The sequence below is a fragment of the Scleropages formosus genome, chromosome 5 (assembly GCF_900964775.1).
Source record: "Scleropages formosus chromosome 5, fSclFor1.1, whole genome shotgun sequence".
Lineage (NCBI taxonomy): Eukaryota > Metazoa > Chordata > Actinopteri > Osteoglossiformes > Osteoglossidae > Scleropages > Scleropages formosus.
In genome coordinates this window covers 4,858,157-4,929,710 of record NC_041810.1, presented here as the reverse complement: position 1 = coordinate 4,929,710, position 71,554 = coordinate 4,858,157, and the positions used below count along the sequence as shown (strand labels likewise).

The window sequence follows — 71,554 nt, the reverse complement described above, 5'->3', positions numbered from 1 at the left end:
TTCAATTTAAATCAGCATATCCATCCAATCCATTACTGATCATCTTTTTTGCAGTCCATGTTTGTGACGGTCCGAAGCATATTGTGGAAGCACGAGGCATGAGAAAAGGTACACGCTGGAAAGGCCACTAGTTAAATCACACATACACACTCCTCTATGAACCATTGCTTGCTTCTCAAAGGTCCCAGGTTTTAACCCCTGCTCCTTCTATAGAACCCTTGGCTAAGGTACTGGGAACTGATACATTAGAAAATACCCAGCTGTATCAATGGGTAAATCATTGTAAGCATGTTGAACTTTGTAAGTGGCTTTGGAGAAAAACATCCGATAGATAGATATCTAGATAGATAGATAGATAGATAGACAGCACTTTTCCACTCACAATGAGTTTTGCAAAGGTTTATAATGACTTTACAAGACATTTTTACTAGAGGTTGGTTTTCAAATCTCTGCTAAGCCGTTGACTTTGCAGGTGTGGCCTTTTTGACCTCCGAGTGTGAAATCACTGCTTTGCTTGCAAGGTTCCGCTGGAACAATGTGTTCAGGCCGAGGCTTTTCTTTCATTTTGGAAAATATGTGTATATAGCACAAGATACTAGACTTCAGTATGCATTTACATGCATACATACCTTTATCAGATACTTTTCTCCAAAGCGACCAACATCTCATAGAAAATACAATGTGTTCATTACATTAGCAGGAAGAGACACTTAGATGCAGACATGTGATTCTTAAGTGCAGTTAGTTTGTTTCTTTCCACAAGATGAACCAAAGTTCATCACATGAGTAGCTGCATAAAACTTTATCAGAATATTGATGATTCCTGATCACCTTTCTACTAATTTTTTTTTGAGATACATACTAACTTTTACATTACATTACAGGAGTAGCTGTGTAAAGGTTTATCCGGACATGATCCTAACGTTATAGAGCATGAACATTTACACCTTACATGAACTTAAGAGATGATGGGAGAAGTGAGTCTGGAAGAGGTGAGTTTTAAGACCCTTTTTAAATGTGGACAGAGATTCAGCAGTTCTGAGTGAGAGGGGGAGGTCGTTCCACCGCAACGGAGCCAGAACCGAGAACCTCCGTGCTTTACCTTTTCCTGCATGGGACCACCAAGCGGGCAGATGTGGAAGAGCATCTGATGCCTCTGATTTAATGCGTACATCACAAACTAAGAGCTGAGTGACAATAATAATGCATCTGCACCTGACCCCTGAGGATAATAATGGCATACGAACACACTCCTACCACTAGACGGGACTCATCTCACAGGGTACTAGTCCAATAACCGTAGGGTTCACTGTACACAACTTCACGAAATGTTTCTGCTCTGGCTTGAGGCTCAGATAACACGGCAGACCGTTTGAAAGGACTTTGACGGGAAAACACATCGATGCCTCCTTCGCTGGAGGAGACGACGAAGGAATCAATCGTTTCCGTCTCACGCACCTTACCGTGTCGCCCAGGGCATCAAAGCAGTCATTAACATGAGGAATAGCTGTCGATTGTCGGGTCAAAGAGAGCGTAAGGGCGTGGGATTCGAGCACAGGGTGCGGTGTTACGATTTTGGAGGGCAAGCTCTGCGTTACACGTCTCTCGCTCACAGTTCTCACAGATACGCATCGCTGTCACTGCGCCCACTGCGTGTCCCACATTTGGACAGCTGTGTCCCGGGACCGGCTCCAGATCACCACAGCCCCGAGTGCGCGATCAGCTGCCGAAAATAGAGACAACGCGTTTGCTATAAACACTTATCAAGGAGCGTCTTATCAAGGAGCCTTTCAGGGATATTGGGGAAGACGTTAAGCCTTGCTGTTAGGAAGCGGCGACACAGATCCACAGGCGTCTAATAGGGTAAAACATCGCCTTTACCGCCAACGGTTTGCACTAACATGTCCTGGTGGTTCAGCGGTACTTCCTAAATGGGTTCTCAGGGGAAACCCATTTGTGTGTGCCGATAAGGCCGCCCAGCTGAGGTGCTTGCGGCTCCTCCAGGCTGCTCGCCGTGTCCAGAGAAGGCCCATCGGCGCAAGATTCCATTTCCGTTCTCTCCCATTTCCCACACGGGAGCCCCGTGCCCCTGCAACACACTGGGATTCGCTGCAAATCCGTTCGAGCCGCAAGCGCGGGGTTCACACGAGAGCCACATGCCGCTGATACAGCCACATACCAGGCGGTACGGTGGCACAGCAACTAGCGCTGCTGTCTCATAGCGCCTCGGTGGTGTAAGAGGACGTGAGTTCAGTCCCTGCTCGGTCTGTGTGGAGTTTGCACATTCTCCCTGTCTCTGCATGGAGCTCCACCAAGTGCTCTGGTTTCCTCCCACAGTCTAAAGACATGCTGTTCTGGTTCATCCATAGTGCATGAGCGACAGAGAGAGAGTGTGTGTGTGTGTTCCACTGATATATGGATGAGTCACCCAGTATAAGTAGTGTATTTAGCAGTGTAAGTCTTCGGGTGCTCTGGTTTCCTCCCACAATCCAATAACATGCTGTTCAGGTCCCTCCATAGCGTGTGAGTGACAGAGAAAGTGTGTGTGCTCCACTGATGTATGGATGAGTGAACCACTCTAAGTAGTGTACTGTATGTAGCAGTGTAAGTCTTTGGGTGCTCTGGTTTCCTCCCACAATCCAATAAGATGCTGTTCAAGTTCCCCCATAGTGTATGAGTGACAGAGAAAGTGTTTGTGTTTCACTAATGTATGGTTGAGTGACCCAGTGTAAGTAGTGTATGTAGCAGTGTAAGTCACCACGGTGAATAAGGTGTGTGGGCTGATGACACTATACAGAGTTCATGGGAAGTCGCTTTGGAGAAAAGCAGCTACTAAATAAATGTAAATTATACTGCCCTCCCAGGTGGTAACGGCTCCTTCTGCTTTTGTACCACCCACCCTGCATGAAGTATGTTGAATTAATGAACACTCACCCGGCACATTTTTGAACTTCTCTTTAGAAAAAAAAAATTTGATCAAAGGAGGAAACATCAGTTTGACTGCTGAAGCTTTCTTTAAATAAGAACAGTGGTACGATGACTTTATTTATTAATATCTGCTATCAAATCGTAATAACAAATAAAAATAAAGTTATGCCTTCGTCCAAATGAAGCTATAGATATCAACAACCAGTAGATGTTTTTTTAAGTACATTTCCAAGTACGTTTTCCAGAAATGAGGTCCTCGGTATGTATGTTTAATCAGCCCTGGATTGAAAAACCTTTTATGAATACGGGAGGCAATATGAGCACTGGCTGCCAAAAAATTCTTTAATTTCTTTATCTCTCAGTGCCAGGCAGCAGTGTTTTTATGATCTTAAAATTATTTATCTCACAGAGCTCACTAGTCTCCCAAGAAGTGTGAGACAAGCAGAGTTTTGCTGAAATATTGAAACTTTTCTGTTGTAAAATCTTACCATATGGAACATACAGTATAATTCATATTGGGATACAGAATGTGTAAAATTGATTGCCTTTCAGATAAACATAGGAGTTTGAAGCTCACATGCTGCAGGTCTTCCTTCCTGGAGCGGGGACTCCAGAGCTATATCATCAGGAGCAGTTTGTTCCTGGTAGGGTCTCCCAAGGCGAACAGGTCTTGAGTGAAAATCCAGACTAACACGATCCAAAAACCCCCATGAAAGAGGTAAAGAGTACAACGTGTACCCTGCCCAAAATAGGGTCATCGGGACCTACCCCTGGAGCCAGGCCTGGGTTTAGTGTTCCTGGGCCAGACTATGGGTGAACCTGAACAGCTTGTCGTTGGACTCTGGGAGGAAACCAGAGCACCCGGAGGAAACCCACACAGGGAGAACATGCAAACTCCACACAGACTGAGCAGGGATTGAACCCACCTCCTCTTGCACTACCCAGGCACTGTGAGACAGCAGCGCCACTCGCTGTGGCCCCGTACCAGGGTTTAATCCTCACCTCTAGCTGCAGTACCCTTGAACAAGGTACTTACCCTAAATTGCTCCAGTAAAAAAATTATATTACCCTGCTACATAAAAGAGTAAATAATTGTAAGCTTGTAATTCTAATAATTGTATCCTTAACATTGTAAATGGCTTTGGTGAAAAGTTTCAGTTAAATGAATAGATGTTTGATAATAAATTCCAGACCCAGCAGGATGGGGCAGAGGTTCAAGTATCTACAGGCAACGGGTGCTGCTCCGTTCCCCTTTTCCAGTCCTTGGCATGTCTGTGGACCAGAGCCTGATTTGTGATCACAAGTTCATCTCCCCGACGGGACGAACTGAAGATGCTACCAGGGTTGGAGACCAGATGTCAGTTGTGAATTAGACACAAAAATTATAGCAAATTATAGTCATATTTAATAGCCAATAGCCGTGCGAAAAGCCAGTCCTGCTGAAAATGTCAAATTTGCCGATGAGCCGAGCTTCTCCAGTTGGTGGTAATTTGTCGACGTATCAATATCAATAGTAGTATTTATATCAATAATGTATGTACAGCGCTGTTTCGAAGTACATGAACCCTTTGTGCTCCTTCGTTTTGCTACAAATAGTTATTGAATGAGAAGGAGTGTGGGTCATATGAAATAAATAGGAATTATTGATTCAACATGTTACTTTGGAGGAAATCATGTGTGTAGTAGAAACACATAAGTAGTGCAGGTGCAACAATAAGCGAAGCCCAAGTTACACTGGTTGCACCCAGCAGGTAAGTAGAATCAGGAATGTAAATCATCATCATCATCATCATCATCATCATCATCATTTATTCATTTTATAAGTTTATTTTAATATTTTACACAAGAATAACCACCATCCTATTTCAAACTGCAGTGTACCTGTATATTCTTTCAATATTTCTATTGAATCATACAAATAGATGAAATGTCATCAGTGATACATTATTGAATATATACTGTACAATGGTTTATATAGACAATGTAACCTGTCAATAATACATAAATAAAACATTTGCTTTTAGCTCTTGCTGCATCGGATGGATGCAAACTGAGGCCAGCGTGTGTATATTTGAATGGAAGAAATATACACATTTCACTCTATGCAACTACAAGAGTTCTTTTAATTAACTCAAACTTTTACCCTTATATCTCAGACAGGCCCTACACCGTACCCATTAAAATTTTCAACTTGTCAGAATTACTTGAGCCTAATAACCAGATGCGCAATGTATGAACATCGGAAGCCAGGTGGTAGATGATCTCCATTAATAATAGAAGGGTTGCATATTTCAAAGGTGCAACCTGGAGGCTATTTAATGTCGTAAATTGGGCCCCCAGCCTTCATAGGCTGTAAATCCTCCACCTGTAACGAGACACTAATGAATTTTTGGACAATGAATAGCTGAGTAAAAGATCTCTTTCCCTCTGCTGCTCTCTGCTGGACCTCTCAGCCCTCACAGCTCCGGCAGCAACGCCCTGCCTGTCCTCTTGCTGCGCGTTCAGTGCGACACCTCGTTGTTACCAAAACACATCACTGCCTTCGAACCTTTTGCACCATTGGGGCAGCTGGTGGTGTCGTAGTCAGAGCTCTGCCTTTGCATCCTAAGGTTGTAGGTTTGAATCCCACCTCCAGCTATAGCACCCTTGAGCGAGATGCTTAGCATATGATGCTGTATGAATGGGTAAATAGTTGGAAGCTGGTTCGGAAAAAAATTGTCAGCTCAATGAATAAAGGTCACTACTGCGTTATTGCTTATGGCTCAATATTCAGCACCAGCGTTACCATGCTTGTTCACTAGGGTTGGGTCAGTGACCCTTTTGTGGGCCGTCAGATGGAAAGCTCTTATGAAATATGAATGAATTAGTGATCATGACCTCATTCTGGGTGTAGAACCTTCAGCTGGCCTGTGGTTCGAAGCTCAGGACTAGGAGACAGAGACGGCAGCATGACAATGGCTTCAACAAGCTATGATGCCCCGGGCCCCGGCGACCCCTGGGGTCGCGGTCTCACGCCCTACTGTGGCGGCTATTTGTTCCTGCAGCTCCAGTACAGATAACTCACTCTGTCGCATGATAAATTCTTCATACCTCATAGGGGACTTGACTGCATTTTTGCAAAAACAACAACAAACGAAAATCTTACAGAGCGTCGTTTATTTTTTTTAAATACGACTTTTCAATAGCATTGAAAGCATAACCGTACGTTTCCTTAAATTCACAGTTTCAAATGACAGCAGGTCAGGATTCAGTTTAAAATGAACTGTCAACCAGCTAAACCAACAGGACAGATGTTCCAGGGACAGTTCAAGATGTTCAGAAAAAAAATGACATTGGTAGTAAAATCAGTGATAAAAACGAGGAAAAAATGTATAAACTGCCTGCAACGACCCTTTCAGTCAAACTTACATACAAATATAAGAAGTGTAAAAGAAAAAGTCTGCACAAATTGGGAAAAGAGATACATTGGGTCGAACCCTCAGTGCTTAAAAGGCCAAAATTTTCATCGCTGAGATACAGAAAACTGATGTGACGTGAGGGAACAGCAACGATCGTGTAAAAACCCATTAAATGTACATGTAGCAATTTTTGCTTTGAATGTAAGTTATTCGAATGTAAATTCCATTTCTGGCTGACTTTATAATAATCATGATCCCGTTCGCTTGTTCTCCCTAAAGTGCAAAGTCTCCATCACATGTAAACATGGGATGATCAGAAAATATTCATATGGATGTTTAGCATGGTGGGGCAAACAAACAGCAGCATAATAATAATAATAATAATAATAATAATAATAATAATAATAATAATAATTTCTGCTTTTCATCTTGGCTTTGCCAAAAAAAAAAAAAAAAACTGATTATCAATTAAAGTCCACATTGTTGTGTGAACCAGGTAGGAACGACTTAGAAAGAAGAACTGACCGAATGTTCGCGTTTTGAGAGACGGAAGCTTTGTGCCGAACTGGCGGAAGAGCACGGTGGCAAGAGCAACAGCGCAACGGTTTGATGGAACATCCCCATCCGACGAGTGTTTACTTTTACACAAAAGCGGGTAAACTCATTGATTCAGTGCCCCGTAACACACGACACGCAGCATTAACACACCACCTGCAAGGACCCAAAAAGAGCAGTCGTATTACGAAGGACGGAGTGAAGGAAGATTCCAGACGGAGAGATACACAGATTCATATAAATGAATTATCAATTAATTTCTATGTATAAAATCTGACATACATACAAATATATGTAAAAATGCATGTATATATGCATGTACATATATATAACTATATATATACACATAGACATATATACATACATATATACATATTTGCATATATATACACATATATACACATACAGATATATTCTTTACTCATCTGTAAGGGTTCAGAAAGTACTTCAACCCTCAAAACATAGAGGAACGGTATATAATAAGCAATGTTACATCAATATAAACCCCGAAAAAGATACAGGTTATATGTATAAAATACGTCTTGAAAACAGTCACAAAAAGATGTTTTTTTAAATGTATAAAAAAATTCACATTATGTAGGTTTCATCTGAGATAACAAGCAATAAATATGACAAACTCATGTGCAGCATAGATAGGCGTCTTCCTCCCAGATGTCCAGGGATCCTAGAAGCAGGTTATCATCGATGTCGTCATCGTCATCATCCTCATCACCCTCAGCATCGCCCAGCTGGCTGGTGTGGGACCGAAGAGTCCACAGCAGGACGAAAACCACGCCAGCGTACCACGGCCCTGAGTCCACCCTCCCTGCTGGGGGTGTAAACCCTGAGAAACACAGACCCCCCCCCCCCCTCCCCTCCCCTCCTGAGAGCTTCTGGACCTCCAGCAAAGGGGCAAGTCATCGATGACTGTTCGCTGGGGCCGCACTCGCAGGCTCATCCCAGCAGGTGGCGCTTCTTGTGCAGGGCCAGGTGGTCGGAGCGGGAGAAGCTGCGCTCGCAGTCGGGGCACCGGAAGGGCTTCACCCCCGTGTGTTTGCGCATGTGGCGCGTGAGCTCGTCGGATCGGGCGAACTTCCACGTGCAGCCTTCCCACAGGCACTGGTAGGGCTTCTCGCCTGCGCAGGGAGACGCGAACGCGACAGTGAGCCGCACAGAGGAGTCTCTGTGCTCCTGGACAACTCGCCAGATGGTTGTTGGTTTGAGTCCTGGTAGTGACCTGTTGTGGAACCCTTTGGCTGTGTTCTTTAATTGGCCAGCTGCAGATATTTTTTTTAAATATCACAAAAATCTAGGAAAGGTGCTTTGGGTGTGTTCATCAGTTTTGACCAAACTACACAAAATACAACATCGATCTGGGAGAGTGTGCAGGGGGTGGGGTTCACACTCCACACCTGTGTGTGCCATCAGGGTTTTAAACCCTTTACCTGTCTGTGATTTACGTTGCTTTGGAGAAAAGCGCCTGCTAAATGAATAAATGTAAATGTGTGGTGGTTGGGTAAGGATTGGGGGCGTGGTGGTGCAGCAGTTTTGACCGGGTCCTGCCCCCTAGTGGGTCTGGAGTTTGAGTCCCGCTTGGGGTGCCTTGCGACGGGCTAGCGTCCCATCCTGGGTGTGTCCCCTCCCCTTCCTGCCTTGTGCCCTGTGTTGCCAGGTTAGGCTCTGGCTTGCCGCGACCCCACTTGAGACAAGCGGTTTCAGACAATGTGGGCGGGTTGGGTAAGGACCTCTCTCGCCTATGTGTGGCATTAGGGTTTTAAACCCTTCACCTGTGTGACAGTAGGGCTCGGACCCCCTGACCTCTGTGTGGCGTTAGGGTTCAGACCCCTCACCTGTGTGTGTCGTTAGGGTTTTAAACCCTTTACCTGTGTGTAACGGTAAGGTTCGAAACCCTATACCTGTGTGTTAGGGTAGGGCTCGGACACCCTCACCAATGAGTGACAATAGGTTTAAACCCTTCACCTGTGTCTTACAGTAGGGTTCAGACCTCTTCACCTGTTTGTTAGGGTAGGGCTTGGACCCCCTCACCTGTGTGCGTGCGGCGGTGGGCCTTGAGGTGGGAGCTCTTGGTGTAAACCTTGTTGCAACCATCATGATCACAGCTGTGCACACGTCGCTTCCTGAGCTTTTCGGGGGACTCCGTTCGGGGTGGGGATCCAGACCCGGGGAGCTCCGTCAGCTGGGGGCTCCTCCTCCTGGAGGGACACGTGTGGGGGAAACGTGAATCGACGTCTCTGTCACTCAGCCAGCGAGGTAAAACACCACAGTACACAGTAAACAGAGTAATATTCACCTAGCAAACAAATCACTGCACGCCACAATTTCCATTAGAAGATACCGACCAAGAACATAAGCAATTGAGAACAAATAACGTTGCTCATGAAAACGAAGAATATGCAGCTCGTGACACTTTGTTCTTTTATTACTTTCAAAGTGTTTCCCAAAATGCAACTTGTGTTCCGGCGTCACGCACTTTCCGTTGGTCTCCCCTTCGGCCACCAGAACACATTCCTACCACGGACGTCTCGTGTAACACTTTCCAAGCCACACTTTCAGAAGTTGGGTTCAGGGAAATGGTGTGATTAAAGGTTCCGGCACACCTGAGCACCACGCGCCTAGCGTCCTTCAGCCAGCAGGGGGCAGAGCGGCGCATGATTAATCCTTCGCGCGCGAAGATCAGGAGTCACATGGAGAGGCAACTCAAACGCTGTGGGTTCGCACCACGCCGCGCCGCAGCGCGTGACAGAGACACTTAACACAAACCGCCGCACCAAACCTTTTAAATCTTCATAAATGTAATAATAATTGTTTACCATCTGATTGTTGCAGCTTGTTTTTTTCCTCATGCGGACATGGGTTCGATGCCCTATCATCACATCCAGCCATAAGATTCCTGGTGCCACTCCTTCTCTTTCATGATTGTGTCGTGCCCTTTCACACACACGCACACACACACACACCCCTGCTTACCGCACCTGATCAGCCTTTAGAAGGACCTTAATTTAGACCTGTGTGGTGATATTCTGGAAATGTGACCGACAGCTTCCTCCTCCTCTACGTCACGACAGGGTGTTTTGTCGTCGTTTCTTTTGTTCGACACGTCGGTGCCTCTTTCGGCTGCTCCGCTTTGACACGCACACAATATGAAATCAGGCGCCTGCCTCTGTACACCCCCTCTGACATGTGGGCCCTCACAAGCCGAGGCAACGCGCTGTGGGAGCAAAGCATGCTGGGAGATGATATCAACAGCCAAGAGGCCTACGACACAACACAACACACTTGCAGCTGGAATTAATATGAGGGATTCAGCAGTTGTGAGTGACAGAGGGAGATCATTCCAACCCACTGGAGAACCTTTGGGCTTTTAATTTGAACCTTCTTTCCAACACTTATCTAAAGTGTATCGCTGAAGGGTCCAGACAAGATTTTCCATCGTGATTATGGGCATAAAACTTCAAAGAAAGTCAAAATCCCAAAAAGCGTGACTTACAACGCAAAAATGGTTACCGTTTAACTGCCGGTGTCCAAAAACAATGCGGTAAACCTATTTGTTATGCACAGAATGAAAACACTACACACAATATTAATAATAATAATAATAATAATAATAACAATAATTGCATGTTTATATGTTTATATTTATTATATCATATTAAACTGTATATTTATATTTATCATATTTTTATTTATTTTTAACGTGGGGGTGCGGTGGCGCAGTGGGTTGGACCGCAGTCCTGCTCTCCGGTGGGTCTGGGGTTCGAGTCCCGCTTGGGGTGCCTTGCGGCGGACTGGCGTCCCGTCCTGGGTGTGTCCCCTTCCCCCTCCGGCCTTACGCCCTGTGTTGCCGGGTAGGCTCCGGTTCCCCGTGACCCCGTAAGGGACAAGCGGTTCTGAAAATGTGTGTGTGTGTGTATTTATTTTTATTTCCATTATTTAGATTATTTATTATAAAAATTACATAAATTATTATTATTATTATTACTGTTATTATTAGAAGAAGAAGAAGACTGACAGGTCTATAGATTTAATGCTTGTGATATTTTCTCATTTCTCATTTCACTCAGCCACTAGTCACATAAACTGAACTTCCTGAAATAACTGTCAGGTGCGTTTAACAGATTCCGCAGAGGGTCATTTCACCGTAAACTGCTTCGCTTAGACAGGTTAGTAAGGTCACTTTTGCGAAACAAAGGTGAAGTATCTAGCGCGATGTGTGTGTGCGCGCGTGCGTTCCTTGTGCGTCCGCAGCCATGTCTGCACAGGTGTCCGTTGCCCCATGTCGCAATGCGCAATGAGTTTTTAGTTTCTCTGGAAAGAGCGAGTCCCAGCAGGCCCAGCACGCTCGCGCACCTGTGTGCCGGAGCACTCCGGCCCCTCGCGAGCCGCTCTGACTGCACAGTCGCCGAAGGAGCTCCGAAGGACCGCAGGTGCGCGGGTGGAGGAGCGGTTTGGCGTTGTGTCACTTTGCGGTCCGATGCACAAGAATCAACGTACTTAACCTGAAGCGGTGCGGTGAAAATACCCAGCTGCGTACCCAGGTAAATAACCGCAAATACCTTAATGCAGATCCCTAACATTAAATAAATCTAATAATTTATTTATTAATAATTTGAGACAAAGATCCAGACTCGCGATTCTCAAAGTGGAATCGCGCAGTTCAAATACTAACGCTGTAGCCGGCACTCGTTACAAGAGTAGCTGCATCTGGATGGATTTTTATTTGGTCGTTTTAGCAGACAATAGAGTTATGGAGCAGATAGGATATTAGGAGAGAAGTGGGTCCAAAACAAATTTGTTTTGAGGCCCTTCCTGAAAGTCGAGGTGGGATTCAGCAGTTCCGAGTGACAGAGGGAGAACATTTCACTACATTGGAGCCAGAACTGGGAACCTTTTGGGCTTTTGATGTTGGATTTTTGGTGGAGGAGCGTAGCCCTTTGGGGGTTCCTTTAACCTCAATTGCTCCGAGGGTCGCGGTGACCCGACCACAAGGTGATGGTGTCGAGACCCAGCCCCGAAAGCAAGAGGCCTGGAAAGGGATTACACACAACAAGACAGACATGTGGCTGGGGTCCGGATGTTTCCTCCCTCCACCACTCTGACACACTTGGGCAAAACGTCCGTAAGCGGACAAGTAAGTCGAGGACGGGGAGGTGGCGGATGAAACGCTCACTCGTCTTTGATGGCAGACAGCGTCACGATCACGGAAGAAGAAGAAAGCGGCTCCTCGTCGCAGGGCTTCCGGGCTTTTTCAGAGGGTGGGCTGCTTTTGGTGGGCTTCTGCAGCTCTTGGGTGGCGCAGGGCACCTCGGGCACCTTCACCGGGGGCGTCGGAGGATGACACAGAGGTGAGGGACACGGGCTGTACCCTGAAAAAGAGGGACGTCTCGCCTTTATAGAGCCTCGCACCCTCGCCGACAATTTCACGCAGCTCTGCGGCACTGACTATCTGACCAGGCGCTGTTTTTTTAAGCCATTTTAAATACCATGTTCTTCCTTTGAAATGCAGCTTTACAATTCGACCACATTGGATCTAGTGTAAAACTGAGTATTCTTCCCTGGGCACCACAGAGTGCAGGTAGTACAACAACTTGCGGGCACTTTTTTCCTAAAAATGTTTCTTGGCGAGCGGGGCACGGAGGTGCAGCGGGTAGCGCCGCTCCCTCACGGCTCCCGTGCTCTGAGTTTGGATGTGGGTTCGACGGTAGCTCAGTCTGTGCGCACGTTCGCATGTTCTTGCCGCACTCATGCGTGTTCCCTCGAAGTGCTCTGGTTTCCTCTCATAGTCCAAAGACTTGTGTTTCAGGTGAACGGGTGACTCTAAATTATCCTAAGTGTGTGTGTGTGAGTAAATGAGCGTGTGTGATGTCCTGTGATGGACTCCCATCCCGCCCAAGGTGCACCCTGCCTCACACCCCAGGGCTTCCAGGATAGGTTCTAGACCACTACGACCCTGCACTGGACGAGGGGTTGCAGATGATGGATGGAAGGTATCTAGTTGGCTCAAAACATAGACTGATATGATCTTTGTATTGTCTGGATATCAAAGGCCTGCAATAAAATATTCAAAAATATTTGGGCGAGCAGGAGAAGAAAAGAATGCAGAGCAGAGGCAGCGATGACTGAAATGTGAATGGAGGGATAGGATCTCTTCTAAACAGGCCAGGCTTTGAAGTGAGCGGGAACAGCGGCTGTGGAAGCGACCAGCGGGACACACCTTGTTTGGAGGGGTACAGGACGTGCACGTCCTCCTTGGAGACGGCCATGCCGGGTGAGACCGCCATGCCAGGAGGCAGGCCCAGGGGCGGCGGGTGCAGAACGGGCAGGTGCTGCACGATGACGTTGGAGATGACGGGCAGCAGGCCGGGACTCGAGCCCGGCAGCAGGTGCGTCACCATGGTCGGGAAGTGCACAGGCGCGCCGGGGCAGGGGCCGCCGTACTGGGAGCTGGCTTGACGATTGGGGTGCGTCGTTCTCGGTCCAGCCGGGTTCGGGGACTTGCGGGAGGATCCGGAGAACGAGCTCCTTCCGCTGATGGACAGGTCCAGCGGGTCCAGCTGGGTGGGGATGGGGCTGGGGCATGGCGGGCTGCCTGGGTAGGGCTGGTAGAACCCCATCGGGGGTCTTGTACTCATCTGTGGCGGGAGGATCACTCGGGGCGCTTCTCGTTGGGCATTCATGGGGTAACTCTGGAACAACGACTAAAGAGGGTAACGGGAAGGGCGCAGGACGAAGGGTTGGAAAGAAAGAGGAATTGCCAGTGAGCTGAGAAACTTTCATACTTTTCTGTCACTCTGTTACTCTCATTTTCAATCGCAGGTTAGTCTGATAAATAAGTAATAATAAAAGTAGTAATAATTAATAACATATTTACATTTATTCATTTAGCAGATACTTTTGTCCAAAGCAACTTCTAACAAAATATGTAGTGTTTCCAGCCCATACCCTATTCACCGTGGTGACTTACACTGCTAGATACACTAGTTACGTTGGGTCACTCATCCGTACATCAGTGGAACACACACACACACACTCTGGGGGAACCTGAACAGCATGTCTTTGGAGTGTGGGAGGAAACCAGAGCACCCGGAGAACAAACAAGCTCCACACAGTCCGAGTGGGCTTCGAACTCATGCCCTCTGGTACCACCCAGGCACTGAGACAGTAGTGCAACTCGCTGCACCACCATGCTACCCACAATATAACACATAATAAAGTATAGTATCATTTATATTTAATTTTACACCATTTACAGCTCTAATTCATCATTTGTATATCACCGACATCAATCAACAGCACAGGGTCACGAAGACCTGGAGCCTATTCCCGTGGACACTGGGTGCACCGGTGAAAATGGGAAGAACCGATTCCAGTCGTGATCCTGTTCCAGATTCCTGCCGGTGTCATGTTTTCACCTGGTTTGGCCGTGCCGCTACAAGTCTGAGAGGAACGCCGCCCACCCCCCGCTGGGGCCAACGCGAACCGACAGCCCACTCCGTGGCACGATTAGCATCTCACTCACCGCCTCTATGCTGCCATTGAGAGGGTAGTCGTAGAGGAGCATGGCTGATGGCTGACGGCCGCAACCCGGGGCTCTGCAGAGGGAACACATGCAAGGAAAGAACACGAGGGTCAACCGAGGTCACGCTGCCACCTGTGTGGGACGCTGCCGGAACAACCCATCAGAACCCATAGATTGGTGGCGGTACCCACTGAATGGTTCTGCTTTGCCCTTTAAAGGTTTAATAATGCATGAGATGACATTTTAATTGTTCTACATTAGTTTTCAACCCAAGTGTCAGGTGACCCCACCCCCATCTGTATTAGTTTTTGCAGCCGAGCTCCTCCTTTGGAATGAATTTTCAATATTTTTTTTCGTCGATTTCCCGAAACGTGTGATTCACGATGTAAATATATTTACAGAGGACACGCTGACCTTTTTCAGTTGCCAGGATCTGCACTGTTTTCCAAGAAACATACGGATATTATACCGGCAATAAAGGTGCAATTATGCATTTTATCCTCCCGGAACCGTAACGAAGGTTAAAAAATTTAACAGGACCTCACCAAAGACTCCAGGAGCAGATTCCTCCTACCGAATCCTCAAAAGAGGAAATAAAGTGTAAGGCATAATCAGCAGTGACATACTTGCTCATTGCGAATCAAGTCAAAGGTGAAGGTAAATCGCAGATGCGTTTCGGCCGCATGCCTTCCTCAGCTTGACCACAGTAAGCCTTATACATCTTTCCTGCACCAGAAAGAATTCTTAATTAATACTGAAGTTCACTGATTTAAATCAATAGTTTAGAATACCTAGTTTCTGAAGTTACCAATGTTAAGTGCTTAACCTCAACTTAACCTTCTGCTTAACCCTAACCCTAACTCCTTAGCCCCAAGGATGACCTCGAGGTGCTTTGCTTTCGATGACTAGCGCAATAAAACGCAAAGCAGCGTGCGGGTGGGTGGGTGGAAGAAATAATACGGTGCGCTTCACATCGATCAGTCTTGACACATTTAATCACTGAATACATTATGTTGCGTTTAATGAACTCGCATTTCGTTTCAGTTACACTTCTTCCAGGCGGTTGCGCCTTGCCTTTTTTTGTTTCAAACCCCTTAATTCCGGCTTGTTCGTGTACGTGCAGAAAACAAAAGTAACTGACTGAATTGTGTGACTCCTGCGATCACTTAGTTGTTAGTTGTTTTTTTAAACTATACGACAGTTCTAGTTAGAACTGATGCCGGCTTAACGGAAAGATGTCGCCAATTTATGAAATGACAGCGTCAAATGATGCAATGTGCCGAACGCTGACAATGGCCTTTGTGTTTTTTACCGACGTGTCTGGCCTGGGGGAGAAAACCTCAGAAAGGGGGGGGGGGGACGGAGGGTGCAGGAAAAAGACGAGTACAAGTGAACTCATTAATGACGATAAGGATCAGTCTGGGCCCTGCGAGGCAGGACGGCACATGTCGCCGAACAACGTGCGCAGTCGCAACGTGAGCATCGGGGGACAAAGTTTCATTGATTTACGAAGCAGACAAGAGGAGAAGATCTTCTCCTGGGATGGGCTGCGAAACAACAATCTCCGTACACGCCCAGCGCGCAGTTCCGTCCCCTGAAAAGTCCCCGGTGCTTCCCGAACGCTGCCGGCCCCACAAGCCCCGTATTATATGATCTTCTCTTATACCTGCATTGTTTCCAGGCCGGGGTGAGGCTTCACCTGCCTTTGCCATCGGTGCACAGCTCAGGTTCACAAGAAGGGAGAAGAGGCTTTCGGTTACTCAGCCTTGGAGGCCGCAGCGCGGTGGGCGACGGCCGATGGTGACCATGACCCCGGGGGCTTTACCGCAGCTGCAACAGGTGCGGCTAAAGGTGTGCTTCAGGTCTGGATCCCGCAGGGCACGTTTCTATTTTAACCCTGAACGAGGTACTTGGGTTCAGCGTTCTGCAAAATACACCGGCTTCTCTCATGAAGCATCTACACAGCATGAGCAATATTGTAAAACATTAAAAAAAAAAAAACAAAAATTAATAGACCACCTGATTTTCAGAGCATCGTTCATTCCGGGAACTTTCGGACGTATTGAAATGCTACTCCTGTAACGTAACGTAAATGCGTGTGTATCCCAAAAAAAAAAAAAAAAAAATTGCTTGGAAGGTCATCAGGAATCGTCGATATTCTGGTAAAGTTTCATGCAGCTACTGGTGTGATGAACGTTGGTTCATATGGTGGAAAGAAACAAACTAACTGCACTTAAGAATCACACGTCTGCATCCAAGTGTCTCTTCCTGCTAATGTAATGAACACATTGTATTTTCTATGAGATGTTGGTCGCTTCGGAGAAAAGTGTCTGATAATGAAAACACGTAACTGTAAAAGTACTCAAAGACAAGGATTTTAAAAAAGAAATCGACTGGGCCAAGTATTTTTTTCCTTCCCGCGTTCCTTTAAACCTCTCAGTGACTGTAAGCTTAAAATGCACCTAAAGTTTACTCCAAATTTCCATGGCAACGATAAACCCCTGTCATAACACTGATGATGCAGAGGGGTGATCGGCGTTCTTTCTCACCACGCTACAAAGTTTTACCACGATTGCTCATCTCAGGAAATAACAGGATATAACAGAATAGCCGACCTACTTAGAAGAACACGCTGCTTCTCGCTGTAAAAACACGCAACCGCCTATTACAAGAGGCGTCTGAATGCAATCACTCAGTGATGCGTTACATAAGGGGAAAGAGATGACAGGCACAAAATAGAAGCTGCCCTTCCCACAGGTGTGTGCCAGCGAGGTCAGCGGCTTGACGGAGGCACCCTGTGAGATACAAACAAAGTGGAACACCGTGAATGTTCACAGGAACCCACCCCTGCAATTATCCGGAATTTCATAAGCCCCGCTTCCGGGTATCGCATCCGAGCGCGCAGGTCCGTGTCCCAAAAGTGCACAGGCTTTCACTTAAGCACAGATGGACCATGACTCTGTTTTCCCCCTTTTTTGGGATTAAACTTGATATTTAATTATTTTAAAAAGTTACTTTGTAATACGCATCATCTCGATCCGCTTGTCCCACGCGGGGTCGCGGGGAGCCGGAGCCCGGCCCGGCAACACAGAGCGCAAGGCTGGAGGCGGAGGAGAGACACCCAGGACGGGACGCCACTCCATCACACGGCACCCCCCGGCGGGACTCGAACCCCAGACCCACCGGAACGCAGGACCTGGCCCAAACCCACTGCACCAGCGTGCCCCCCGCTTTGTAGTAGATGGAGGAATTTACACTGTGATGTTATTGCTGATAGTCCCTCAAAATCGTAATTTAGCGTCCCTGGATAAGATGGGCTGAAGGTCTGCAAAGTGCAGGTTTGTGTTCAAAGTAACACTAATTATACGTTTTTTTTGGTACTTACATTTATTCATTTAGCTGATGCTTTTCTCCAAACTTGCTTACAATGGTCGTCTACATGCAAAAAATTTACCCATTTATACAAGTGGGCAGTTTTACTGGATCAGCTTAGGGTAAGTACCTTACTCAAGGGTACCACAGTCAGATGGAGGACCAAACTTGCAACCTTTCGGTCCGAAGGTAGCAGTTTGAACCACCGCTCTACCGGCTGTCCCCGGTAAAGCTCTTCCTAAGCTGCTACAGTCCTTGACATAATTCCATGTGAAGGAAATGAAGTTTTACTTGCCGTTAGTTGCAATATTTTCTCTGCAATTATTTATGGATATTTTTTCCAGAAGGGCTCCTTGGCCTAGAAAGGTGAAAAACTTTTATCCGTAAACCTTCCCATCTCCCTTTGTAGATCTGCCCAAGATCCAATGAGTATAAAGGGGGGGGGTGTAAAGCAACGCTGACGGACGCGTACACACACTTGCAGACATGGCATCGCACTCCTCCGAGCAAAGTCCTCCAGGTGAGCGCCTTAGACGGGAGAGCAGTGCAGTTTTCCCAAAGCAACGGGAAAGCGCCTGTTTCCTGGAAACCGGGAGGCTATAAAGAGGTAAATGAACTAATGAAATTTCACGCAGGAGAATGGAGACAACGGTGAGGTGTTGTGGGCCACAGGAAAGAGAGAACACGCACTTAGAGAAAGCGAGCACAGAGACCATGAACTTGAGCGCTAGACATCCTTAAGCAGTAAGCAGGTACTGCTGTCATAACACACCTGGATCAGCGATGTTGGGACGTACTTACTTTTTCACAGTTCCACTATTAATTACCTTGGATTATGATTTACTTCATGCATTGCTTACGCTTTGTTATATTATTCGCTATGCAGTATTCAGGCTTTTGTTTACGGCATTAAATTTTTACTTGAATCCATTTTATTGTGTTTGTCTGCAGCGGAAATGTTTGGAATTCCTGCGGATGGTCAGTCCTACAGTGTAGGTACAAAAAGGGAAGAGGGGAGCCACGCACAAGGACAACCTTGACGGGTGACATCGGGAAACATGCCACAGGTTTGAAATAAATCACTTTTTTGGGCTTATTTGTGTCTCATTACTGACAACTCCAAAGACCCTTGAAAATGAGAGACAGATCAGTCCTGGAAGACGGTTTCTGCCGTTAGACTCTCGGGCGAGCGGCACGGGGGCACAGCGAATAGTGCTGCTGTCTCACAGCGCATTGTTGGTGCAAGAAGATGTGGGTTCAATCCCAGTTCCTCTGCTGAGGAGTTTTCACAGTTTCCCCATTTTTGTGTGGGTTTCTTCTGGGTGCTCTGGTTTCCTCCCACAATCCAACAATGTACTGTTCAGGTTCACCCATAGGGTGTGAGTGACAGAGAGAGTGTGTGCGTTCCACTGATGTATGGATGAGTGACCCATTGTAAGTAGTGTATCTAGCAGTGGAAGTCTTCGGGTGCTCTGGTTTCCTCCCACACTCCAAAGACATGCTGCTCAGGTTCACCCACAAGTGTGTGACTGACAGAGAGAGTGTGTTGTATGGATGAGTGACCCAGTGTAAGTAGCGTATCTAGCAGCGTAAGTCACCACGGTGAATAAGGTGTGTGGGCTCATAACACCACACAGAGTTCATTGGAAGTTGCTTTGGAGAAAAGCGTCTGATAAATTAATGGAAATGGAGGAGATGCGTAACTTTAACTGCTTCACTAGATCATAGGCATCTACAGGAACGAATAAAGGAAAAGTGTCCGATGTCAACGAAGGCATCTGCTCGGTCGCTGAACGGACAGGTATGAAAAGGCAGTGAAGAAAGGGAACAAGGCGAAGAAGATCCGAGAAGGAGAGCCCAGCGTTACCCCGCCCGCCTCGGGTGTGGCTTGAACACACCACCGGCACGGCGAGTCTCCACACCCTCCGCCGCGCGCGACAAGGGAGGGACGCGGGCAAGAACACCGCTTCCTGGTTCACGTTACAGTCAACATTTCACACGCACCCTGCGGGCGTCGAGCTGCCGACCGAACGCTTATCGGGCAGGGCGCTTAACAAAAGCCTGGATTGCTTTGCTCCGGCTCGTCCTATTAATCCAAAAACCACGGACAGGGCTGATGCTGCAGCATCTGTAGTGCAGGACATCCTCCCCGCTGACACCTTTCAGCAGGACACCCTGAGCTTTATTTTGGCCAAATGCAACGATCAATTCTTGGCCTAGAAGACGGAACAGTTGCTGATGACAAAGAGCTCGACTCATCAGCTCTTCCACGAATCGAAAAAGAAAACGGACTGATTTTGGCCGAAAGTGACGAGTATAACAAATGACAGCATCTGACTCGTGGCTCAGAACTTGGCATTTTGTTGGTCCCGTGATGAAATCGACATCCCATATGTGACGAACGCGTCGGTTTCCGTGTCGATGAACACATAATACCGTTTCTGGGAAAGCCTGAGCACGTACTGTATGTAATGTAAATGTTTATATTTTTGAAAAGTATATTACTGGGAATGTGATCAGGATTCATCGATTATTTGGATAACACTTTAAACAGCTGCTTGTGTGAAGAACATTGGTTCATGTGGTGGAAAGAAATAAACTAACTGTACTCTAGAATCACACGTCTGCATCTAAGTGTCTCTTCCTGCTAATGTAATGAACACATTGTATTTTCTACGAGATGTACGTCGCTTTGGGGAAAAGCGTCTGCTAAATGAATACATGTACATGTAAGTTTCCTGCAGTAAAGCGCTGGAGTTCTGAGAGAACATTTGTTTGTTCAGGTGTCAAACAGGTTTCGCACTTTTATCACGAGGAACCGTCTCTTAACGAAGGAACCTGTAAAAATGTGATGCTAAAACTTTTTACGAGCTCGTGACTTTTCGGACAGAACTGGACCAATAGTTGAACTTTTTCTGCATAAAAAGTGATGAGATGTGACTAATTGATGCATAATGGAAAGAGTTTCTTTTGCAATGTCAGTTACAGTCATAAATCTGAACATAAAACTTGAAAAAGACGTAACTGCATTTTTTTAGCAGACGCTTTCCTCCAAAGTGACTTCCAATGAACTCTATGTAGTGTTATCAGCCCACACACTTTATTCACCGCGGTAACTTACACTGCTAGATACACTACTTACACTGGGTCACTCATCCATAAACCAGTGGAACACACACACACTCTCCCTCTCCCTCTCTCTCTCTCTCTCTGTCACTCGCAAACTGGACAGCATGTCTTTGGACGGTGGGAGGAAACCAGAGCACCCGAAGGAAACCCACGCAGACACAGGGAGAACATACAAACTTCATACAGACTGATTGGGGATCAAACCAATGTCCTCTTGCACCACTCAGGTGCTATGAGACAGCAGCGTTACTCGCTGTGCTGCCCATCAGCATCTATGGCTGTTATTTCGCAGATCTGTCAAATAACAGAAGTCAGCACTGACCCTGACATATGAGCACTGGGGGTCATGTCAAAGACAGCCACCCTGCCCTTCCCGACAGCGACAGTGACGAGAACCGTGAAGACGTGCCGTGACCGTGGTGTAAACACTGTAGACCGCAGCGTTGAACATTTTTGAACATTGCCACATGTTTGAACATTAAACAAAGGCCCAGGAGATGCTACCTCTGGCACTAGGGGACGGGTGCCAAGGGGTGTGGCTTGTGGGCTCGGGCTTTCAGCCAGAATCCCCTGGCCGGCACGCACACGTACAAAATACTGCAAGATAAAAATATTGTTTTTATGCGTGTGTGACAGCGGGGGGGGGGGGGGGGGGGGGGGGTTCACAAAATAGACACCTATGTTTCCTTACCAGATGCTTTTCTACAGAGCAGCTCACAGTGTTAGGCTCCTTCCAACAATCTCTACACTTATAGCAGAGTAATTTTTACTGGAGCGATTCAGGGCAAGTACCTCGTTCAAACGCACCACAGCGACAGCTGGGATTCAAACCAACAATCTTCAGGTGTGAAGGTGGCAGCTGTAAGCAGTAGACCCCCTGCTGCCCCCAACAACAACAGCTCCCCTTTACTGTGTTGTGTGGTGTGAATTTCCCAGGACCACCTCAGTGTATAAGACCTCAATTGACCCCCGACCCTGAGAAACAGTGACCCCCGCAGCCAATACACACCAGAGTCATGTGATGAAAGCGGTTTTTTTACGACGATCCAACTGTCAGCACATTATCAGAGCAGCTTGCGGAGAAGTTCCGTCGAGTTCCACAGCCTACGGTGACGTCGAATGAGCGGCTGTCGCTCTTACACGAAGCGGTAGCAGCCCGCCTGGTGCGGTAGCATCGGTATGGTAACAGCCCTTGGGAAAATGTTACATTTACTCGTTTAGCAGACACTGTTCTCCAAAGCAACTTACGCTGTTTAGAGACTGCAGTTATTTACTCATTTACACAGGGGGGTAATTTTTACCAGAGCAATTTTAGGGTAAGTACCTGGCTCTCGGGTACAACAGGTAGAGGTTGGGATTAAACCTGCAACCTTCAGACCCAAATGCAGCAACACCAACCGTTATAGAACCAGCCATCCCATCTTGTACCAAAACATGGTATGGAGTTATTATTATTATTATTATTATTATTATTATTGGCAGGATATTCATGAGATTTAAAAAGTAAATATGAAACTAGTCTATTGTGATCATTACTTGTTACACTGGTGTAATGTCATTGCTCACCGGCTGGGTTGCTACAGGTACACACACGCGCGGTGTACATGATCATAAATTAGAGTAAAAACCCTGGTAAAGCGGGATTTCCGGTAGCGTATATTTTATGACGAAAAATTGCCGTGTACCTCCAGAGACAGAAATCCATCCATTTTTCCAAGCAGCAGGAGCAATTGAAGAATTATGACATTTATAAATCGCAGTTCACTTATAGATTCATTCATCTGCCTGAGCATCATGAGAACATTCCAAAAGTATGATTTATGACGAATCAACAGGGACCAATGTGTCACAGTAGGGACAAGAGCCTCTGTCCACTCACCTTTCCGTGTACGACCGGCGGCGAGAGGGAACGTATCCTGTGTTGCGAGAAAGTGCCGCGGGTGAAGAGCCGCTGGGTTCTGGGCTGCTGGATCTGCACCGTGCGGGAGGTGAACAGCAGAGATCCGAACACATGAAGACCTGGAGCAGTGGGAGGCGTTCGTCGCTTTAAGAGCGCAGATCACATGTCTGCATGGGCTGTGACTGCGCTGTGCTTCGGGGAGGTGCCGAGACACCTTTTTCCCTGGGCGTACTTGGGTGTGCTCACCTGGACTCACCTGTTCTCACCCGCACATACCAGGGCTCACCTGAGCTCGTCGTAGCTCACCTGTGGGTGCCTGCTCTCACCTGAGCTCACCTAGGAGGACCCGGGCTCACCTGATTTCAGCTATGGGGGGATCTGGACTCACCTAGGGGTACCTGTGCTCACCTGAGCTCACCTAGGCGTACCTGGGCGTATCTGCTCGTACCTGAGTCCACCTGAGCTTCTTCAGCCCTCTGCATGCTTTTCCCTCTCCTTAAGCTCTGAGTCATTTCCAAGTCATTTAATCCATTTCAAGTAGAATATCCACTAAAAATTTTATTGCAGGAGACTATAATAAAAATGACCTGTGCACCTGTGTCCCAAAGGTGTGACTGAAGGTGATACAGCATGAGGGAGTCACAGTTTTTTTTTTTTTTTTATCTTTTCACCGCGGTACGGGCACGTGTCTGGTTAAACAACAGCTTGTCAGCGCCTTCACCAGAAGCCGAACGATGGAGGCACACGGAAATTCTGTGCCACACCCTTTCCAGTTAATGTTGTAAAACGGCCATCAGTCTTGCTTTGAACAACATAATGTAATAAAAGAGCGATATCCTAAGTGGGACTTGAAAAATAAGATGGTAACTGAGCTGAACCAATGGTGTAATGTTTTAACAGCAATACATTCATATCCTTGGTTTTTAATTTCCTTTTACGCAAGTTCAAACGTGTTTAATTGCTCACACTTCTTGAATTACCTCAATAACTTTAAATGACAAATACTTTATATTTTTATACTATTTTTATCTCAACACACACACTAACCACAGCTTACAGTCATCAGTTCACGTGAAACATGTTTCTGCACTGTGGGAGGAAACCAGAGCACCTGGACAAAACCAGTTGAAACACAGGGAAAACATGCAAAGTCCAAACAGACTGAGCGAGATTTGATAGATTAGATTTTTCCTAAAAGCACTGAGGCCGCTGACTACACTGCTCTGCTATCAATAACTCACGCACACACACACACACACACACACACACACACACACACACACACACACACTGTCTTAACTGCTTGTCCCATCCGGGATCGCGGGGAGCCAGAGCCTAACCCAGCAACACAGGGCGCAAGGCTAGAGGGAGAGGGGACACACCCAGGACAGGATGCCAGTCCACTGCAAGGCACCCCAAGCGGGACGCAAACCCCAAACCCACTGGAGAGCAAGACCTGGTCCAACCCACTGTGCCACCGCGCCCCCCCGCAATAATAATAATAATAATAATAACTCTCACTCACTCACTCACTCACTCACTCACTCACTGTTGTTGTTGTTTCTTGTCCAAGTCAGGGTCACAGTGACCCAGAGCCAATCCCAGAAGCAAGGGGTGTAGGTAGCAGGGTAAGTAGAGTGGTGTAAGAGTGTAAGTACAGGTGGTCCCTGATTTACGATAGGGTTACGTTCCCCGAAACAGGCAATAGGACGGTGCGCACCTCCACGCTCCTGGCACAACACTGCTGTCATGAAACCTTGCTTCTCAGAGACAAACAGGATAAAAGCTCTGTCATAATCAGGAACCCCAAGTGCTGGTGCACCGGCGAGAGCTTGCTTCAAGTCAGTCGGCTCCTGTTCGGCTTCCCCCGTCCAAGTCACTTCGTCAGTCGGAGCAAATTTTTGACCATGCATGCAGTCCTGTGTAGAGGTTGTGCACGTTGTGCATAATCCTGGATCCAAGGGTGGCGGTAGAAAATCATGCCCATGAAAGACATTAACCGCCGTTTCGTGATTGGTTTCGGAGCGTTCGGGATTGCCTTTATTCGCTCGGCTCCTAATGAGAGTCCCTCTCATCGTAAGTCGAAAATGCATTTAATACACCTAATACACACCTCCGCGCGGCAGACCGGGAGATGCGGATCGCTGCCGTTGCCCAGCATCTCGAGAGAGTAGCGCACCGCACATCGCTTGCCCGGGAAAAAATCTAAATTCTAAATTCAAAGCAGTTTCTACAGAATGTCTATCGCCAGCTCACCATCGTAAAGTCGAAAAAAAACGTAAGTCGAACCATCGTAAATTGGTGACCACCTATAATAATAATAATAATAATAATAATAATCGAGCTGCGTTGTAACCCAATGGACATGGTGTGTGTGCACTTGACATGAGCCATAGTTTCTCACAGCAACTTCTGCCTCTAAATTCAGGATAAGTGCTGGTGCCTCCCGAGTTCACCCAGTTAACCCCTTCATCCCCAGGCCTTTTTCGTCATGTACGCGTTTTTTCAAAACCCCTTTTATGGGCCATACCCCTGAAATTGTTCCTGCTTCCCTCTGAACTTCTACCTGTTCTACTCATCATTGCAGTTTGTTACACAATCGCCGAAAGAATGAAATTATTGCACCTTTAATTATTAATGTTGCGCAGTCTCTTGTCTGTTGATGAGGGAAGAAGAGGTGAGCGGGAGACAGAAATGCAGTCGGTTAGAGTTTTAACATCTCGGAAGAGGCAGGTGTTGCGCAGTGACAGACGGTGAGTCAGTCACCTCAGCTCCAGCAAGTGCAATCCAAGGGATTTCTGGGTCTATTATGATGTTTACACTCAACACTTCAGAAAACACAAAACATCCCAACAACTGGCAACTGCAACAAAAGTACGTTCTCATAAAAATAGCAAACCAACCAATCAGTTTCAATAACCGCTTGTCCCGAGCGGGGTTGCGGTGAGCCGGAGCCTATCCTGGAGACATTGGGCGCAAGGCTGAAGGGGGGGGGGGCACACCCTGGAAGGGACGCCAGTCCACCACAGGGCCACAGCTAGTTACCCAGCCACACACCTGGGCAAAGGTACTGGAGCACCCATGAAAAATACACATGTATATATTCATTATATATACATATAGATATATATATACACACACATTCTCAGAACCGCTTGTCCCATACAGGGTCTCAGGGAACCGGAGCCTACCCGGTAACACAGGGCGTAGGGCCGGAGGGGGAGGGGACGCACCCAGGATGGGACGCCAGTCCGTCGCAAGGCACCCCAAGCGGGACTCGAACCCCAGACCCACCGGAGAGCAGGACCCGGTCCAACCCACTGAGCCACCGCACCCCCCCTGTATGTATAGCGACGGAATGGCGTCCCGTCCTGGGTGCGTCCCCTCCCCCTCCGGCCTTACGCCCCGTGTTGCCGGGTAGGCTCCGGTTCCCCCCGACCCCGTATGGGACAAGAGGTTTCAGAAAATGTGTGTGTGTGTGTGTGTGTGTGTGTGTGTGTGTGTGTGTATATACACACACATATATAGAGCACAATAAAAGTGTTAAACCTGCCAAAGTGCAAAGTGCAGCAATATAATTTACACTTGAATGATGGGATGACAAGTTGAGAACGGGAGGTGGAGGAGGATGGAGAGGTATAGCTCTACCTTGATAGAAAAATAAATATAAAAATAAGGGGAGCCGAAGTGAGAAACAATAGGATGCAATAACGTGCCGTGAAGCAAAGGAAGTGGAGTCAGTAGCAAACGATGACAAGCGATGGGTTTGTTTCATTGGTCCTTCTTACTTTACCGGTCTTTTTACATGGTACACTGGTTGCTCTTCCTGGCGAAACCACAGCGACTGGAAAGCCGTTCGTAACTCAAATTTTGTTTGTAACTCCGAAGTCACAGCCAATGAAGGATACTTCAGTACTGATGTTCTCAAGTTACTCAGTGTTTAGGTTCCACGAAATATGCCGCTACAGGGAGAACATGCAAACGCCACACAGACTGAGCAGGGATCAAGCCCGCGTCCTCTCACGCCACCCAGGTGCTGTGAGACAGCAGCCCTACCCGCTATGCCACCGTTTCCATAGGTTTTTGAGATCGATGTGGCAGAACAGTAACGTTTTTAACCGGCGTCTCGGCACAATATGGAGGTTTCAGCCAAACCACAAAAAAGCAAATCAATGTCACCTTCCGGCAGCGCAGCCGAGTCGGCGCACGAAAGCAAACGTACCACCCTGTCTGAAAATTTTCGTTTGGTGCATAAGACGTGTACACATCCGCCCCCCATTCCTGGGAAGACACATTCCTAAGGAAAGCTGCCTAAGAGGCGGTGATGCGTCTTATACGTCTCTCGTTCATCCCACACATTTGACTGTGGCTTTGCATTGGGTCCCAAATACCTGACTTTTACCTGGTTTTTACTCAACATGCTCACACAGCCAGCAGCATGGTGACACAGCAGGAAGCACTGATACCTCACAGCTTCTTGGTTGGGTTGTGGGGTCAAGTCTTATCCAGTCTGTGTAGCATTTAAAAACTCTCAACGTTTGCTCAGGTTTCCCACTATCCAAAGACAGGTGTTTTAGGTGAGTTGGTGACTCCACATTGCCCTGTGTGCGGGGTTGGATAGGTACCCCCCCCCTTGGTGTACCCAGTGCTTCTGAGATCGGCTCCAGACCATTGTGGACCTGCGGTCCTCATTAATGGATGGATAGCTTCTGTCCACATGTACAGCCAGAATATTTCTGTTCACAATTGTTGATTGGTACTCTAAATGCATAGTATCTTTGCTTCTTTTGCAAGTGATGGGCACAGCAGTGCAGTTGCCCACATGATATGATGGGAGTTTTGCACAACTCTCACACTCACACACACACACTTTCTGAACCGCTCGTCCCAGACGGGGTCGTGGGGAACCGGAGCCTACCCTGCAACTCAGGGCGTAAGGCCAGAGGGGGAGGGGACACACCCAGGACGGGACGCGAGTCCACCACAAGGCACCCCAATCGGGACTCGAACCCCAGACTCACCAGAGAGCAGGACCCGGTCCAACCCACCGCACCCCCTGTTTTGCACAACTGTGTGTGTCAGTACATTTTGAAGCATGAGTAAGTATCTTGGCTCTAACATAATGCCACCCCATGTGTCACTGTTCTTAGTCACAAAGCCTCTGTTTCCACCTACAGCTTTAATCCCTCAAGTCACTATTATTCACTCCCTCTGTTTAGTGCACTGGTTTCAGGGCCAATATTGGGTGGCGCAGTGATTTACATTTATCAGGTACTTTTCTCCATATCAGCTTACCATGTTAAGGTCACAGTTATTACAAGCTTACAGTTCTTTATTTATTTATTTATACAGCTGGGTAATTTTACTGGAGCAAGTTAGGGTGAGTACCTTGCTCAAGGGTACTACAGCTGGAGATCAAACCTGTAACCTTTGGATACAAAGGCAGTCGCTTTAACCACTACTCTACCAGCACTCCCAGTTTTTTTCTAATTACAATAATTTGACTACATAATCTCATTAAAATACATGTATTATGTTTTCAGCTTGAGGGGTGCGGTGGGTCGGACCGGGTCTGGGGTTCGAGTCCCGCTTGAGGCGCCTTGCGACGGACTGGCGTCCCTCCCCCTCCAGCCCTTCGCCCTGTGTTGCCGGATTAGGCTCCGGCTCCCCGCGACCCCATATGGGACAAGCGGTTTCAGATGATGTGTGTGTTTTCAGCTTACTAAAAAGTGTATATTAAAAAATACATTGCAAAAGCAATGATAAAGTTGGCCGGTTTCAACCAAATTTGGCATTAAAAAAAATCACTGAAAATATAAAAACTGCTAGTCCCATTTGTAAAGGACAGTAAAACCAACATTATTAGAAAAGATCAGCTGCCATTACTTGTGACTCCTGCTGCGCATTGAGTATTAAATTCAGCTCTTCCTTTGAAACTTTTGGTTGGGGAGTAATTTCAATAAGTGAGCAACGCAAACGCACGGGGTCATAAATAGAGGGAGTTCAATCTCGTATCCTGCAGCTCTGCTATGGAGCGCGTCATCTTCATCGTGCGCCGCACTTTTCTCGTTTTTTTTTTTTTTTTTTTTTTTTTTTCTTTTTCCAACGGCCGTGAATTAAAACGACCGTTCGGTTGATGCTGACATCCCTGCCCTGCCGATTATGTCTGCGGTTTATTGTTGTAAGTAATAAAGTGGTGCTTGGAAAAAGTGTGTTTGCTGGCTGAGCCACCAAGACCTGCTGGTTGGCATTTCAGTCCTGCGTGGAGAAAGATCAGCGTGTGCTCTTTGACTGACGTCCCTTCGGGGGAACTGGGCCGATGCCAAGACCATTTCTCTGGAAAGGCTTTGCACGGTACTCGGTAAACAGAGCTTTTTTTTTCTTTTTTTTTCTCCCAGCTCCCCGCGAGCGTGCCAACTTTCCTCATCTTCTCTTATCTAGCGCAACAGGAAAGCTGTACCTCCAGACGAAGAGGATTTAAATTCGTTGACAGGGGTCTTTCAACCCATTTCAGCTTTTGTCAAAAATATATGACATGTACAAAACCTTTGTCTTTATTATCTGGGCTCAGCTCTGTGCTTCTTCTGCATTCTTTAGGGTTAGTTTGTGGTATAAAGTGTATACCATGAGCTGCATTGCAGAGCCAGCGACTAATGTACTGGTTGGCACAGCTCCCTCTCTGTGCAGAGGTTACAGGTTCAAATTCCACCTTTACATATTATACACACACACTGTCTGAAAGTGCTTGACCCGAGCAGGGTTGCGGCGAACCGGATCATAATCCAGCAACACAGGGCGCGAGGCCGAAGAGGGAGGAGACACACCCAGGACGGGACGCCAGTCCATCGCAGGGCACCCCAAAGAGGACTTGAACCTCACACCCACCAGAGAGCAGGATGCGACCAAACCCACTGTGCCCCCCCCGTTTATTATATCTCTTAACAAAGTGTCTGCATCCAAGTTGCTCCATTGAATGTTACTCAGTTGTTTACACGTACATGTATTCATTTATCAGATGCTTTTCTCCAAAGCGACGAACATCTCATGGAAAATACAATGTGTTCATTAGCAGAAAGAGACACTTAGATGCAGATGTGTGATTCTTAAGTGCAGTTAGTTTGTCTCTTTCCACCATATGAACCAATGTTCATCACACAAGTAGCTACATAAAATTTTACCAGAATATCCACGATTTCTGATCACCTTCTTAGTTATGTATATATTTTGTTGGAGATACATGTAAACATTTTCGTTGCATTCCGGGAGTATGCACCGTTAACTTCGTGAGCATCACCAGGTAAAGCCTTTATTCAGCCACTACACCGGCAGTGTTTTTGCTTTCTTGTGTATCTTATTTTTTTAAAAAAAATGGTAGGAGGGTATCAGGCTTTGTCTATCCTGTGTTTTATGCACCTGTTCAAACGATGAACCTCAGGGCAGCAAGTGGTAGATAACAACCTAGGTTTACTCGAGTCACACGTCCGCAGCTGTGTCTCTTTCTCTTAATGTAATGCATAAGTTGTGCTTTTGCTGAGATGTACGTCGCTTTGGAGAAAAGCGTCTGCTAAATGAATACATATAAATGTAAATGAGCAGCTGTGTAAAGGTTTATCCTACATGATCATAAAGTTCTAGCGCAGGAACATTTACACATTACGTGAGCTTAAGAGATGATGGACGAAGTGAGTTTGAAAGAGGTGAGTTTTAAGACTCTTTTTAAATGTGCACAGAGATATATATGTATAAACAATGGGTAAGCAGTTAGAAATTGCTGAAGACTGTAAGTCGCTATAGAAAGAAGCACGAGCTAACCCTAACCCTAACCTGCTAACCCTAACCCGCTAACCCTAACCCTAACCCTCTGAACAGTGAAAATGATATGTACTTGTGACTATTTTAAAATATGGCACGTTGATTAATGTTCCGTTTTCCACGCTGTAAAGATGATTAAAGGACAGTTTTCTTCTCTGGCTCCACTTTCTAACAACTCCGTTGAGCCTTTTCTCACACTGGTGGCACTTCAAGCAAATGTATTTTTGAGCAGATATGCTGAACTGGAAGTCACCCTTGAAGACGCTCTGGTCATCCAGCCAGGTATACAACGAGAACACTTCTCGCGGGGTCTTCTCCCGGCACCTCCGCTGCATAGTTCACCAAAAACTTCAACGGCTCGTTTCAGTGTCTGAATGATAAGAGACAGAGATATAGTGACACGACACAGTATCTCATCTATCACATTGCAACCCAGTGGAGACACGGAGGCTTCATTCCACGCATCTACAGGCCAAAACATACAAGGATTTAGATGTGTGTGGTTAAAAAAAAACAAACAAAAAATGTCTAGCAGTACAAACACGTACCTGACTGCACCCACCCATGTTATACAGTAGATCCTACCAGACAGTCGCTCTCCGCCATTAATTCCAGCACTCAAAAGTTGGCTTGCCATCTTACCAGGCACAGACTAACGCCAGTCTCCACCCTAGCAGCTTGTTTCTTCCCTGTCTTTCTGCTGACAGATGAAAGATCATCTAATGTAGGTAATTAAAGGTTATTAAAATGTGCACAAATATACAACGATACTGCGTATGCGCAGCTGGTACGGTGTTCCTTAACCGCCCTTCCACTGGGGAAATCCACTTAGAAGACGGTTCAGTACGAAAAAATTGGGTTCAAAAAACGACTGTAAAAAAAATTCTAATAAATCGTGGCCGCAAAAGCCGAGCTTAAATTTCCAGTTACTCGGAACAGGGTAGGAATTAGAGGAACGAGAGGCCATCGAAGTCAGCTCACATGATTTTCGTGGTAAAAGGAGGGTATGGAAGTGGCTAACTGTTGCCGTCTTCCACACATGCTTTGCGCTCTGGGAGGAAGCCTACATGAACACGCGTGTAACATGTAAACTCCACCCAGACAGATGCAAATTCGAAGGCAGATGGAAATGAACAGTGCAGACACCAGAGTGTCACTTCATTAGCAACAGCACGTGCCGATGACTCTATTAGCAAAATTAAATTAAATTAAATATGAAAATTAAGGTTTTGATTTGCATATTCAACTTATTAGGTCCGAGAGCTTCTCTCCGTGGTTTGGAAATAATAAGTCTGTCTTGCATGTTGCAGATTCAGTTTTAACAGTATAGGTCTGGCTTTTCTTTTTTTTTTTTTAATTACATTATTTTGTATTACATACACATGACCTACAGCAAGTCACTGCCTAGAGCCAGAAGCAAGACCCGTGGAATCTGCCCAAGTCATGACGTAACATGCAGTTTACGTGCGGTTGCTATGAGACACCAAAAGCCGGAATGCTTGGCACTGTAATTGTCAATATACCGTATGGGACAAATACAAGTCCATCCACTTTGTACTTGTCATGGAGGGTGGGGTAAGATGATTCAATTCAATGAGCTGTCTTGTTTGACCGCAACCTCCTGGGGTGCTTCCCAACGAAGACATTGGTGTTCTTGGTTAAATGAATGCCCTGCAGATGATGTGCATCCTGACCAAATCGTTTTGTCTGGACACACAGATTTATTGCAGGTGCAATGCCGGTCAGTGTGTGCGCCCAGTTCACAGTGGTGAACCCAGCTATTTACAAGACTTGATCATCCGCTATACCCCAACCAGACCGCTACGCTCATCTACTTCTGCCCCCTTGGTGGTCCCACGCACGAGAGGTAAAGCACGGAGGTTCTCGGTTCTGGCTCCGTTGCGGTGGAACGACCTCCCCCTGTCACTCAGAACTGCTGAATCTCCGTCCACGTTTAAAAAGTGTTTTAAAACTCACCTCTTCCAGACTCACTTCTTCCATCATATCTTAAGTTCAGGTAAAGTGTAAGTGTTCATGCTCTATAACTTTATGATCATGTCCGGATAAACCTTTACACAGCTACTCCTGTAATGTAACGTAAATGTGTATATGGATGTCAAAAAAAAAAATTACGGGAAAAGTGATCAAGAATCGCCCATATTCGGATAAAGTTTCATGCAGCTACTGGTGTGATGAACGTTGGTTCGTACGGTGGAAAGAAACTAACTGCACTTAAGAATCATACGTCTGCATCTAGGTGTCTCTTCCTGCTAATGTAACGAACACATTGTATTTTCTATGAGATGTTCATCACTTTGGAGAAAAGCGTCTGATAAATGAATACATGTAACTGCAAATGTAATGCATTCATACTTTGAATCACACTCCGGGCAAAAGCAGACATTCTGTTCATATTTGTGTTCAAAAGAGGAACACACTGGACCCTGAGCTGAAAGCAAAAGCAAACTTATTATAACTGATTTAATTAGAATATTTCCGGAGATGGGCCACAGCCAAAAAAGAGAAATGAATTAGAAAATATGGATAGCGTCAGCTAACAGAAAAACAAAGGAGGAAAAAATGAGCAACAGACATAATAAATATATTATTAAGTATATTGGACCAAATGAGAAAAAAGCTTTGCATTATTTTTTTGTCAACATTTTTATAAGTGGGAAAAAAAGAGAAATGACTGAGTAATTTACAAACGTTTAAGGCATTAATGGCACAATTCAGCAATTAATTTCTTTTCTGTAATTAAGTGCAGTGGAATTTATTTCAAGCCTTGCACTTTTTCTTAAAAAAACAATGTCTGTACAGTTTCAGTAATGTGTGACACAGGAAAATCCAAAAAAAAAAAGTCTTTGCATTGTTATCACATCTTCTTGCCGCTTTGAGCAGACGCCTTTACCAGCCTCCTTCTCCATAGACCAGTACATAACAGGGGAAAAGGGTCTCCAGACCTTTCCCTTCCAGTCCAGCATCAATGACCGCCAACGTGTTCATTAACCACTTCGCCTGGAGTCGCTGGGGTCATGATCAGCACTGATCAATTTACATGCTCCTCTCGAGTGCTGTGGTGTAGAGGTTGGAGTTGGGGTTTGGTTCCAACGGCCAGGAGTCCTTTAGCAAGGGAGGGTTGGAAGGGGATGCTGGGGTGCAGCCTGCAGTGCAGCCACAGTTTCCAGCAGTGTTGCCCGTTCCCTCTGGAGGGCCTCCACCTCCTGACGCAGGCGTCCCTCGCGGCCCAGGAGCTCGACCACATTTGCCTGCAGCGCATCCATCTTACCATGAGCCACCTGTGGGACATGGTAGGGGGGAGGTGCGGGGTTGGGCTCACCAATTCACAGACATGCAGGGCAAAGTTTTGTTCTTCTCCTCCTTTACTCGAGAGATTTTAACGATGCTCTTGATACATATAAATTCGTTTAGCTGGCGGATTTCTCCAAAAAAGACTTAGTGTTAATCTACCTGTTTTATTCTGATTTTTTCACAGGAGCAATTAAGGGTAAGTACCTTAGTCAAGGACACTACAGCAGAAGGTGGGATTCAAACCCATGTAGGCTCTAACTGCTACAATAATAGAAATAACTTTAGCAGAGTGCTGTGATTTACCAGATCAACAGTCACATGCAAAAGCAACTACGATAAGTAAACGAAATGACGCATCTGGTGAACAGCAAACTGACGGTTTCCAGAGAGAAAGGTGTCGGTCAGGTGATGCGAAGGGAGTTGAGATACCTGCAGCTCCTCCAATAGGTCCAGGTTCTGCTGTCGAAGACAGCGGTTGGCCTTCTCCAGCTGTGCCATCCTCTGCTGCTGGCTCAGGGAAGTGGAAGCGGGAGTGTCCAAAAGCTGATCCTGTAGAACGTGGTACTCCACCTCGTAGGCCTGCAACTGCTTGGACAGGTCCATCTCCAACACCTGAGGTACCCAGCAGGAGAAGACATGGTCAGGCCAGATTGAGACACGCTTCAAGCACAAGTTACCTGGAATGTCTTATAAAAAATTAAGCGCTATTCCGCCACACCGAAGCATCTCCAAGACTGCTTAGCGTACAAGATCCACCAGGATTACAGCTGAAATTAGAAGTTCCAGATCAACACAATCCAGGAAAAAGCCAGAAGGCAAGAAGGAGAGGAAACAAAAAAATCATAAGCTTGGCACAAAAATATCTGGGCTTCCAAGGCCGACTAGTCATCAGACTTTCTTCGATTCAGTTTGGCCCCATGACAGGACAAGTCATTAAATACAATTTATTCGTTTAACTTATGCAACACATGTTTACAGAATGACTTATGGAAGGGAACAATGGTGTCCTTGGCAACAAGTCAACAACAAATGAAAACATGTTGGCTTCTATCGGTCTGGATGGTTTATGAGTGAACGAGTGCTCTTGCTTGGGCTGGATATCATACGCGTGGGTCCCATTGCTTTACCGAGAATTACCGTGGTTTTTTTCAAGTGGGGTTACACACGTACAACAAGGAACAGCTGGTAGCGTAGAGGTTACAGCTACTGCCTTTGGACACAAAGGTTGCAGGTTTGAGCTTCACCTGTGGCTGTAGTACCCTTGAGTAAGGTACTTACCCTAAAATTGCTCCAGTGAATTACCCTGCTGGGGTAAATAATTGTAACCTTAACACTGTAAGCGGCTTTGGAGAGGAGCATCAGCTGAATGTGTACATGGCTTTGGTTTAAGATATAGCTGTGAGTTCAGCCATGTCTCTGGGCTGTTCCCTAATAGTGAGCATTTATGGTATATTTGTGGGTGATCCTTGAGGTAAAGCTGCAAGTGGCAGGTGCAGAAACAGAAGTGGGTTCAGTTGAGTTGGGGAGTTGCTTTGAGGGACTGTGGTCTTTGCTTCAGAATACAACATGCATGACTGTATGCTGAACTGAAAGCTGAAAACAGGTTATTGACAGCTGTGGAGGTGTGAAACTAGAGCCATTCGATGAAGGTATAATTCAGAGACATAACGAAGAAAGCTGCACCCTAACACTAAAAGCCAGCATTTTTTTGCAGCTAAATTCTGGAAACTCCTCACGCTTCTACCGCCAAGAAACGTGTCCAAATCACATCTTGATGTGTTGTACAAGTTGTCCGAGGTATAAGATATTTCTTGTGGTCTGAGAACATGAAAATGGTATCTATGGAATTTATGGTCCCTAAACCCAGGAACTCTGGTTAAGGATATGAAGTGAAAATGAATGCGCTGATATAGACAATGAAAATAAAAGCGGTTATGAGCGGGATTATTAGGTACAGCAGAAGCAGCTAAGATGACTAAACATGGGGATATTTGATTCCCAGGCAGCTTGATAAACTTGTTATATTGTTCTCTTTTTAAACTATTGTTCTCCGGCCATAGTCTCTATTCAAAATCTCAGCACACTTCTCACATTCAGGGAAGAAAATGTACTACTTCCTCCAACAAATCATTCCAAGTAACTGGCTCTCCTAGCCTGTTTTACAGGCAAAAGTAGGAGTGCAGAATGTCAAATGAAATATGTTGGACGAACCCTTTTCCCGAAGCTGTTTCGTAGTTTCGACAATTAGATTTTGCTTCGTTTTATTACATATGCGCAAAAATACAGCTACAAATCAACAGCACGTGTTAAATTCTACAATCTTAACGTTTGCTCAGAAACTAAGATTTGCTTTTTTCTATTTTCATCGGCCGTGTCGCTCGGCTGCATGACTCTACGCATGTTTACTTTTTACATGATGCTCAGCATCTATTGCCGTTGCTGTGCAGTTGCTATAACACAAGTTAATCTGCCCTCACATTCTTCTCTGCCAGAGACATGAGGTTCTGTCAAGCTGGTGATTGTAACACTACCTGCTGGGTGTGTGTGTGCGTGTATTTGTATGCCATGTGTGTCCAATAAACCGCCATCCCATCTTGGGTGTCTCCACATTACTATCCCTTCTACACAGGTTGCCCATAGTGCAAGTCTTGAGATGTTACCTGGTTGATGGTCTTCTCCATCTGCACTAGGCCCAGCTTTGGCAGTGTGGTTTTTATGAAGTCCACGATGGCCTCCAAGTTGTTATACTGCATGATAAGGGGCTTGTGGCTTCCTAGCAGACTGAGGGCCACCTTGAAGATGGCCTCAGACCCCTGGAGGAACAGCATGTCTAGGAATACAGGAAATTTCCATGAGGATCTATCTCCACGACTTAAAACCCAAATGATATCCTATCTTTTAAAAGCATGATAATGTGAGACAGCACTTTGGCTAAATGTTCAGCTGGACCACAGCTCCCATAATCAAACATAAATGTCATTTCTGACCTTCATGCATCTCTGCCTATGATGCTGCCCAACTGGAAATTCACTACAGGATAAAAATGACAAGAGGAATCGTGATCCATAGAATGGGCATACCATTTGCAAAGAACTTCTGGTGAACTAAAAACCGGGTTTGTTAAATCTGGTCAGACAGCCTTTCTTTTTATTTTGATTGCTAAAGTATGCGGAAAGCTTGTTAGGACCCTTAGGATGAAAACAAAGAGTAATCAGCACACACATTGTAAACCGACGGGACCAAAGGCTTACTAGTCCTGCCAGTATTTGTTCCTTGGAAAAGGAAACCTGTGATTCCAGATGCCTAAATCAAGTGCAGAGAACATTCAGCTTGCTTACCAAAGACACGTGCAACAAAGCCCATGGGGAAGTGGGAGGCGAAGGCCGTGAGGAACCAGGGCGTGGCGTACAGGCTTGGTCCAATCTCATGCTTCTCCAGGTGGGAGTAGAGCTCTCGGTGGTAGTCGTGGAGCAGCCGGGATAGTTGGTACATCTGAATCTGAGGGCCAAGGAGACATTAATAATTATTGTTTGACTTTTTCTCTAAAGATACGGAGCCCAGAAAAGTCTGTGTCCTTCAAAAGCCCTTTTTGGATTATGCTAAATGAATATCAGAAATTCTGAGAGTATAAAGTCAAGGGCTGATTTTATGATTTGTATAAAGTCACTCTTGTGAACAATGTGACCACAGCACCTCTGAAAAGGCTGGATGCCCTGACAGAAGAAGCCCACCTGCAGGATAATCATGTCGGGCCGGTATTGTTTGCGGAGGCCCATGTCGTACATGAGGAAGGCCAACATGTCAAAGGCCTCTTCTTCATCCATGTGCAGCAAAAGCACTCCTGCTACGAAGCTCAGTCCCTGGCAGTAGCCCACCTCGGGATCGAGGACAGAGTAGGCCTTCAGTAGATTGTACAGTGACAGCTGGCCGGTGCCCAGTTTGGCCGAGAAGTAAGGATGTGTCGGGAAAGTGCGACCTTGAAAGAAATAGGAAATGGGATATTTGATGGATGAAGCCAATCAACCAACGTCAACAACCTCTTCTCCTGAGTGGGGTCATAGCAAGCCAGAGCCTACCCCGGAAACAGAGTGCACAAGGTTAAACGGAGAGGGGAAACACCCTGGATAGGACACCAGTCCATCACAAGGCACTCCAAGCAGGACTTGAACCCCAGACCTCCCACCCAATTAGCACCAGCCAATCCTGCTGCACCACCACAGATAAATCTTTTAACAGTATGTTTCCTTTTAGTGGACCCATTTCTCCATAGTGACTTACGATGTTAAGCTACATACAAAGATGTACCTGTCTATACAGCTGGGTAAGTTTTACTAGAGCAATTTTTGGGTAAGTACTTTGCTCATAGGGGGTGCGGTGGTGCAGTGGTGCAGTGGGTTGGACCGCAGTCCTGCTCTCCAGTAGGTCTGGGGTTCGAATCCCGCTTGGGGTGCCTTGTGGCGGACTGGCGTCCCGTCCTGGGTGTGTCCCCTTCCCCCTTTGGCCTTACGCCCTGTGTTACTGGGTAGGCTCCGGTTCCCCGTGACCCCCTCTGGGACAAGCGGTTCTGAAAATGTGTGTGTGTGTGTGTGTACTTTGCTCATGGGTAATGAAGCAGGAGGTGAGACTTGAACCTGGTTCCTTCAACAAGGTGGCAGCACAAACTATTACAGTTTTCCTCCGTTCAGCATTGCATTCACTTCATTTCATTGATTATTGACCATGGTTAAAGGTAAAATAGCCATGTAAGACAAAACCTGTAGTGAACTGATCATAATTCTAGCCCATTTCGTCGGACTTCCATCAACAACTGACAACCCTGACAGTGCTGAATCACAACAAATAGGAGAAGGTGTCTTTGCAAGCTAAGTACATTTCCTGATGTGCTTTCCATATAATAAAACAATGATTGTTCATCCGTGTCAAGTCCCTTTCAAGACATGCTCTTTTCTATGAAATGCAAGAACTGGCACACAGTCACTGCATCTTTAGCTTTACAGTTAACTCTGAACATGTTTGATCTCATGTGGAAGCATTGAATATTTTGCCAGCAGGTTCTGACTTGGTGCTGGTGGGCCCTGCTCACCCAGGTCGATGAGGATGGCATGCTGCTGGGAGGTGAGCTGCCCAAGCAGGTCCTTGTAGGGGGTCTCTCTTTCTCTTGCAGTTGAGCGGCTGGACACCCTGTGCCTCAGGAGGTGCTGCTCTGACAAGAACTTCCAGATCTCCCCTCGGCGTGGCCTGGGGACACCTTTACAAGGGGTAACACACAGCAGACAAGAAGGTCAGGCTGGGTCATCTCCACAGTTGAGTGCAAGGGTGCCAATACTTTTGGCCACAGCTGTGTCTCCTCATAATACAACCAGTTACGTCTGGTTTCAGGATTCAGATTTGCATTTCGCCGCATTTTATGTGGATTTGTTCAGAAAGAAACCATTGTTTTTTAAAGAAGAATTAAAAACTAGGCAAACACCTACGGACACCATTCAACAAGAAGAAACGGCCATGTTCTAAAGATGTGCCTTTTGCAAAAGGCAGTGGGTTCAGTCCACCTCAGCACGCTCTTACCCTGCCACACAGCACTGTGGATCTTCTCCATGTCAAACTGAACTTTGGCCCGTCCCGGTGTCCCCAGCATTTGCTCCCACACAAGCGTGACCTCCTTCAGGCAGGGCGTGATTTCTTCATAGTCTAGCTTCAGGCGTTTGTTCTTGAGGTGGCTCTCCGAGGCTGAAAAAAGTCAACACTCTGCCACTCAGGAGCTACAACAGACCCCACAACCTTAAAAATCCTGCTGCCCTCCCATCCCTATGTGTCTCACCTGTTTTGCATTTTTCAGATCCTTGGCAAATGTTCCCTTCACCATAGCTGCTATAGCACACTGTACCTGGAGCTTGTACACCCTTCAGAGTTTTCCCTTTTTCTGCATAAATATCATCTGAAATGTCATCATATTTTTTATACAAGTCCCAAAACTAGACAACGAGAACCCGATTGAACAAATGAGAAAAAAAATATTATACTTGTTCGTTTGCTTATTGAGGAAAATGGTCCAGTGTTACATATCTATGTGTGGCATGATGTCTCAACCCTTTAGTGGTTCATTCGGGTCACAGCTACACTTTTTCCTTCATTCACCTTCCTCAGCTGGTATCTGGAGGGTGTGTGCAATGCACCCCAACTGATACCTTGTTGGATCTGTCAAGCTGGTGACTGTGGGTTTGAGCATGGAGTTCATGAATTTACTCATCTGGCTGATGCTTTTCTCCAAAGTAACTTTCATCTACCCATTTCGGGTAATTGTACTGGAGCAATTTGGGGTAAATACCTTGCTCAAAGGTATTATAGCTGGAGCTGGAATTAAACTTGTAACCTTTGAGTCCAAAGGCAGTCACTCTACCCAGAAAAATGATCAGCTGTACCCTATGCGTTAAGAAAGTCACTGCAGAAGTATTTTTTTAAGGTGACCATGGACAACCCGGTCCGAAAGCAACTAAAAGTGTGGTTTCCATGTTGAAATTCGAACCGTTTCAAGAAAAACTCCTGACGGGTGAAATGCAACGCCGCAGGGCAGGGTTAATTTCTTTGTGTTTCTCTACAAGGACCACACACTTGACCTGCTACAAAGGAACCCTTGTCCTGATAGTGATAGACCAGTTCTCCATAGCTCGTGGACATCAGCATTCTTAGCGAGAACTTAAAAGAGAAAAATGAAACAAGGAAATGGTATTGAAATATTCTAAAAATGCACATCATCGGTTTTCTGCCTGTAGGTGTGGAGCTGGGTGTGTACCGTCCCTGTGGCTCATTTCTTCCCAACAGTTTAAGGGCCGGGGACTGTTTTGACAACAAGACTAGTGGATGCAAATGAAAACAAGGCACGTGAAAGAGAACCATCATGAACCAATGCTGGCTTCTTAAAGGGAGGTTTAGCATCAGGTCGAAATAACAGCTCCAATGATTATGGGAAGGAAGTATGAAACCGTGGAGGTGGTTTCCGACCCCATGGTGGACCATGCTTCACTCTACCCACCCTGCTGTTGTTTCGGGATCTTTTTTCTACGTAAAGTGGACAGTTTGGTGTGAGGAAGCAAAACTCCTCGACTTCCGCAAGTATCGCATTCATGTTAGTTTGGACTACTGTCATCTCCAATGTCACCAGCATGGAAACTGGATAACTACAGGCAGGGCTTCAAAACCTCCGGTTATTACTTTTAAAAAGCCAATTGGCTTTCAAAATGCTTATCTTTTTCCATTTCTTTCAGAATTTCACTCCATAATGCAAAAAGGAAATATTCAAGTTTGCTCATTCTTCGTTATTCAATTTCCCAATAGTCAGCGTTTCACGTATCCAGTCCACAGATATTAATACCACTTATTGTCATTTGGTCTGGATTTTCATATATCCGGTCCGTGACATTGGGTCTGGGCCACAGCATCCATGACATTTTCTAATTTTAAATTCATTTAAATGTGACATATACCCTTTGATGTCCTTTATCTTGGACAGAACACCAGTCCATTGCAGAGTAACTACACACACACACACACACACACACACACACACACACACACACACATATTCACTCACTAAGGGCAATTTAAAGTGACCCATCCACCTGAGTATGTCTTTGGTAAACCCAAGTGAACATAGGGAGAACATGCAAACTCCACACAGACAGAGCTGGATTGAAACCTATGCTCAAACAGCCCACCGCTACCCACCTCACCATCATGCAGCCCCGACTCCATATAAAACATTTTCTGATTATGGATCATAAGTAAATATTTAACGTACTGCAGTTCAATAATCAATACTGGCCCTTCAAAACACATTCACACATGCATAAATACTGGACAGTGCACTATTCCGCTCAATATATTTCCTCCTTAATGCTTCTGAGCTCCACCCGTGGACAGCCCAGAACCTGAGAAGGAGACTAACAAAGCACATCATCCACCGAAACATTCGGTTAAACCCAAAAGAATCAAAATCTCCCCTTTTGTGTCTGTGTCAGCAAAGTTGTGGTTCTGCAGGCTTGATGGAAAAGCCTGAGCAGAGAGGAGGCATCTCACGCAGCAACACACCCTCCAGCAGCATCCCACATTTCTTGAGCCAACACCCTTGCTGAAGGGTTGAGGTGTTTCTTCCTGGCACCGAAGCACCGCTCTCCGAGGTTCAGCGAGGGTGGGAAAAGGCGCCAACTGGGTCAGAGATGATGAAATACCTCTCACTCAGCAGGTACTGCTGCTGCTCTGACACGTTCTCATAAGATCCCCATGATACCGCGCAGCGATGCTCCCTTTTCTCTGTGTTCCACACTTGGTGTCACAGCTTAAACAGTCTCATTGTTCACCTCTTGGCTCTAAACCAATTCTTCGCCGCTCTCTAATTGTTAGCTGTGGTCTGCCTGCAGTATCCAAGTGCTTAAAATCCGCAAAAAAGATGCTTTGTTTCAGTAGGGATGTGAACGTGTGCCATGAGGAGCGATCGCAGTGGAGAAGAAACAATTTGGTCAGCTGCCGAAAACAAGTGGGCTTCCAATACCTGAACCATATAGGTCTCTTTTAATCTCATTTGCACGAGCTCCAAGGTAACTGGGTAAATTCCCCACTCAGTGGCACCTTCAGCTCTCTGTAACCCTAAGCCTCCTTCCGTCTTTTAGCTTGGCAATTAGAACAATCAGATTCCATCGCTGTTACAACTGGGTAAATGCTCAGTGAATTTTCGCTTTTGGCCTAAATTCCACGGGAGGACTCACATATGGATAAAACAGAGGTGGAAGTGGGGTGGCAGCGGGTCTAGGAATTGCAGGGATGTGGAGGTTAGTGGGCCGTTATATATGTTGCATGTAATTGACTATTTTTGATTAGCTTTGAATTTTTCAAGCAACGTTATTTTCTACAAAGCCAAACGGACATGAAAGTTGTACTGAAAAATGAAAACAGGGTAGGAAAAACGGACTCCTTTGAACTGTGGCGCTAGATGAGACTTTTAAGAATACAGAGCCAGGAAAGCATACAGATGGATGTTGGATCAAATCAGGCGAGAACCGTCATCAGAAGCACAAACGACGACACTAAGGTTATCATACTTCCGGACATATTGGGGGGAAATCAGACTCTCGAAAAGACTGCAATGGGTTGTAAAGTTGGAAAAGGAAAAAGAAGAAGCGGATGAACGAAAGAAAGGCTGATGGTTGCGCTCAGTCACAGTGACCATGGATGCTCTCCTTTCAAAAGTATGGATGCAAGTGGAGGACCGAAGTTTAAAGGGACACTATTTCTGCAATCGCCTCTGAGTCGACAGTCTCAATAGCACTCAACAACAATGTGACTGACAGCTGGGTGTAGCAAGGTTTTTACTCAATACTTCCCTCCCAAAATTTGTATTTTTACAGTCTCCAGTTAAAATAACCCACTCTCCACACTGCCAACCACCACACCCCCCTCTCACCTTGCAGCTTCTGGTTCTCCCTCTCCATTCTCAGCAGGAGGATCTGCTGTAGGATCGCTTTCTTCCAGCGCTCCCTGGCTGCCGGCCATCTCTTGCTCCCTCGACCCTCCACGGCCACCCTGGCCTCCGGCCCCACGCCTTCAGCCAAAGGAGCCCCTCCATCTGAGAAGAGAGGAAAGAGGAACACTGAGCATCTCACTCACTCAACAAAGGGAGAGAACCCAAAAGAGTGCTGGTCTTTACTTCTTCTGCTTTCATCTTTGGAGGCACTGCAAGGGTCCACAATACATGCCATCTTAGTCGTGAAGTCCTGCCATATGGAGAACATACAAAAAAACACCTAACCTGTGCACATGGTGACAGGACCAATTCTCCATTCAATGGTGTCTTCTGCTCGCTCCCATATCGTCCAACCGACCCATAAAAATCCATAAAACTGTGCAGCAGGTTCTGAGCTCTGTTTGGGAATTCTGCCCAGCTTAGTTTGGTGCAACACGATTCTCGTTTTTATAGAAGCTGTCCGTTTCACATCTATACAGACTGCTGAGTCCATGGTCCATCAACAGAGAACATCTTTGAAGGAAAGAAAAATTAACTGCTAAATTAAGATTTTTCAAAGCTGACAAAGTTCTTTCATCATATATCTAAAATCGACACCCTGAGCATTCTGGGAAGGGCGGGGGGGGGGGGGGGGGGACACTCATCTCCCTGGAATGAGTCTTCATGCAAAAGATGATGGTTACATCCCACATTGTGTGCATAGCATACCTTATGTCAACCTATGCATAGAAAAAGATAAATGAATGTCAAAGATAAGTGGAGAAGGGTGTATACTTTCAAAAAATGTAAATACAGTAGTCCCCTCGTGTCTGCGGGGGATGGGTTCCAAGACCCCCAGCAGATGCCTGAAACCGTGGATAGTACACACACACACACACGCACACACGCACACACAGGCTGAGGCCGCTTGACCCAAGCAGGGTCGCAGCAAGCCGGAGCCTAAACCGGCAACACAGGGTGTAAGGCTGGAGGGGGGCGGACAGACCCAGGATGGGACGCCAGTCCATCACGGGGCATCCCAAGTGGGACTCGAATCCCAGCCCTGCCAGAGAGCAGGACTTGGCCAAGCCCATTGCACCCCAGCACCCCCCTTGACGATAGTATATATAGGGTTTGGTACTATGTTTTTTCCTATGCAGAAGAAAGAAAACTAAGAACCAATGCCCAGGTCTTCATAAGTATTGATTTTTTAATTAAGTTTTTTCTTTGAAAAAAAAAAAGGGTTACTTGAACACAAGCACCGCGATCCCACGACAGTTGATCTGATAACCGAGACGGTTACTAAGGGACTAATGGGCGGGTAGCGTATACAGCGTGGATGTCAAGATCAAGTCCCGGGTGGGACGGCACGAGATTTCATCACGCTACTCAGCAGAACGGCGCACAATTTAAAACGTATGAATTGTTTATTTCTGGAATTTTCCATTTAATATTTTCGGACCGCGGTTGACCGCAGCTAACTGAAACCGCAGGAATCGAACCCGCGGATAAGGAGACACCGCTGTACCTTTTTACAGGGTTTGTTAAAAAGATGAAACAACAGCAATGTTCCAGAGACATAAAACACAGTTTTAAAGCAAAAATTAACTCAGCAGGTCTTCGCTCTGAATCCTACGCTTCCGCACATGTACATTTTCTTTCGATGTGAGCTTTTAGGGGGCCGCAGTGGGTTGGACCGGGTCCTGCTCTCCAGTGGGTCTGGGGTTCGAGTCCCGCTTGGGGTGCTTTGCAACGGACTGGCATCCCGTCCTGGGTGTGTCCCTTCCCCCTCCGGCCTTACGCCCTGTGTTGCCGGGTAGGCGTATGGGACAAGCGGTTCTGAAAACGTGTGTGTGTGAGCTTTTATGTGCTTGACAAGAACAGCCGTTCCACGAATTGCAAAAATTTTGCTGTCTCATTGCTGAGATTGTCAGCGGAGAGCTGGAAGAACCTGCTGTTTGGATTGTAGACTACATGCTTAGGACTGAGGACTGCAGCTGCAGGAAGGGACCACCTAATGCTAAATTCTTCCCAGGAGAGCATAGCGGTTCGATCCCCACCTTCAGCTGTAGTACCCTTGAGCGATGTACTTGCCATAAATTACTCTAGTAAAATTACCCAGCTGTATAAACGTGGAAATAATGATAACCTTAACATCGTAAGTTGCTTTAGAGAAAAGCGTCAGCTAAATGAATGAAGGTGAACCCCCATCTCAAATGGAACTGGAGAACATTAAAGCCAACAGGGGCCAAGAATTTCTATGAGATCTTTATATAGGGAAGGTGGTTGCATTTTAATTAAGATTGTCGTTTGCAACGAGAAGGTCCCCTACTTTGAATCCCACTTCCTGCTGTAGTACCTTCGATTAAGGTAAGCAAAATTTTATCAACATTTATTTATTTGGCAGATGCTTTTCTCCAAAGCAGCTTCCAATGAACTCTACGTAGTGTTACTAGCCCACACACCTTATTCACCATGGTGGCTTACACTGCTAAATACACACACTACTTACACTGGGTCACTCATCCATACATCAGTGGAACACACACTCTCTCTGTCACTCACACACTACGGAGGAACCTGAACAGCATGTCTTTGGACTGTGGGAGGAAACCAGAGCAGACACAGGGAGAACATGCAAGCTCTATACAGACTGAGCACCACCCAGGCGCTGTGAGACAGCAGTGCTACTCGCCGCTCAATGAAAATGCAAGTTTCTTCTCCCACTCAAACACAAAGTTTGCCCGAAAAGACACAAAACCCTTACACACAAGCCTCCCAGTGTGCAAAGGCAAGGGTTCACACACACACCAGCAGGCAGACAGACTCCAGAAAGTGTGTTACATTTCCTTAGCTAGAAATATATCGGTCATTTCATCGAGCAGCAGATGAGATAACTATCTGAAGAGTTTTTCTCACCAGACAAGTCTTTATCATGTTTGAAGATTCGTACTTATGTTTTACGATGTGTGTAGGTCTGTTGAGTAAGGGTGGTTGACTCCACAAGCCCAGACAAATCATGTGCACGGCAGTTCAGTGTTTGTAATTAGGAAAATTAGACTATGGCTTAGAAATTCATCGACTAATTAGAGGTGATATAATTATGGTAAAACTGTGCTGTATTAAATTAACTTAGCTGAAACCTTTGTGAAAGAAGAGAGTGTTAGATAATCAGCTTTACAATGAATTATCCATTTATAGAGCAAGGTGTTATCGAAGTCTGGGTGGCACAGGAGTAGTGCTGGTGTCTCACAGCACCTGGCTGGTGTGACAAGACATGGGTTTGATCCCTGCTCAGTCTGTGTGAAGTTTCCATGTTCTCGCTGTGTCTGTGTGGGTTTCCTCTGGGTGCTCTGGTTTCCTCCCACACTCCAAAGACATGCTGTTCAGATTCACCCGTAGTGTGTGTGTGTGTGTGTGTGTGTGTGTGTGTGTGTGTGTGTTCCACTATGTATGGATGAGTGACCCAGTGTAAGTAGTGTATCTAGCAGTGTAAGTCACCACAGTGAATAAGGTGTGTGGCCTAGTAACGCTACATAGTATCCATTATAAGTTGCTTTGGACAAAAGCATCTGCTAAGCGAATAAATGAAAATGCATTCAAAAGGGAACCTTGACTAGAATAAAATGGAAATGCTGTGGAATTATTGCTCTCTGATGGGTGTGGGGTTCGAGTCCTGCTTGGGGTGTCTTGCGATGGACCGATGTCCCGTCCTGAGTGTGTCCTCTCCCCCCTCCAGCCCAGTCTCTGGTTCACCGCGACCCTGCTTGGGACAAGTGGCTTCAGCCAATGTGTGTGTGTGTGAGATGAACAGAGCTGCAGTGTCGTGTGGGGATAAGGTCTGTGTAACTATATATGACTAAGTACACAGTTTATAGGTCAGCGGACTCTTCACTGTAACTCTCAATTTTTTCTCTCTCTGAAAAATAGATCCTCTCCAGTAGTAGCGTCACTAGCCTAGGTGGTTGCGGGTTGGGGGTACGGACCGCATCAGAGGGGGTGACACTCAAATGACTGCCTATTAAATTTCTGTGCAGTGTTTCAGCAGAAATGCGGTATTTTTTCTTATAAAAATATCCCTTTCAGTTTGAAATAAGAACACAAACATTTTTCGTAATAAAGCCCAGTTTACGTGTATCAATATACCTACAAGTGTAAAACTCTGTGCTCATTTACTTTTCTTGAACCTTCCAATGCGCTCCGCTCACAGCTCTCATTGTTACCCAATTACAATTACAATTACAATTACAGTGATACTTTGAATCGCGTGGTTTTGTCTCCGTGGGGGTGCGGTGGTGCAGTGGGTTGGACCATAGTCCTGCTCTCCAGTGGGTCTGGGGTTCGAGTTCTGCTTGGGGTGCCTTGTGATGGACTGGCATCCTGTCCTGGGTGTGTCCCCTCCCCCTCTGGCCTTACGCCCTGTGTTACTGGGTTGGCTCTGGTTCTGTGTGACCCTGTATGGGATGAGTGGTTCTGAAAATGTGTGTGTGTGTGTGTGTGTGTGTGTGTGTGTGTGTGGTTTTGTCTCCACGTGCTACAAATGTGCTTTTGTTTTCATCGCCGCCACTGCTTTCATAGTCGCTAATTCCTTTATCACATTTTCTGGTGTTTTAGCTACAGTACTGTGGTCATCAGTATTTATGAACCGATATCAATTATGTTAAAATAATAATTAAATAGTAAATTAAAATAATAAAATAATAATTTTGATGCGGTTCTTAAACGTTTCCACTTCGAATTCTATTGTTTTCTTACCAAATTTTCACTTTAACCGCATGAGTGTAAATACATTTAAGCTGTGGGTATGATATTGCAATTTAAAGGTGTAATTTTAATTTTGCTACTTGTTTATGTCACTACTATTGCCGTTACATTCAGCGATATAGGGGGATCATGAGTAACAGTAGTAGAAAACACATTACTAAGGATTCTGTATGGTCTGGTATGGAGGAGCTCCATGGGGGGTTGTGACACCATGAGTTACCGCACCGGGTGACACAACCCTAGCGACACCACTGCTCTCCAGGCCTCGCTTCACTACCTACCTGATGTGCCTGGGAAGTGGCCACTCCTACACTTTTCTAGAACAGCCTGAAACAGTGAGGGCAGGTTCAGCTGCCCTGCCTCTGGCACCATCACCAGCCCATATCGTCCACCCAGTACTCGCTGCATCTATCACCTGACGGAAATTTGACACTTACTGGTAAATCCGGAAGGCGTGTCACAAGGTTTCTGGGAAGCGGCCACTCGGAGGAAGATCTGCTGTCTCCAAGGCAGCCCGTGACTCCGCGGGAGGCCGTCATCTACAGGCGCTGCAACACTGGAGAGAGCTACCATGTCACCGACGGCAAAGGCAGACTTCCTCAACACCTTCGTTTTACATTTATTCTTTTAGCTACCCCTTATCTCCACAGCAGCTTACGATGTTAAGGTACTTACGATTATTTCCCCACTTATACAGCCAGGTAGTTTTTCACTGGAGCAATTTAGGATGAGTACCTTGCTCAAGGGTACAACAGCTAGAGGTGGGATTCAAACCTATGACCTTTCACTTTAATCACTACACGACCAGCTCTCTCCACTGAAAGACACCCCATTTTATGTCTCAGAATCATCCTTCTTCTCTGTTACATGTTTTTTCCACTTTTTATAAGATTCATTATCTTAAATTTGTATATGACTTATACTTTTTACTCATGTATATTTCAGAATGTGAGATTGATCCACCACTAGAGGGCAATAGCAACTTCTCTCTCTGCATCTGCGCCTTGCAGCAGAGCTTCCACACTGTAAAATGAGGTACAGTTGATCCTGACTTACAAACTTATATTTACTTAGCAGACACTTTTCTCCAAACTGACTTCCAATGAACTCTATGTAGTGTTACCAGCCCAAACACCTTATTCACCGTGGTGACTTACACTGCTAGATGCACTACTTACACTGGGTCACTCATCCATACATCAGTGGAACACACACACACACTTTATCTGTCACTCACACACTATGGTGGAACCTGAGCAGGTATCTTTGAAGTGTGGGAGGAAACAAGAGCAAGCACAGAAAACCCACACAGACTCCACGTAGACTGAGCAGGGATCAAACCCAAGCCCTCTCGCACCACCCAGGCGCTGTGAGACAGCAGTGCCACTTACTACGCCACTGTACTCTACAGTTTTACAGGAAAAGGTCTTAAGTGTGACAGGGAGCGGAAAAGGGCTGCTCATCAATTCTGTACGCAGCCACTTGTGTAATGCGCGCCCCGTGTTGGGCTAAGTGACTGTACTTCGACAGCTGCATGTTTACGTGTATAACTTTCCATGCGTTGGGGAAAAACGAGAAAAAGAGAACACTTTGGAGAGAAGCGTTGGATCAATTAATCGTTGTTAACGTCAACAAGCCAGACAGCTCTGCAGGGGTGAGCCGGGATGCCTCGCGCACACGCCTGAGCACTTGGAGTCTCCTGGCACGAGTGTTGACGACACACTTGCAAAGAAGGAAGCCCAGTAAAAAAGCATGGTAAGAGTCAAGCCAGGGTGTTAGCGCTCACCTTCCTTTACCCCACACGTCACAAAAAAATCAGTAATACCAATACAAACATTTATGAGAAAGCGTGTAAGTCAAGGACCAAGAGTACCTGTTCCACATGTTCTCATGTTGCACAAATCCTCAGCAGAGAATGTGCGTCACCTCATCTAAATGCACTCCATCAATGTTCCAATTTAAAATAATGCATTTAAATTTTTCTTTGATGAGATTAAAGCAGGAGGGTTATCAATGACAGTGATATAAAAGCCCTTTCTATGGCAGTGGACCAGTGGTGGTACTTGGGTCCAGCCAGGTCGTACCAGGTGTGGTATGGGCTGTCTGTGCTCAATGAGTTGTGCCTCAGAATCCTGGGCTTGATGGTAGCAGTGGGCTGCTGGGGAGCACCGGCGGGTCCAGGAACGCGGCCCGGGAGCGGGTGGCTGTAGGTGCTCGCCCGAGGCCGGAACCACTCTCCCATCGAGGATGCCAGCAGGTCCGTGGGGCTCGGAGGGGAGGGCGAAGCGCAGAGGGACACCTCGGACGAGAACTCCTAGGAAAGACGAACTCTAAGGTTTCAAAAAGGGTCCAGCTGAAGAAGTTTGGGCATGTAGGTGATGTCGATGAGACAAGTTTTACCCATATCCACGCCAGGAAAAGCAGTGTCATCAGTTCTGCTCTGATTATAGAAATATGCACCAAGCCAGCCCACAGAGTCAATTTGGAAGTGGGTGGGATTTGCCAAAGAGGGGCCAGTGGAGGGTTTGGGGGCAGGTGGAGGATCTGCTGAACCTACTGTCTTCATCAAGGGTCAGACCTGGGTGGAAGTGGAGACGCTGGTGGAGCTGGAGGAGCTGGGGCGCCTGGGGGGGGTGAGGCTGCCGCTCTCCGCTTCTCCTTCTCCGTTACTTCCAGCTTTGGCCCAGGGCGTCGGGCTCCCCTGCAGCGGCAGCAAGAGCGCCGAGCAAACCGTGGTGCAAATAGCGTTATATAGGGCTGGACTCGAAAAGCGAATGTGAACCAAACACAGAGACACGCACACTACGAGTTTGATACACATGCTGGAAATGTCAACGTGCTGAGCGGTGGCTCTGAATAGTTAAGGTTCCGTCGGGGCGGCCGTTGGCTTAGAGGTTAAGAACGCGGAGCTAAACATCAGAGGTTGGTGTGTATAAAAAATACTGCAGTATAAATAAATCTGATGACTTCTTGTCTTGCTTTGTTACCTGAATTCATTGACGCCGTACATGGACACATACACGTAGAAGGTCTTGATGCTCCGCTTTGTTCTTTTTTACCCCTTTGTACACCTGTTTGCCCTTTTTTAGACCTGTACAACAGTTTGTGCCGCACTTGAGGTTTAAGGAAAGGTCTGCACAACACCTGCCTGCCTACCTACCTACCTACCTACCTTCCAGATGACCTCCGGCGACCCGCTGAGGTCCCGCTCGGCGCCAGGCTTCCGCTGCTCCACCCGCGACTCATAGCCTGTCCCCTGGGCCTCGCATGGACCCCCCACATCAAATGTGACCTGTGATGATCACAGCCTCAGTGCTGAAACACAGCTGTACCACGTGAAATGACATTTTGACACTTCAGTACGCACTATGGAAAGAGTATACATGCAGCCAAAATGTACTCATGTTTGATCCTGAACAAAGATTCCCGCACATTTTCCACTATTAAATAAATATTAACGTCTGTTTAGTTGCTATTAATGATTGGTATGAATGTTACTTTCTCTAGAGGAGAACCGACCCCCCCCCATTGCCTGTTGAAAACGTGTTTGTTTATTATTAATTTATTAGCTGACACTTTTGCCCAAGAACAGCAGGTGGTGTGGTGGTCACAGCCACTCCTCTAGATGCATAGGACCTGGGTTCAAATCTACTGTTGGGGGTGGCACAGCGAGTATCACTGCTGTCTTCCAGTGCCTGGGTGGTGTGAGAGCACATGGGTTTGATCCCTGCTCAGCCTGTGTGGAGTTTGCATGTTCTCCCATTGTCTGTGTGGGTTTCCTCTGGGTGCTCTGGTTTCCTCCCACAGTCCAAAGACATGCTATTCAGGTTCCCCCATTGTGTGTGTGTGTGTGTGTGTGTGTGTGTGTGTTGTATGGATGAGTGACTCAGTGTAAGTAGTGTATCTAGCAGTGTAAGTCACCATGGTGAATAAGGTGTGGGCTGATAACACTACATGGAGTTCATTTGGAGTTGCTTCAGAGAAAACCATCTGCTAACAGAATAAATATAATAATAAATATAAATGTGTAGTGAACTTTAATCAAGGTGTTTTCCCTAGACTACTAGCTATAGCTGGTAGGGTAGCAGATAGAGCTGCTGCCTTTTGAATGTAAAGGTCATGGGTTCAAATCCCTTTTCAATTGTAGCACCTTTGAGCAAAGGGGCTTATCCTAAATTGTTTATGTAAAAATTACCCAAATGTTTAAATGGTAAGTAACTGTATGATAGCTGAACAGTGTAAGTTTCTTTGCAGAAAGGCATCAGCTAAGTGTATAAATGTAATATAACTTACCCTATTAGGTTTGCATACACATTTTATATCTTAAGGTAATTAATTGACCCTTTATGAGGCTGGCTAAGTTTTACTATATTAATTCAAAGTTTCACACTCTAGGGACCCACAGTAGGAGCAGGATTCAAACCTACGACCCAATGACTGCAAGATGACAGTAAGAGCCACTGCGCCACCTGCTGGCCCTACTTAGTCACACTGATTTTGGGTATGTGTCAATGTCAGAACTCGAGGGTTTCTACTCTGCTAGGTAAACCTTTCATGCAGGCTGCTCACCGGTCTCCACACCATGAACATGTACCGTTGAGTGTGTCGTTCGCCAACGTCGAGATCCTGGTCTCTCTGTGTACTACCTGACTGAAAACGCTGTCCCGGCCGAACGTGTGGTCATTCTGTCCTTCCTGGTATAGCTGGCGTAGTACAGTCACGACAGCATCATTCTCCTCCTGATCTGTCTTGGGGTTTGTCCTCTGTTCACGCACGATCACACACACACACACACACACACACACATACACACACACACACACACACACACACACACACACACGTTCGTGCACAAACACGCAGAGATTCAGAAAATGAGATACATTCATACTGATGTGCAGTGATTACTGTTGATATGCAATGTGTCACTGCGCTGTTTGGCAGGTGATCATCAGAGATGAGCTTCCTGAAGGGGGCGCTACTTCTCTTAACCGTGTTTCGCTGAGCCCCAAGGAGGCACTCTGGCCCATTTGTGTGGTTCTCAACCCTGATTGTCAAGGCACATTAAATCAGAAAGTTGTCAATAAAGACGTATAAACAGAATTGGAGTAAGAAAACAGTCAGTGGTGCACTGGTCCATTTCATTTGTTTTGTTTGAATGAGAGTCAATCAAAGTTAAAGGTACACACACTTTGACTGAAACCGCTTGTCCCAAGCAGGGGTCACGGCAAACCAGAGCCTAGCCTGGCAACACAGGGCAGGAGGCTGGAGGGGGAGGGGACACACCCAGGATGGGGCGCCAGTCCGTCACAAGGCACCCCAAGGGGAACTTGAGCCCCAGACCGACCTGAGAGCAGGACCCAGTCAAACCTGCTGCGCCACCGCACCCCCCAAGTTAAAGGTAGTCAAGACTGAAGAAGTTATTCGCTTGCATTAGTCGAGTCCAAATCAAGTTGTCAATAGGCTTAAAAATGATTTGGTTTAATATTCAATTTATTTTTCTCGTACAGTGTCCCAGAGCGCTGAACAAAGGCACAAGACATAGAAACAGATAAGACATTCGACTGTATATTATTATTATATATATGCTAGGACAATAGTTTAATAATCTTGTCTCCTTCTCCTCCACCTCTGCCTGCTTGGTGGCCCCATGCGCAAGAGGTCCAAAAGACTACATATTCTTGGTTCTTGGTCAGCTGTGGTGAAATGATCTCCCTCTCTCACTCAGAGCTGCTGAATCCCTCCCAACTCTTGAGAAACTCTCAAAACGCAGCTCTTCCAGACTCATTTCCCTCTGGATCTTCTATCTGATCCATAAATATGCCTTACATCATCTGTCATAATTACCTTAGTATTATAATTGTAATATTATAGAATTAACATGTCGTACTGCACTGGGGGGGTGCGGTGGCGCAGTGGGTTGGCAGTTTGTTAAATAGAAAACAGCTGCAACAAAGTGCGGCAGACACTACTGGAGAAAGAGATACATATTAAAGTTGTGCCATTACTAATACGACGTGATAATATGAAATGTGCTGCATCCTTTTGGGTTTAAACAAGTGCTTTAATCCCGGTATCCATCTTCTCCCATTGATTGTTTCATTGGAAAATTTCCTTATATCAGCAGATGAATAAATACAATAAACAAACAGAAAAATGAGATACAGTCAGTGTCCAAAAGTGGATTTTCCAACATCCGCCTTTAAACAGTTTAGATCGTGGAGCAAACGTTTGCACTGCTGCTTTGTTAATATCCGCAAAGAGTTAAAAGTGGAATACGCCTCCTTCACATTTAATTTTATTACTTTTATTGCAAAGCGCAGGTGAGAAAAACCCGCATGCTGACGACGCTGGACTCAACTGCACCCACTGTGCTGCACTTCACTTTCCAAGTCGCAAAAAAATCAATATCGGGCGCTTATAATCCTCCGAGAGGTGTAAACAATGAAGGAAAGCAGGTTTTTTTTTTACCATCAGTACTTTGAAATGTAAATGGGGAAGTGGAGCGGAGATCAGCGCTGCTGACGGTCACCCCCACTATGTCGCACTGGGGGTGTGTTGGCGAAGGCGGTAAAGGAGAAGAGAAAGACGCCCGAAGGCCACATTGTCCCTGGATTTCCAGAGAACGGAAGCTGGACGGAGGACCTACCAGCACGCTCTCGAGGACGTACGCCTGCTGCCCGCTCTCCAGGGTGGCCACATGCTTCTGGAGCTCCAGCTTGGCAGCAGTTGAGTGGAGACCTGAGCGCAAACAATCACAGCGGCCAACTCTCATCAACACGAGCGTTCAAGGCGCCCTCGACCATCACAGCGTGTTTGTCCCCAGGTCCCCTCCTCTTTTTTTTCCAACAGAAAGTATCTCTGAGCTTCACACGACATGCCGACGAGGACCGGAAAAGGAATCGTCGGCAGCCGGTTCTTCTGTGCTGAGCTTAACGTGTGAAATATTTTCATTTTATAGGGTGACAATAAGTCATCAGATATAATGTTGCAAATGCATAGATTTACATTCATTTGTGTAACTGATGCTTAGTGTCTGCAAAGTGACTTATTGTGTTAGGCTACTTGCCATTGTATGAACCTTTTATACATCGGGGTTTTTTTGTGCTGGGATTTTACCCTGGGATGGATAGATAGATAGATAGATAAACAGGGTTTATGAATGGATGGAAACCTTACTGGTCCCGAGGGATACTGGACACCCATGCGCAACGCAACTGAATCCACCACGTGCGGATATTTTTACGTCCCATTTTGATCACTTTGCCAATACGTTCAACAGCTTAATAGTAAAGGAGATAAAAAAAATGGTTGAAAATAAAAAATATAGAAAATGAACTTGAAAGATCATTTATGAATGATGATGAAATAAAAACATTCTAAAGATAAACATGACAGTATTGCAAGGAACTGAAAAGGTGTTGCGGACAGATGCCGCACGTGAGAAACGTGGTAAAAAACTGGGCAGACCTTCTATCGCCTTGCAGAGTGTGTTCAGCTGCTCCAAAGGGCAACGCTGTGGGCTTCGGATCGTGTCGCGCGGGGGCTGGGAGGCTCCGGAGGGGAAGGCCCGCTTCAGCGCGAGCGCCGCCTCCTCGGCCTGCACGGCACACGCGACATCAGGATGCAGGACTTGGACTCACCGACTCGCTGAAATACGGGATTGCGCAACACCGCGCGGACTCCTACCGACCCTCTCGAGTCTTGTTGGGTCGGGACTCACTCGGGAAATATTTATTCAATTGCATTCCTCGCACTGAGCGTGGACACGCCTGCGCTCGCTTTGAGCTTCACTTTGACCCGGCGAAGCAATTCAAGCGAAGGAGGCGCCGGCTACTGCGCCTATTTATCTTGACGTATTATGTTGCTGGGCCTTAGATCTTGCTTTGTTGGCACAAATGACTCATTTGGAGAGACGGAGAGATGTGGACGTGGAGGTGTGTTTTTTTGGAGCCGCCCCGAGGCCTTCCCCGTCCTCACCAGAGCCTCGGCGGAGCACTGGAACACGCAGCAGACGAGCTGGTGGCAGGAATTTGCGTCGGGGTCTCTGCAGACGAAGCCAAAGTGATCCGGGCGTTTGGTTCCCTGGGTGGGGAGTCAAGCACCGAGTCACACACACACACACACACATTACATTACATTACAGTTATTTATTTACTTAGTCAACATTTTTGGATGCAATTACATTTACATTTTACATTTATTTATCAGACACTTTTCTCCAAAGCGACTTCCAATGAACTCTATGTAGTATTATCAGCTCACACACTTTATTCACCGTGGTGACTTACACTGCTAGATACACTACTTACATTGTGTCACTCATCCATACATCAGTGGAACACACACACGCTATGGGTGAACTGGAACTGCATGTCTTTGGACTGTGGGAGGAAACCAGAGCACCCGAAGACTTCCACTGCTAGATACGCTACTTACAATAGGTCACTCATCCATACATCAGTGGAACGCACACACTCTCTCCGTCACTCACACGCTATGGGTGAACCTGAACAGCATGTCTTTGGCAGCATGTCTAACACACACACACACACACACACTAATACAGGCTCTCCAGTATGTATTGTATCGCTACAGGTCAGGTTCCGCCGGGAAGTTAAATGCAGGAACTCGAGTGGAGGAACTTGAGCTCAACACTCATGAGTTACGATTGTGTTCGGGTTCCACGGAATCCCCGCCAGCTGTACGTGTCGCCGAGGGGAAGTGTCATTTTCAACGGAAGTCGCGGACAATGGGCCGCACTTTTCCACTTCAAAACAAAGCGCAACTACATCAGAAACATTGTGGCTACGGGTGAATAGAAATCCAAAGATGAGTGGAAGCCAAGTTCAAATTATTAAAATAGAGAAAAACGACAATTCCAGAGCTTCGAGAGACAAAGGGAACTATGTACTAACAGATACTTTTTCAGCTCATATCATATATTTTTTGATAGAACATTTATCTCAAGCAAATTGTTTAAACAGCGAGTCCTAGGTTGTCTAAGTGTTTTTGTAACTGTTTCATACATATTTACTGGCCATTAACCTCCAGTTCAACCACTTGTCCCATACAGGGTCGCAGGGGAACCAGAGCCTATCCTGGCAACACAGGGCAGAAGGCTGGAGGGGGAGAGGACACACCCAGGATGGGACACCAGTCCGTCGCAAGGCACCCCAAGCAGGACTCGAACCCCAGACCCACCGGAGAGCAGGACCCGGTCCAACCAACTGCACCACCACACTCCCCTCTGACTGAGACACTGTAATGTTTTAGCTGTAAAAGTGTTATTTCATACTGACCTGAGAGCAGAAGGAAATTTCGCTGAACCTTTTTTCACCGGATCCTTTCTTGCGTTCAGGACTCGCAATCCGAACCTGCGACGGGTCTATCTGCAAGTACATGTGAGATACAAGAGAACATCTTGTTCAGGCAAGATCATTAACAGCAATGCTACAGACAGCACTTCTAAGGCTGACGCTTAGCAAAATTTTGTATACGTCTATTTATTTATCAGAGACACTTTTCTCCAAAGCAACTTCCAGTGAACTCTGTCCAGTGTTATCAGCCCACACACCTTATTCACCGTGGTTACTTACACTGCTAGATACGTTACTTACACCGGCTCACTCATCCATACATCGGTGGAATACACACGTTATGGGTGAACCTGCACAGCATGTCTTTGGACTATGTGAGGAAACCAGAGCACCCAGAGGAAACACATGCAGACATGAGGAGAACATGCAAACTCCACACAGACTGAGTGGGGATCAAACCCACATCCTCTTGTTCCACCCAGCTTCATGACTCGCTGTGCCACCATACCCTAAATATTCCAAAGAAATGCCCTCGTACTTGTTTAAAATAGAAACAATATATAACATAGTGTACATTACCTGAAAGCCATGTCATGTGAAATACGAACACAGTTTAGAGGTGGTTGAGCTTCTCACTTTAAAGGCTACACTGTGAACAGGTACTGATTTCAGGCACCGGTTTTTTGGGAAACAGACGGCCGGTGAGCTTTAAATCCACACAGAGCAATGTTCAGCACTTTCGTTTTCAGGTCCTCTTCCCTCTAAGTGGGGCCAGATGAAGAGAAGAACCAGAGTTCCCAGGTGCCTGTTAGCCATGCGGAGAGGAACACCAGTGGGGGGGGGGGTTTGGTCTGGAGAGCAGGGCATTAGGGTTTTTCTGGGAAACATCAATTATTTCCCAGCATGAAGAGATATATGCTTTATGGGGTGAGAGGGAGGGAGTTGGACCTCCTGCCCCAGGACTGTACTGTACCACCTCCAGCCATCACTTCTGTACGTCTCCCACACAAGACCAAGATCCTCCATCCAAAAGCCTTTTTTTCCCAGGACTTCCAAAGACTGCAAAAACTATTTCAGCTGTGGTTTTTATTTGTAGTGGTTCGCTAATGGAGGCCTACAGGACAACACAATTACATTTAAATTCCAACTTAACTCTCTCACAGCACCTGGGTGGTGCAAGAGGGCATGGGTTCGATCCCCAGTCAGTCTGTGTGGAGTTTGCATGCTCTCCCCATGTCTGTGTTGGTTTCCTTTAGGTGCTCTGGTTTCCTCCCACCATCCAAAGACATGCTGTCCAGATTCACCCATAGTTTGTGAGTGAGTGACAGAGAGAGTGTCTGTGTTCCACTGATGTATGGATGAGTGACCCAGTATAAATAGTGTATCTAGCAGTGGAAGTCTTTGGGTGCTCTGGTTTCCTCCCACAGTCCAAAGACATGCTGTTCCGGTTCCCACATAGTGTGTGTGTTCCACTGATGTATGGATGAGTGACCCAGTGTAACTAGTGTATCTAGCAGTGTAAGTCACCACGGTGAATAAGGTGTGTGGGCTCATAACACTACAAGGAGTTCACCGGAAGTCGCTTTGGAGAAAAGCGTCTGCTAAATAAATACATGCAAATGTAAACTTCTAACAGTTAAAGCACACTGGCACGTAACATCGCTCAAGCTTTCATCCACCTGCAACAATTTATAACATTAAAATATCACGTCCGGATTTGTCAAAAATAGGATGCTGCACATGAGCACCGTGCATCCACCCATGTGTCCATTTCCAGAGTTGGAATGTCAGGTCAGGGTCATGTGACTTGGGGCAAATCACAGGAAACAGGGTACAAGGTGTGGTATACCAGCTGTGTACCGCTACACTCGCACTCACTGGAGATGAGAGGCACCACCTGAGCGGCATGCCTACGGAATATGGGAGGAAACCCATACGCGCATAAGGAGAACACGTGAGCACACTCTATTAATTATAGATCTCTCTGCCCCAGGCAACTCATTCAAAAAGCTGCAGAGATCAGGAATGCTTATATAAATTCCCGACGCACAGCGCCTGGTTTTCAGGTGATGTTTACCTTTGAATTTCTGCCTAATGAATCACTGATTCTTCCCCCATGAGCTCCAGGCTATTTTTTTTTTTATTCATTCCATAGTCTGAACGATTATATTGCATCTCATCATAAGACTTCATCCAACTGCGTTTCCATAACTCTTCAGCACGAGACAATCGCGAGTCCTCACCACCATGAGGAGCTTCACCATGTAACGAGGAAGGAGATAAACGAAGGCTGCGCCTGGGATGTTTCAAATTATCAACGGCCGAGTTGAAGTAAGCGGGATCTTCTTCCCGGTGATGTGGGGGGCCGTGCTGAAACAGAGCCGCTTCTGAAACGTAAACGGCGAAGCGCGAGCTGCCTCTGCGCCGCATCAAGGCTGGAGGGTCGAGACAGGTAACGAGAGTTCGACCTGTGCGCTGGGGACCTGCCGTGATACGGGGCGCGTGAGCAAAAGGAGGTATGAGATGCTGATCCGAGTCCCGTGGGGGGGCCTTGCTGTAGAACATTAGAGAAAGGTACAGTCGTGGGCAAAATTATTGGCACCCCCCTGCTCCCCCGCTGCACTTTTTTGCAGACAATTCTTTTTTAAAATTAATTTCATTCTAAAGCAGGGACAGCTGGTACTGTAGCCTTTACAGCTCCTGCCTTTGGACCCAAAGGTTGCAGGTTCGACCTCCAGCTGCCAGCTGTAGTACTCTTACCCTTGAGCAAGGTCCTTACCCTCAATTGCCCAAGTAAAATTACCCTGCTGTAAAAATGAGTAAGTAGCTGTAAACTTGTCACTGCAATAGTTGGAAGTGGCCTTGGAGAAAAGCAACACACACACACACACACTTTCAGAACCGTTTGTCCCATACAGGGTTGTGGGGAACCGGAGCCTCACCCAGCAACACAGAGTATAAGGCTGGAGGGGGAGGGGACATACCCAGGACAGGATGCTAGTCCATCGCAAGGCACCCCAAGCAGGATTTGAACCCCAGACCCACCAGAGAGCAGGACCTGGTCCAACCCGGTCCAACCCACTGCAACACTGCACCCCCCTGTGCAAAGCATCACCAAAGTGATTAAATGTAAATTTCCCTAAAAACAAGTGAAACTTGATCAAAGCATTTGGTCTCTAGAATTCAAATTATTTCACTGTTAATATTACATAACCTGTGTTTTTACTGGGAACATATATCCTTTCACATCAGGAGATAAGAAAGTTATTGACATCCAACACTATTTATGTTTGGTGGCACAGCTTTGGGTCAAAATAACTACAGTGAATCCTGTACTATAACTATTGATGAGTTTCCATCCATCCATCCATACAGCCACCCACCCATCTGTCTCCGATTTCAAGGGGTTCTTGTCCCAGCTGCTGTCTTCAGATCTACACCCAGGTTCTCAACGGGATTTAGATCTAAACTCATTAATGACCATTTCAGAGCAGCCCAACTCTTTCCTGTATGTCTTCAAGTGTATTTAGGGTTGATGCTCTGCTGGAAGACTCAATGAGGCTTCAGGGATGTCATGAGGCCTCCAGTGCTGGGTGCTTGGAATGTGTGCACTGCACCATGAATTCAGGGAAACACCAATGCATTTTGGAGCACAGTGTCAGAAAGCTGCATATCCATTAAGAGTCGTATAAATGGTGCAATACATAATATTAATATTGAACTATAGTAATATTGGGGTGGCATGGTGGCACAGTGAGTAGTGCTGCTGTCTCACAGTGCCTGGGTGGTGCGAAAGAACATCGGTTTGATTCCTGCTCAGTCTGTGCGGTGTTTGCATGTTCTCCCCATGTCTGTGTGGGTGTCCTCCAGGTGCTCTGGTTTCCTCCCACACTCCAAAGACATGCTGTTCTAGTTCACTCATAGTGTGTGAGAGAGAGAGAGAGAGTGTCTACTGATGTATGGATGAATGACCCAGTGTAAATAGTGTATCTAGCAGTAGAAGTCTTTAGGTGCTCTGGTTTCCTCCCACAATCCAATAACATACTGTTCAGCTTCCCCCATAGTGTGTGAGTGACAGAGAAAGAGAGCGTGTGCTCCACTGATGTATGGATGAGTGACCTAGTGTAAGTAGTGTATCTGGAAGTGTAAGTCACCACAGTGAATAAGGTGAATACCGATAACACTCCATAGAGTTTGGTGGAAGTCACTTTGGAGAAAAGTGTCTGCTAAGTGAATAAATGTAAACTAAAAGGGGAAAGGGCTCAAGCAAGGCAGCTGGTAGCCTAGTGGCTAGAGCTACTGCTTTCACACTCAAAGGTTACAGGTTCAATTCCCACTGGCAGCTATGGTACCCTTTAACCAGGTACTTATCTTCAATTGCTCCAGTAAATTCATACAGCTGTATAAATGGGTAACTGTATGCTGCTTTGGGAAAAAATTGTTGGCTAAATAAGTAAATATTGTGGTCAGTTTCAAGATATTTTTACATAAAATTATCAGTTTTTTTTCTTTTTTTTCCAAGGGTTCCAATATTTCTGGCTAAGATTCAAGTTAACAAAGAGAAAATATTGTGCAAAACCAAGGAAAGGAGCTGCGACAAAGCGGAGCACTTGTCACTAAGAAACCGGGATCCTGCAGTTCAAGCGGCCGCAGTGTTTGCTTTCTCCAGCAAGCAAACATTGTCTCGTGGGACAAAGGGGACGTGTCCTCCTCCTCCTCCTCCTCCTCATCAGGGAGGGGCACAGAGGAGCGGATCAGGTCCAGCAGGACACTGAATGCTTACCTAAGCGCTCCTGCAAACGCTGTGGCCGAAAACCTCCCTCATGGGGCAAACAGGAATTTTTACACATCCTAACAAAGGTGTCCAAGGCACAGTGTGGTTTCACTCCTCGGCACAGTCGGGTGTCTCATTGGAACAATACAGGTGCATTTTCCTTTGGGATCAATCATTTTGACCTACCTATCTATATCCTTGAAAGAGTAACACGACTGGACGCTCCCCCGAAACTAGGACTGGAACCAAGCACCTTCCGGATATAGACCCCGTGTCCTTGACCGCTACATTACTTTCCAAAATATGCTGTCTGCTACAAAATTAAATATTTCCCACTGGTGAGGAAAATTCAGAAGAGACCTCATTTTCCCCTTTTCGCTTCTCCAGGCGACATATGAGCTTTTCTTGAAATCAAAGCAAGATCTAAATTCTCTTTTCAAACACCCTGAATTTTTTTCTCCAAAGGAAAAAAAAAAATCATCTCGCAAGCTTTCTCTCTGATCAAAATATAAGCTTTTAATGTCTTATTTTAACTCATTTTTAATGCCGTGAAAACGAAAGTTATCTGTTAAATCGCAATAATAATTAATGAAAATTACATTAATATCTTAAAATCAATCAGATTAATTTAACGCAATATTTTTTTCTTATAATTCCTTATTGCTGTCCGTGTAGGCTTTTTGAACAAATAACTCAGACGTTACTGAGCACAATCTTATTCGTAACTCAAAATGCCCAACGCAAGTAACTCCATTTATCAGGTTTCGACAGTACTGTATGTACAGTTTTTCACCTGTTTATACAACTGGGTTTTTTTTTTTTCCTTTATCAATTTTAGGTTAAGTATCTCAACAAAAAGCTCTGCACCAAGAGAGGGGATTCAAACCCAGGTGGTTTGACTGTACACTGACATCTTCAACCGCTACACTCATTTTACGCCCTCACGTCCAACTGGAAATATGGAATCGTGCCGAGAAAAATCTGCCGTCCCAAATATACAGATATAAAAGGTATAAGACCATTAGCTCTGGAGCCTCATACTTTTTTCCCTGAGTCTGTTCCCCTCGGAACGCGCTGAACGTGGACTGGAAGAAGGGTCCGTGTCGACCGGGTACGAAGGCGCAACGCAGCTTTGTCAAGCTCCGAAATCATTTCCGGAAATGACCGGAAACATCTAGTACTCACAAAAGCACCCAGTCTTAAACAGGCCCAGTGACAGAGAGCAACCTTAGCTTTGAGGGAACTCCTCGTGGAGCTTTTCCCTAAACCACTCGCTCTGTCTGGTCTTTGGATATGACTGACGAGGAGGGAAAGGAGGCCGTTTTACCACGAGCAGCACGTGGCGATTCTCCAGGAAGGCGGTGGGCTGCGCTGGACCAGTCCTGCTGGCCCCAGCCTGCTGCTGACCCTGGGAGGTCCTGTTCTCCTCTAGCCCGTAAGCTGCCTCCCGACCCCTGGGGGGGCTGGCTGCGCCGGCCTCTCCCGCGCTCGACACCTTCTCCCGAGCGCCTCCTTTGGACAAGGGCTGGAAGAAGAGCTTGATCTGAGCGGCCAATCTGGCCGAAGCCGTCAGGTCCCCGAGACCATCGCTCATCTTGGGGGCGGTCTTGTCCACGGGAGCTGGCCGGCCAGCGAGGCCAAGTTGCTCAGCGCATTCGTCGATTAGAAAGGGACCGGTGTTGTTGTTTTCCACACCGACGCTCCCGCAGAACAACACTTCAAAAGTCCTGCCATCGCCAGGGGGCCGTCTGCCTCCGAAATCGGTCCCCGGCGTCTCCTGCTGATTTGTGGCACTCTTGCCTGTGTGCTTCAGTGCGTTGAACACCTCAGGGACCTGCAGAGAGGGGCAGAGAAGGAATCGATGTTCAGAAGCACACGTACGCCTACACGTTTATGTTTACATGTACATGTATTCATTTAGCAGACGCTTTTCTCCAAAGTAACATAGGTCTCATAGAAAATACAATGTGTTCATTACATTAGCGGGAAGAGACACTTAGATGCAGACGTGTGATTCTTAAGTGCGGTCAGTTTGTTTCTTTGCACCATATGAATCGATGTTCATCACACGAGTAGCTGCAAAACTTCATCCAAATATTAACAATTTCTGATCACCTTCCTAGTAATTTTTTTTTTTTTGAGATGCATATAAACATTTACGTTACATTGCAGGAGTAGCTGTATAAAGGTTGATCTGGGCATCATCTTAAAGTTATAGTGCATGAACATTTACACTTTACATGAACTTAAGAGATGATGGGGGAAGTGAGTCTGGAAGGGGTGAGTTTTCAGACTCTTTTTAAATGCAGACAGGGATTCAGCAGTTCTGAGTGACGGGGGGGGGAGTTCCACCACAACGGAGCCAGAACCGAGAACCTCCTGCTTTACCTTTTGTGCGTGGGACCACCAAGCAAGCAGAAGTAGATAAGCGAAGGGGTCTGGCTGGGGTGTAGCGGTTTATCAAGTCCTGTAAATAGCTGGGAGCAGTTCTGTTGATACTGTAACGACCCGTGTTACTGGTTTTTTGGCGGGAAGATGTGCTTAATGTAAATATTTGGATTATGGGTAAATTGTAAATAACGTGTTAAACCACTGGGGGCACTTCTGGGGGAAATGATTGGGTGACCATATTTGCTAGGGTGTTGGGGGAGACCCTGGGGGCGCTAAGCAGGCTGGGAAGGCTGGCTTGAGGTGCACGTCCTGGAGGAAACGGGGTCCTCGGACCGAGAGCGTTATTTCCCTGGTGCCGGTGTTCTAATAAAACATTCAAGATAAACACTGCCTCTGGGTCCTTCTTCGCCCCATCCAAACCCACGGTGCTGCCCGCCACAATATATTCGCAGACAATAATCAGGGTCTTAAATTTGATCCGGGCAGCTATAGGAAGCTAGTGCAGAGGAGCAAGTAGAGGAGATTCATGGGAACGCTTCGGCAAGTTAAACACAACTCGGGCAGCAGCTGTCTGTATCAACTGCAGAGGTTTGATGGCAGTAGGAAGAAGGCCACGCAACAGAGAGTTGCAACGTCCAGACTGGATGTCACCACGGCCTGGACAAGTATTTGGGCAGAGTCAGTAGTGAGGTAGAGGTAACAACGGATCCTGCGGATATTATGCAGGATGTATCTGACGGACCGGGTTGTGGCTTCGATGTGCTGAGAGAAGGATAGACTTGAGTCAGTCGTCACTCACAGACTCTTAGCCGAGGAGGCGGGCAAGATGAGCGAGTTGTCCGGTTTGATAGATATCTTGTGACAGGAGGACAGGCCAGCTGGGAGGTGTAGGATGTCAGTTCCTGAGAGGCTCAGTTGGAGACGGTGATCAGGCATCCACGCAGAGATGTCTGATAGGAAGGCAGGGATGCGTGCGGAAATGTCTGGTGCTCCAGGTGGAAATGAGAGGAAGGACCGGACATCATCGGCGCAGCAGTGGAAAAGAGTTATCGTGGAGATGCCAGGGATTGAACCCCGGGCCTCATACATGCAAAGCATGCGCTCTACCACTGAGCTACATCCCCTTCTGTTTCATGCCACCTTTTTGATACTCCATTTAGTCGACGCTTTTCTCCAAAGCGACTTCCAATGAACTCTATGTAGTGTTATCAGCCCACCCACCTTATTCACCGTGGTGACTTACACTGCTAGATACACTACTTATACCGGGTCACTCATCCATTATGACATTGGTACATTTACTTTTTATTATCATTTGGCTGCTAAGGGTACATTTGTTTCTAAAGATGCCTACAACTGTATCAACTCAAACATTATTGAAGGCGGAACTTAGTTAAATATTAAAGGCGCCGGAGCAGGGCCTTTAGTGGGATCCTCCAAATACCCACCCAGTCACAGGTGGTATGAACTCAACTTGCTATGGTTGTAGGTTATGTATCTAGAGAGAGGCAGTTGCATTGACTGTCAGATGGTCTTTCAGGGCTCTTAACACGTACAGAAGGCTGTTAGGAGAATGTGGACTCAGGTCCTTTGCTGAAGAAGTAGCTACCTTACCGCAGATACGGACGTCTACCGTGTTTTCCAAGATAACAGTACGGTACGCAGTCTGCAACACTGCACGCATGACCACCCATACAGAGTAAGGGGAAGGAGTTCCGACTTTTCATGGCGTTACGTTTTCGCTGAACATCCAGAAGTTCCCACAACATCTGGCTTCTCATTTATGTTCATATTTGTTCAGCTGGTAGGAGAATCGAGGGGAGAATGAAGAGCAAAGAGGAGGAGCTACTGTGAAGGCAGGTAAAGGATGGCACGGCGAGTAGTGCTGCTGTCTCAGAAGGCCTGGGTGGTGTGAGAGGACATGGGTGTGATCCCTGCACAGTCTCTATGGAGTTTGCATGGTCTCTGTGTGGGATCTCTCTGGGTGCTCTGGTTTCCTCCCACAGTCCAAAGACATGCTGTTCAGGTTCCCCCATAGTGTGTAAGTGACAGAGAGAGAGAGAGAGAGAGAGAGAGAGAGAGAGAGAGTGTGTGTTCCGCTGATGTATGGATGAGTGACCCAGTGTAAGTAGAGTATCTAGCAGTGTAAGTCACCATGGTAAACAGGGTGTTTAGGCTGATAATACTACATAGAGTTCGTTGGAAGTCGCTTTGGAGAAAAGCGTCTGCTAAATAAATAAAATGTGAAGGGAAGAGGTAAATACATGGGGGAAGTAAACATGGCAAGCTGTGGAGGGGGAGGACAAGAGGAGGGCAGTACAGGCAGTCACAGGCATCTGCGCTCGTGTTCCATCTTGCCCTGGAAAGAAGCATTGCAGGGTCTGACTTACAGTAACCTCTCTTGTTCTTCTCCAGGTGGATCAAACGCCGTCGTAAAGAAAACACTCACGCTTTTAAATCGCTCTACAAAAACTAAAGTTTTGCTTTAATGCATATAAGTCTGCATCATCAATCACTGACTGACAGTGTAAAGTCTTATAAAGTACTTGTGCCAAACTCCAGGAGCTAAAAAAAACTGGCCTAAAAGTCACATATGTGATAGGATAATATTCACATTTACATTTACATGTCTTCATTTATCAGACACTTTTTTCTCCAAAGCGACGAACATCTCGTAGAAAATACAATGTGTTCACTACATTAGCGGAAAGAGACACTTAGATGCAGGCGTGTGATTCTTAAGTGCAGTTCGTTTGTAACTTTCCATCATATGAACCAATGTTTATCACACGAGTAGCTGCATAAAACTTTATTAGAATATCGACAGTTCATGATCACCTTCCTAGTACTAATATATATATATTTTAAATATACATATGAACATTTACTATTTTCAAGGGGTAAGGTGGTGCAACAGGTTTGACTGGGTCTTGCTCTCCAGTGGATCTGGAGTTCAAGTCCTGCTGGGGGTGCCTTGCAATGGACTGGCATCCCGTCCTGGGTGTGTCCCTTGCACCCCGGCTTAGACTCTGGTTTGCTGCAACCCAACTTGGGACAAGTGGTTTCAGTCAATGTGTGTGTATTGTAAACTGTATATAGTAAATATTTACTGTAAACATTATTACACATACATTTATAAAATGAAGGTCGGTTGAACCAGAGAAAAAAGTTCAGCATCTGCTCAGTTCCATATATAATGAAAATGTACTTGTTTTTTTTTCCCAAATAGAGGGTTCCAGGAGCGCTGGTACCCAAAACTGTCATGTTCCCGTGTATTTCGCCACCTGGCCACTGCCGTGACGTCCGGTGAAACGCGGCCCGTTTTCGTGCCCAACGTGGGGAGAAGGCGTACCATCGCAATGCGGAGGGTGCAAAGAGGAGGGGGAGGGAAGGCACGGTAGAGCGCCGGTATGAACCGGGTCGGATGAAGACAAGCAACCCAGCCAGTTGCAGTTCTGCTCCCGTCCTGTCCTGTCTTGTCCAGGCCACGCGGGTGTGTCGCAACAAAAGAGTGAGATGCGAACCGGCCGTTCCTTCTGCATCGATGGCCTCCTCTGGCCCTTACCGCGTATACAGGAATGGTACCGCATTTACTCTGTACAGCACAGTACAGCTCTTCATACCAAACCAGGGGTACAACGGTTCTGCTGCTGCTGCTGTCACACCGCTCACGAAGAAAGTGTTTCCGTGTGGGTGTGTTTAGTCTCACCTGTAGCCCATCGCCTGCTTCCCTTACATGAACCCATCGCGTCGAACACACTCTCCGCGCACACGCACACATGGTAATCTTTAGCTGTATTTCCAAACACGCATGCCCTCTCCCGTGAGCTGCCTGTGGGCGCAGTCTTGCACAAACACGCAGCAAAGTGTGTAAGCGGCCCGGAGAATTTCGGTATGTGAGCCAAAGGCTTGTTTGTATTTGTACGGAACGACAGTCCCTCTAACATCCGCACCGCTTTATTTACCGTCATTCGCATCAGGCTTCAACGTGCCGGAAATCTGCAGATCAGTTAAAATCTCTGTAATGTTGCTGTGACCCTCTGCCAATCATGAAACAATTTATTGAAAAAAATAAATAAATAAAATCCTAATGTCGAAGACCATTTTTTATTTATTTAGTTAAAGCTTTTCTCCGAAGTGGGATTCAATCTTTGCCTTCGTTACTTAGCCGCTTATAATTCTTTTACTTTTTTTTTTTTTAAACAGTGCAGTATTTTGTACTGCGTTGGTTCTGGGGAGCGGGGGGGGGCAGTGGCACAGTGGGTTTGGCCAGGACCCGCTCTCTGGTGGGTCTGAGATTCGAGTCTCGCTTGGGGTGCCTTGCGATGGACTGGCGTCCCACCCTGGGTGTGTCCCCTCCCCCTCTAGCCTTGCGCCCTCTGTTGCCGGGTAGGGCTTCTGCTCACTACGACCCCACTTGGGACAAGGGGTTTCAGACTGTGGGTGCGTGTGTGAGTGTGTGGTTCTGAGTTAGCACCTTGCTCAAGGGTTTCGCAGCAGAAGCCGGGATTCAAACCCCGCTTCTTCCGGCACTAGGCATTGGCCGTATCTCAGTAAGCTGCCGCTTGGCTACTAAAGTGTTCAGTAGTTTGTGGGAGTGTGACTTTGCAACAGAGCATCTTTCAGAGAGAGCACTCACATGGCTGGCCAACTAGCACGCAGCGACTGTGACCACGAACACACACGCAGACACACACACACAGAGGACCTCCCAGCGTTTGCAAAGGGGCTGGTCAAAGGTGCGGCGCGAACATCGACAGCTTCCTGTCCACAGACGTAGACATTTATTTGTTTAGTTAACGCTTGTCTCCAAAAGCAACTTACAGCATTGAACTGCTTACACTGATTTACCCTATTCCACAGCTGGGTCATGTTTACCGCATCAGTCTGGGTAAGTACCTCGCTCAGCGGTTCCACAGCAGGAGGTGGGATTCAAACCACCGAAGTACAGAGGCAGCAGCCCGAAGCATTACATGTCCTACAGCCCCTGGACATTAATCCGCAAAGCCATTCTGACACATTTGTCGGGAGGCCAGCAGGGCTGCCGGGGGGAGGGGGTGGTGTAACCAGAGACCACGCGCGTTGTTTCATGTACGGACAGAACCGACAACGGTATTCTCCCGTCTCTCGCCGCGGTATGCGTGAGGAACGAGGGCACACCCGGACACGCTCACAGAAAGCCCCTTTCATTCAATCGAGAGTTCGTCTGAAGACACACCGGGGGTGGGTGGGTGGGTGGGGGGGGACAGGTGTGTTCGGTTCCCGACCGGCGTCCGCAGTGGGCCGGGAAACAACGTCCAGCTGCTCTCTGCTCCTGCTCTTTCGAGGAGCCCCACCGTCTTAGGAGGGGGGTCCTCAAGAGTCCCGCTGTTACGAGAGCAACGTATTTTACCATCGCCATCCTTCCGCAGCTCGAGAGCAGAGCGACGCGGGGCCCCGTCACGCCGCACTCACCTTGGCCGCCCAGTTGAGGAAGGGGGCCATGTCCCAGGGCTGAGCCTTCCCCTCCCGTCGTCCCTCCAGTTTTCCTGCCGCGTTTCGGCCCCCCTCGGCACGGAAACACCTCCGGCAGGTGGTTCTCTCCCTCTCCTCTCCTCCGGGCGCGCTGCAGCAGCCCCCGCAGAGACCGTCCAAGAAACCCCGGTCGAGTCTTCCTCGGGATCACGGCTGCCGCGGACTCGTCCCTCCCATCTCAGCTCCATCCCCCGAGAAGCACGTCCCCCCTGCGGACTTCCATGGCAGCCCCCTCGTGATGTCACCTCGAAAGCCTCCGCTCCACACGCCGCCTCCTCCCTGCCTCCTATCCGCTCCGCGGCTCTTTATGAGGATCCGCTCCCCGGCTCAGACCTTCTCCGCTCGGACCCAGCTGGGCGTGTGCGTTCGGAGCCAGGGTCCTCCTACTGACTGTTTAAACACACCTATTGAAAGGCTCTTTGCAGCTGGCGCGTGCTGCTGGAAACTTCTTTCAGTTCGTAGCAGCTCGGGCCAAACTGCAGGATGTCGTGTAGAAAAAGATACGGGAGGAAAGAGCGAGGAGGCCGACGGCGGAACGCACACATGATCGGAAGCGCAGGACTGTTGTCTTTGGAACGGGTGCGGTAACACGATCCTGTCACGTGACGCCAAACGGGGAAAACAGAACGCGGTCATATCTCTGGACGAGCACAATGTAGATGTGTATAAATAGCATGGTAAACGGAATAAACCTGACGCTAAAAATGAAAACGCTCCATTTCAGGTGATACCGTAGTATATCGTAACGCTGAAATGTTGTAAATGGTGGGAAACAAAAACATTCCTTAGTGAAGAATAGCCACCAACACAATATATAATATCCCGGATTTTTTCGCCATGCGTGCAGCAGTTAAGAACTTTTGTCTTGCAAAGGCACGTGCGTCCATAAAAAATTGACTTGTTCTCAACAAATTATTTATTCTTTGCTTCTTTTGACGTCTGTGATGTTAGCGCTTCATTTTGCCTGATGGTGGTGGAGCAGATTTGGTTGGGGCCTGCTGCGCGGTGGGTCTGGGGTTCGAGTCCCGTTTGGGGTGCCTTGTGGTGGACTGGCGTCCCGTCCTGGGTGTGTCCCTCCCCTTCCAGCCTTTTGCACTGTGTTGCCAGGTTAGGCTCCAGTTCACTGCAACCCCCCTTGGGACAAACAGTTGTAGAGATTGTGTGTTCCGGTTGTTGTGAAATGCAGTCCAGCGGCATGCAGCGATAGGAATGAATGGCGTGAGGAGGCAAGAGCACCCCCTGTTGTTAAAGTGTGATCATACAGGTGTCAGACAAAAATGGTGGACAACATATATTCGTGCCATTAAAGTATTGAAATATTGATATTTTATTTGCTCGGCTCCATTTACCGTCTA

General features: G+C 46.7%; 2 protein-coding genes and 1 non-coding gene across 5 annotated transcripts; all 3 read right to left on the bottom strand.

Annotated features, from left to right (window-relative positions):
• Positions 1-7,426: 7,426 nt before the first annotated feature.
• On the bottom strand, positions 7,427-23,020 carry LOC108930770 (Krueppel-like factor 3). Of its 2 annotated transcripts, none has more exons than XM_029252441.1 (6): positions 22,799-23,020; positions 14,419-14,491; positions 13,114-13,597; positions 12,070-12,265; positions 8,928-9,094; positions 7,427-8,017 (listed from the first exon to the last, which is right to left on the bottom strand). In XM_029252441.1, the coding sequence occupies exons 1-6, from the start codon at positions 22,930-22,932 to the stop codon at positions 7,836-7,838; spliced, it is 1,236 nt and encodes a 411-aa protein (XP_029108274.1). In that variant the 5' UTR covers positions 22,933-23,020; the 3' UTR covers positions 7,427-7,835. The 2 variants fall into 2 exon arrangements, with proteins under 2 accessions (XP_029108274.1, XP_029108275.1); XM_029252442.1 differs by lacking the exon at positions 22,799-23,020 and adding an exon at positions 16,085-16,524.
• Positions 23,021-33,279: 10,259 nt separating this feature from the next.
• Positions 33,280-70,778, bottom strand: LOC108930843 (TBC1 domain family member 1-like). Of its 2 annotated transcripts, XM_018746302.2 has the most exons (19): positions 70,140-70,778; positions 63,622-64,128; positions 57,503-57,592; positions 56,181-56,285; positions 55,671-55,800; positions 54,850-54,941; positions 52,847-52,963; positions 51,373-51,492; positions 50,779-50,901; positions 50,285-50,514; positions 48,638-48,756; positions 43,398-43,559; positions 39,509-39,670; positions 39,027-39,191; positions 37,675-37,919; positions 37,282-37,441; positions 36,604-36,773; positions 34,373-34,555; positions 33,280-33,930 (listed from the first exon to the last, which is right to left on the bottom strand). In XM_018746302.2, exons 1-19 carry the CDS (start codon positions 70,167-70,169, stop codon positions 33,757-33,759), a joined length of 3,084 nt encoding a protein of 1,027 aa, XP_018601818.2. In that variant the 5' UTR covers positions 70,170-70,778; the 3' UTR covers positions 33,280-33,756. The 2 variants fall into 2 exon arrangements, with proteins under 2 accessions (XP_018601818.2, XP_018601819.2); XM_018746303.2 differs by lacking the exons at positions 54,850-54,941; positions 55,671-55,800; positions 56,181-56,285; ... (1 more) ...; positions 63,622-64,128; positions 70,140-70,778 and having other exon boundaries at positions 52,770-52,863.
• On the bottom strand, positions 65,738-65,809 carry trnaa-ugc (transfer RNA alanine (anticodon UGC)). The gene has a single exon. It is a non-coding gene; the product is annotated as a tRNA-Ala (tRNA).
• Positions 70,779-71,554: the final 776 nt, after the last annotated feature.

What these genes read in the sequence shown, in the direction of transcription:
- LOC108930770 (XM_029252441.1), bottom strand. Translation starts at nt 22,932, where the DNA reads ATGTGTTCGGATCTCTGCTGTTCACCTCCCGCACGGTGCAGATCCAGC. An exon ending in CGCCGGTCGTACACGGAAAG is followed by an intron (nt 14,492 to 22,798) that starts GTGAGTGGACAG and finishes TTCCCTCTGCAG; the next exon opens with AGCCCCGGGTTGCGGCCGTC. An exon ending in CTGTCTGCCATCAAAGACGA is followed by an intron (nt 9,095 to 12,069) that starts GTGAGCGTTTCA and finishes GTGTCCCTCCAG; the next exon opens with GAGGAGGAGCCCCCAGCTGA.
- LOC108930843 (XM_018746302.2), bottom strand. Translation starts at nt 70,169, where the DNA reads ATGGCCCCCTTCCTCAACTGGGCGGCCAAG. An exon ending in TGGAGAAGACCATCAACCAG is followed by an intron (nt 34,556 to 36,603) that starts GTAACATCTCAA and finishes TGGGTACCTCAG; the next exon opens with GTGTTGGAGATGGACCTGTC. An exon ending in ACCTATTGGAGGAGCTGCAG is followed by an intron (nt 33,931 to 34,372) that starts GTATCTCAACTC and finishes CATGTCCCACAG; the next exon opens with GTGGCTCATGGTAAGATGGA.